At 39.4% G+C, this 72089-nt stretch overlaps 2 protein-coding genes across 3 annotated transcripts in view; one reads left to right on the plus strand and one right to left on the minus strand.

Annotated features, from left to right (window-relative positions):
* Positions 1-7516: 7516 nt before the first annotated feature.
* On the plus strand, positions 7517-48730 carry LOC135561788 (C-type lectin domain family 4 member M-like). The gene is made up of 6 exons (XM_065003638.1): positions 7517-7868; positions 36984-37079; positions 40397-40729; positions 40847-40992; positions 41357-41460; positions 45332-48730. Exons 1-6 carry the CDS (start codon positions 7766-7768, stop codon positions 45489-45491), a joined length of 942 nt encoding a protein of 313 aa, XP_064859710.1. The 5' UTR covers positions 7517-7765; the 3' UTR covers positions 45492-48730.
* Positions 48731-64714: 15984 nt separating this feature from the next.
* Positions 64715-72089, minus strand: part of LOC115125206 (CD209 antigen-like protein E) — an 18160-nt gene continuing 10785 nt past the window's right edge. Inside the window, exons 4-6 of one of the 2 annotated variants that reach the window (XM_065003640.1) lie at positions 71880-72022; positions 71649-71749; positions 64715-65298 (exon numbers count right to left, since the gene is read on the minus strand). In XM_065003640.1, the coding sequence (XP_064859712.1) occupies positions 65139-65298; positions 71649-71749; positions 71880-72022 (404 nt within the window). In that variant the 3' untranslated portion in view covers positions 64715-65138. Of the gene's footprint in view, positions 65299-70916; positions 71750-71879; positions 72023-72089 lie in introns of those variants that run through there. The other variant, XM_065003639.1, reaches the window with a different exon arrangement.

The following is a 72089-nucleotide window of genomic DNA, read 5'->3' on the forward strand; positions in this document are numbered from 1 at the left end:
GTACACAGGTCAATGATACCTCTACTGGTATCTGTCTGTACACAGGTCAATGATACCTCTACTGGTATCTGTCTGTACACAGTCTGTCAATGATACCTCTACTGGTATCTGTCTGTACACAGGTCAATGATACCTCTACTGGTATCTGTCTGTACACAGGTCAATGATACCTCTACTGGTATCTGTCTGTACACAGGTCAATGATACCTCTACTGGTATCTGTCTGTACACAGGTCAATGATACCTCTACTAGTATCTGTCTGTACACAGGTCAATGATACCTCTACTGGTATCTGTCTGTACACAGGTCAATGATACCTCTACTGGTATCTGTCTGTACACAGGTCAATGATACCACTACTGGTATCTGTCTGTACACAGGTCAATGATACCTCTACTGGTATCTGTCTGTACTACTGGTATCTGTCTGTACACAGGTCAATGATACCTCTACTGGTATCTGTCTGTACACAGGTCAATGATACCTCTACTGGTATCTGTCTGTACACAGGTCAATGATACCTCTACTGGTATCTGTCTGTACACAGGTAAATGATACCTCTACTGGTATCTGTTTGGTCTCTGTCTTGCTCCAGACCAGTGGTGTTGTAACAGGCCTCTAAATGTTTTCTCTCTTCATTAGAACGGGCTGAAAGAAAGAAAAGAGAAGTTCCTGTGATGTGTTCCAAATGACACTATACTCCTTATATGGTGAGCTGATTTTGACCAAAGCCTTAAGTGCCCGTTTTAAAAGTAGTGTACTTTAAAGAGGATAGGATGATATTTGGGACACTGTGGTTGTGGTATTTTCATACATTTTTTGTGTCAACAATTTTGAAACACTGCTGGTCCCACAAGCTATGTAACGTCTGTAAGTACGAATTGTGATCCTTGCTTTGTGTGAACAGAACTATAGTGTGATAATAAATTACATATCTATCCTATAGGCCAGGGTTAAAGTAATGCACTATACATGGAATAGGGTCCCAAATGACGCCCTATATTCCCAAATGGCATGCTATCCCCTATATTAGTGCACTATGTTTGACCAGTGCACTAATGGAGTGTCATTTGGGACACAGACTCACTCACAGAAAGCCAGTCTCAGGGAGTGGTTGAGAGTTACTTGTTGAACACACAGCACTCCTAAACACACAGCAGCCAGCCTGTAGAGACTTAGTCTTCCCTCTGCAGAGGAACAGGCACACACACACACACACACACACACACACACACAGTTACAGAAACACACACACCATCATCCTACATCACTAATGATTATGATTAGAATTCTGAAAGCCAAACATTTCCATTGCGTCATTGGTTTTCTTTCGATTGAGGGTAGGCAGCAACACTTTACTCAAACTTGTGGTCACCTCACAACAGATGAACAGGAAGCTACTGTATGAAGAAATTACCAAAATTACACAATATAGCCGAAGCATGATTTAAAGGGTCATCACATTTCATTTTTTACTTTTAAATGAATAATATTTCCCCATTGATTCTTGTATGTAGCTTATTCTGTAAATGCCTCATGAGATTAGTTTAACTTTCTAACCCCATCAGGACCCAAAATATAAGCTTGTTCTACCATGGAACTGTTAACAAACACTGTGTAGCCTCAGATTGTTGAAACTATAATTTTCAACTCGTGGAGGATCAGTCCTTGCATGCATAGTTCTGTCTATGCATTTAAGAGTGGTTTCATTTTTCCAGTCCCGGCAGGGTGTATGTACACTGTGTACACTGTGTTGTTATTTTCAATTAATCACATTTAAATAGTTCAAATTAGTTTCATTACCTGAAGTAAAACAATTGAATTGATACATTTTAGTGTACGTGACACCAGAAGGTTTTGAACACCCTGCTCCATACCAACTAAACCAACCAGAAGTGTTTTTCCTATTTTGTGGTTTGTTTGTTTTGTGTGTGTGTGTGTGTGTGTGTGTGTGTGTGTGTGTGTGTGTGTGTGTGTGTGTGTGTGTGTGTGTGTGTGTGTGTGTGTGTGTGTGTGCGTTCGTACCTGCCTGCATCTGAGTGTGTGAAAGATATTCCTTAGTTCTTACCTGAGAGATGAGTCTCAGTCTTCACGCTCCTCGTTGCTCTATTCCGGTTTTCTTCTGTAACTTTGTTTAATTCAATCACCTGTTTGTTGATGTAGTCAGCCATCTTAACTAACCGTACCAAATATAAATGATTACCCCAAGCAATCAATTAACCTCTTTAAGCTACCCCCCCCCCCTCTTCTCAATTCAATTTCCGCCTGAAGACATACCCAAATCTAACTGTCTGTAGCTCAGGCCCAGAAGCAAGGATATGCATATTATCATTTGAAAGAAAACACTCTGAAGTTTGTGGAAATATGAAAGGAATGTAGGAGAATATAACACAATAGATCTGGTTTAAATAATATAAGTAAAATAATATACATTTTTTCTTTTTATTGTTGTTGCATCATCTTTAAAATGAACAAGACAAAACAAACTTTCAGATAGGATGATGGGGACAATTTCAGTGAAAAACATAAGAGGGCAACAGTACTTGTGCAAAGTTTCAGAATGATAACTTCCGGAATGAGTGTGCTACATGACATTTAGCATGAAGTCACCCAGGTGTCCCACACAAGTTGCCCAAATGTACCCAAGTGGCCGAATTGGTGAAGTTATATATTTTGAACCAAATAGCTATATACAAAATACCAAAATGGTATTCTAACACCCCCCCCCCAAAAAAGACTAAAAACAATATTTAAATTGACAAAATAACAAGGGTAACAATTTACACACTTTCAATATTTGGAAGACCCTCAGTCCTCTACACAATATTGTGCTGCTGATGCCATGTGCCATATCAATCTCTTTCTGCTGTAAAGCAGAGTGTCACCAAGCATGTGGTGCAGGTGATGGGGGACTTCATTTTGCAAAGAACACAACGACGCCTCTACTGCTGTACCCTTTTTGGCCCTGAGGCACATCCATGCCTGCAGAAATACATTTGGGCAGATGAACATCACTTGTGGCAGGAGCAGAAGGGACAGAGGTAGAGGGGCCAGAACGTGGTGCAGTGGTGCTGTAGCCAGCAAGCTCCTTGATGAGCAGCTCTCTGAAGGCTAGCTGTGAGATGGAGGGCTTTCTGCAGCTCTTAGCCATTTCCTTGTGTAGGGTGAATGCATTCACCACAGCAATGTCGATAGAAGAATGTCTTGTACCATTTCATGGTCTTGTGGAGAACATTGTAGTATCCTATCAGCACATCTGACAGGACCACACCTCCCATGCTCTTGTTGTAGTCCTTCACAGCAGCTGGAATGGGGACATTTTTTGTGGTCCGTGTCCCGGCACCGTCCTTCACACGCCTGATGATGTGATCTCCACTGAAGGACGTGTGGATAGTGTGCACATCGCCACCTCTCTGGTATCCATCCACTTCACAAAGAGCAGGCCTTCTTCACGGATCCATCGCATGGTAACCCGCTCAGCCTGACTAGGCATGTCGTTCACCTTTGTCTTTGGAAAGCCCACCCTGTTGGTACGAATGGTGTCACAAGCCCACACATCCAGCTTCCTAAGGTATCCACAAACTGTTTGTAGCCCTTCCCCAGCAGTTGAAAATCCAATAACTACATTACAGAGTCATAGCTAAGTCCCTTACCGGTAGAAAAACTGTTCTTCCCCTTATAGACAAAATAATTGTAAGTGTAGGCACACACAGATTCTGCCAAAACAAACAGCTTGTTACCCGACATAGTTGGTTTGTTTCTCATGTATTGTTTGAGGCCAATTCTGGCCTTTGAGGCTACCATCCGCTCATCTATGGACAGGTTCTGGGCTGGCTGAAAATAGGTCTTGCAGGGCTCAACAATGTTGGGGTAGAGAGGATTGATTTTGCAGAGTCTATCAAACGTTGCTGTGCCTCACTTCTTGTCATTTACCTCATCAACTTCTGGGTCACTGATATGAAGCGCCTGTGAGAGAACCAGAAACCTTTTTCAAGACATGACAGTGAGGGGGAAAGGCAGTTGGTAGAGAGATTACATTTTCCAGTAGTCCCTCAGGGTTTTCAGCTTCACCAGCCCCATGTAGATAACCAGTGAAAGGTAGCAGAAAAGGTCTGACATGGAAATGGGCATCAATGCTACTTTTTTGCCTGCTTGCTTCTTCGCCCCATACTTATTCGTGTTAGACATAAGTGAATCAACAACAGATGGGGTGAAAAACAGCTGAAAAGGCTGAAGAGGGCTGCAGTCCATTGCAGTCATGTTCAGCTGAGGTCCTGGCTTCCTTTCCGTCCTAAATGTTAGTTGAGGGGGCTCCACATCATCTTCTAGGACAGTGTGCCAACGCTCGTCTGGCCCTTTGTTTGCAGGTTGCACACTTCCCCTCCTCCTCCACCTCTTTGTCAGTGCCTTCACACCTATAGATGGCCCGGGAGGTGTGGAGCCGGAGACAGCAGGGATCCGGCTGGATGAACCAGCTTCAGTGGAGGATGGACACCTTGGCACTGGGGGCTCCCATTCGGAGTCAGTGTCACTTTCACTGTGAAAGAGTTAGAATAGTTTCACGTATGAGCTCTTTATCAACAGGTATAATAAACAGATATATATAGAGTACAGGGAACATAAGGTTGTAGTGCTGTTCCATTTCAATCTGGCCATTGTTGTGGGCCTGCCCTCACCTCAACAGCCTCAAAAAGGCTATTTCATGTGGGGAGGGGTGGAGCGGCAGACACGCATCTCGGCCATGCTCCCTCTAATCCACAATATGTTGATTGAGTGAAGGAAGCATGGTCGCTGTGTTGAGATGTGTGGGTTTGCTGTTACATTCTACTCCATTTTATATATATATATATATTTATATATATATACAGTATATATACAGTATATCACAAAAGTAGGTACACCCCTCACATTTTTGTAAATATTTGAGAGTATCTTTTCATGTGACAACACTGAAGAAATGACACTTTGCTACAATGTAAATAGTGAGTGTACAGCTTGTATAACAGTGTAAATTTGCTGTCCCCTCAAAATAACTCTGCCATTTGACCGGATGTTGTCGACTACTCTATAATAACACTGACCACCCAAAGATAAGAGACTACTGCTATATAATAACACTGACCACCCAAAGATAAGAGATTACTTCTCTATAATAACACTAACCACCCCAACGTAAGAGACTACTGCCTATAATAACACTGACCACCGCAAGGTAAGAGACTACTGCTCTAATAACACTGACCACCCCAAGGTAAGAGACTACTGCTATATAATAACACTGACCACCCCAAGGTAAGAGACTACTGCTATATAATAACACTGACCACCCCAAGGTAAGAGAATACTGCTATATAATAACACTGACCACCCCAAGGTAAGAGAATACTGCTCTATAATAACACTGACCACCCCAAGGTAAGAGACTACTGCTCTATAATAACACTGACCACCCCAAGGTAAGAGACTACTGATCTATAATAACACTGACCACCCCAAGGTAAGAGACTACTGCTCTATAATAACACTGACCACTCCAAGGTAAGAGACTACTGATCTATAATAACACTGACCACCCCAAGGTAAGAGACTACTGCTCTAATAACACTGACCACCGCAAGGTAAGAGACTACTGCTATATAATAACACTGACCACCCCAAGGTAAGAGACTACTGCTCTATAATAACACTGACCACCCCAAAGTAAGAGACTACTGCTCTAATAACACTGACCACCGCAAGGTAAGAGACTACTGCTATATAATAACACTGACCACCCCAAGGTAAGAGACTACTGATCTATAATAACACTGACCACCCCAAGGTAAGAGACTCCTGCTCTATAATAACACTGACCACCCCAAGGTAAGATACTACTGCTCTATAATAACACTGACCACCCCAAGGTAAGAGACTACTGATCTATAATAACACTGACCACCCCAAGGTAAGAGACTACTGCTCTATAATAACTTTGACCACCCCGAGGTAAGATACTCCTGCTCTATAATAACTTTGACCACCCCGAGGTAAGTGACGACTGATCTATAATAACACTGACCACCCGAAGGTTAGAGACTACTGTTGTCACGGTCGTCGTAAGGAGGAGACCAAGGCACAGCGTGGTAAGCGTAATTCTTCTTTAATTAATTATAGAAATAACACTGAACAAACTATCAAAAGAACAAACCGTGACGCTAATATGCGTCGTGCAGACAGGCAACTAAACATAGACCAAGAACCCACAAAAGGACTAGGCAAAATGGCTACCTGAATATGATCCCCAATCAGAGACAACGATAAACAGCTGCCTCTGATTGGGATCCATTTCAGGCCACCAAAGACATACAATTGTCTAGACTAACGAAAACTTCTAGATCTACAAAAAACCCTAGACAATACAAAAACTAACATACCCAACCTCGTCACACCCTGATCTAACCAAAATAATAATGAAAACAAAGATAACTAAGGTCAGGGTGTGACAACTACTCTAATAACACTCCACTCCAAGGTAAGAGACTCCTGCTCTATAATAACACTGACCACCCCAAGGTAAGAGACTACTGCTCTATAATAACACTGACCTCCCCAAGGTAAGAGACTCCTGCTCTAATAACACTGACCACCCCAAGGTAAGAGACTACTGCTCTAATAACACTGACTACCCCTAGGTAAGAGACTACTGCTCTAATAACACTGATCACGCCAAGGTAAGAGACTACTACTCTAATAACACTGACCACAGTTGGTGAAGTAGGACTGATTCTCTGTGTTGTTCATACTCTAGGTTTTGAGAGAGTGGTCAGTCTAACTCTGTGTTGTTCATATTCTAGGTTCTGAGAGAGTGGTCAGTCTAACTCTGTGTTGTTCATACTCTGGGTTCTGAGAGAGTGGCCAGTATATTTCTGTTGTTTCTACTGCAGGTATTGGAGGAGTGGAGAGCCTAATGTTGGTGGCCTGGAGAACTGTGTGGTGATACCTTACTGGTCATCAGGCCAAGGAGAATGGTGGGACTATCAGTGTTCATATCCACACTACTGGATCTGTGAAAAAGGCTCTTCATCACACACACACACACACACACACACACACTGAATCATGCACACACACACACACACACTGAATCATGCACACACACACACACACACAGAATCATGTACGCACACAAAACAAATTAGGTATATAATACTCAATACCTATTGTCAATCTTAAAATGTACAGTTAATTATGTATCATTTCTTGTAGACTGTACACAAATCTCTCTCTCTCTAGCTCTTTTTATTAGCAACATGTCATGTGACATGATCAATCATTATAAATAACTTTTATAATAAGAAGAACAAAGGCACAGATGAGTAAATAAAGGAACAATCTCTGAGTTTTACCAGCTTCCTGATTTAATGTGAGTCACAAAGTGCGAGCCATGATGTCACTTCCTTACGAACAATGTCACATATAGTTATTGCGGAATATAACATCTTGCTTGAAAGAGATTGCATACTTAAAACGTTCTTTCTACTGCAGTCGACCACAGACAGACAGAGACACCAATGGAGAGGCACATCAGACAACAACTTGTCATTGAAGTTAGAATCATACAGCAGATATTAGTCTGTTAGAAAGGTAAACATACAGTAGAAGTAAGTTAATTAATACTATAAGTAAAAGTAAAAAATCTTATATATTACAATAAAAGGTCAGTCTGAATTAGTTGATTAATTGATTGATTGGGGAAATCATTGATATTCGGTATGGTTAGTTAAGATGGCCGACTACGTCAACAAACAGGTGATTGAATTAAAAGAAGTTAATCAAGAAAACCAGAATAGAGCAACGAGGAGCGTGAAGACTGAGACCCATCTCTCAGGTACAAAGAATTATCTTTCTCTCTCACACGCACACACACACAGATGCAGACAGGTATGAGCGCACAAACCGAAAGCACATACGTATTCTGGCAAGTGCAAACACACTAATAGCACATCATAGAAAAATGCTTGTTCGTTTTTTATTGTTCTGTCTTCTGTGTGACCACAACCTGCTGGGGTCACATACAATAAATGCATAATTTCAAAATTATTTTTTACTTCAGTTGTTGGAACTATGTAGAACTATTTAATAATATCAATTGAAAATAATATTTTTAAACAACAACACAGTGGATACCCCACCACTCTTATTGGTAAACAGCTGAGGGGCTGGTAACCTGAAACAGGCTCTGCGCACCTGGTGACCTGCCTGTTTTATCCGCTCAGAGAAACGTTTTAAAAAATGTACGTTGCAGAAATTTAACCACTCTCAAATTCATAGACAGAGCTACAGTATATATGACTGGTACTGTATGTAATTCATAGACAGAGCTACAGTATGTACGACTGGTACTGTATGTAATTCATAGACAGAACTACAGTATGTATGACTGGTACTGTATGTAATTCATAGACAGAGCTACAGTATGTATGACTGGTACTGTATGTAATTCATAGACAGAGCTACAGTATGTATGACTGGTACTGTATGCAATTCATAGACAGAACTACAGTATGTATGACTGGTACTGTATGTAATTCATAGACAGAGCTACAGTATATATGACTGGTACTGTATGTAATTCATAGACAGAGCTACAGTATGTATGACTGGTACTGTATGTAATTCATAGACAGAGCTACAGTATATATGACTGGTACTGTATGTAATTCATAGACAGAGCTACAGTATATATGACTGGTACTGTATGTAATTCATAGACAGAGCTACAATATGTATGACTGGTACTGTATGTAATTCATAGACAGAGCTACAGTATATATGACTGGTACTGTATGTAATTCATAGACAGAGCTACAGTATATATGACTGGTACTGTATGTAATTCATAGACAGAGCTACAGTATGTATGACTGGTACTGTATGTAATTCATAGACAGAGCTACAGTATGTATGACTGGTACTGTATGTAATTCATAGACAGAGCTACAGTATGTATGACTGGTACTGTATGTAATTCATAGACAGAACTACAGTATGTATGACTGGTACTGTATGTAATTCATAGACAGAGCTACAGTATATATGACTGGTACTGTATGTAATTCATAGACAGAGCTACAGTATGTATGACTGGTACTGTATGTAATTCATAGACAGAACTACAGTATGTATGACTGGTACTGTATGTAATTCATAGACAGAGCTACAGTATGTATGACTGGTACTGTATGTAATTCATAGACAGAGCTACAGTATGTATGACTGGTACTGTATGTAATTCATAGACAGAGCTACAGTATGTATGACTGGTACTGTATGTAATTCATAGACAGAACTATGTATGTATGACTGGTACTGTATGTAATTCATAGACAGAACTACAGTATGTATGACTGGTACTGTATGTAATTCATAGACAGAGCTACAGTATATATGACTGGTACTGTATGTAATTCATAGACAGAGCTACAGTATGTATGACTGGAACTGTATGTAATTCATAGACAGAACTACAGTATGTATGACTGGTACTGTATGTAATTCATAGACAGAGCTACAGTATGTATGACTGGTACTGTATGTAATTCATAGACAGAGCTACAGTATGTATGACTGGTACTGTATGTAATTCATAGACAGAGCTACAGTATGTATGACTGGTACTGTATGTAATTCATAGACAGAGCTACAGTATGTATGACTGGTACTGTATGTAATTCATAGACAGAACTATGTATGTATGACTGGTACTGTATGTAATTCATAGACAGAACTACAGTATGTATGACTGGTACTGTATGAAATTCATAGACAGAGCTATGTATGCATGACTGGTACTGTATGTAATTCATAGACAGAGCTACAGTATGTATGACTGGTACTATATGTAATTCATAGACAGAGCTACAGTATGTATGACTGGTACTGTATGTAATTCATAGACAGAGCTACAGTATGTATGACTGGTACTGTATGTAATTCATAGACAGAACTACAGTATGTATGACTGGTACTGTATGTAATTCATAGACAGAGCTACAGTATGTATGACTGGTACTGTATGTAATTCATAGACAGAGCTACAGTATGTATGACTGGTACTGTATGTAATTCATAGACAGAGCTACAGTATGTATGACTGGTACTGTATGTAATTCATAGACAGAGCTACAGTATGTATGACTGGTACTGTATGTAATTCATAGACAGAACTACAGTATGTATGACTGGTACTGTATGTAATTCATAGACAGAGCTACAGTATGTATGACTGGTACTGTATGTAATTCATAGACAGAGCTACAGTATGTATGACTGGTACTGTATGTAATTCATAGACAGAGCTACAGTATGTATGACTGGTACTGTATGTAATTCATAGACAGAGCTACAGTATGTATGACTGGTACTGTATGTAATTCATAGACAGAACTATGTATGTATGACTGGTACTGTATGTAATTCATAGACAGAACTACAGTATGTATGACTGGTACTGTATGAAATTCATAGACAGAGCTATGTATGCATGACTGGTACTGTATGTAATTCATAGACAGAGCTACAGTATGTATGACTGGTACTATATGTAATTCATAGACAGAGCTACAGTATGTATGACTGGTACTGTATGTAATTCATAGACAGAGCTACAGTATGTATGACTGGTACTGTATGTAATTCATAGACAGAACTACAGTATGTATGACTGGTACTGTATGTAATTCATAGACAGAGCTACAGTATGTATGACTGGTACTGTATGTAATTCATAGACAGAGCTACAGTATGTATGACTGGTACTGTATGTAATTCATAGACAGAACTACAGTATGTATGACTGGTACTGTATGTAATTCATAGACAGAGCTACAGTATGTATGACTGGTACTGTATGTAATTCATAGACAGAGCTACAGTATGTATGACTGGTACTGTATGTAATTCATAGACAGAGCTACAGTATGTATGACTGGTACTGTATGTAATTCATAGACAGAACTATGTATGTATGACTGGTACTGTATGTAATTCATAGACAGAACTACAGTATGTATGACTGGTACTGTATGTAATTCATAGACAGAGCTACAGTATATATGACTGGTACTGTATGTAATTCATAGACAGAGCTACAGTATGTATGACTGGTACTGTATGTAATTCATAGACAGAGCTACAGTATGTATGACTGGTACTGTATGTAATTCATAGACAGAGCTACAGTATGTATGACTGGTACTGTATGTAATTCATAGACAGAGCTACAGTATGTATGACTGGTACTGTATGTAATTCATAGACAGAGCTACAGTATGTATGACTGGTACTGTATGTAATTCATAGACAGAACTATGTATGTATGACTGGTACTGTATGTAATTCATAGACAGAACTACAGTATGTATGACTGGTACTGTATGAAATTCATAGACAGAGCTATGTATGCATGACTGGTACTGTATGTAATTCATAGACAGAGCTACAGAATGTATGACTGGTACTATATGTAATTCATAGACAGAGCTACAGTATGTATGACTGGTACTGTATGTAATTCATAGACAGAGCTACAGTATGTATGACTGGTACTGTATGTAATTCATAGACAGAACTACAGTATGTATGACTGGTACTGTATGTAATTCATAGACAGAGCTACAGTATGTATGACTGGTACTGTATGTAATTCATAGACAGAGCTACAGTATGTATGACTGGTACTGTATGTAATTCATAGACAGAGCTACAGTATGTATGACTGGTACTGTATGTAATTCATAGACAGAGCTACAGTATGTATGACTGGTACTGTATGTAATTCATAGACAGAGCTACAGTATGTATGACTGGTACTGTATGTAATTCATAGACAGAGCTACAGTATGTATGACTGGTACTGTATGTAATTCATAGACAGAACTACAGTATGTATGACTGGTACTGTATGTAATTCATAGACAGAGCTATGTATGCATGACTGGTACTGTATGTAATTCATAGACAGAGCTACAGTATGTATGACTGGTACTGTATGTAATTCATAGACAGAGCTACAGTATGTATGACTGGTACTGTATGTAATTCATAGACAGAGCTACAGTATGTATGACTGGTACTGTATGTAATTCATAGACAGAACTACAGTATGTATGACTGGTACTGTATGTAATTCATAGACAGAGCTACAGTATGTATGACTGGTACTGTATGTAATTCATAGACAGAGCTACAGTATGTATGACTGGTACTGTATGTAATTCATAGACAGAACTACAGTATGTATGACTGGTACTGTATGTAATTCATAGACAGAACTCAGTATGTATGACTGGTACTGTATGTAATTCATAGACAGAGCTACAGTATGTATGACTGGTACTGTATGTAATTCATAGACAGAGCTACAGTATGTATGACTGGTACTGTATGTAATTCATAGACAGAGCTACAGTATGTATGACTGGTACTGTATGTAATTCATAGACAGAACTATGTATGTATGACTGGTACTGTATGTAATTCATAGACAGAACTACAGTATGTATGACTGGTACTGTATGTAATTCATAGACAGAGCTACAGTATATATGACTGGTACTGTATGTAATTCATAGACAGAGCTACAGTATGTATGACTGGTACTGTATGTAATTCATAGACAGAGCTACAGTATGTATGACTGGTACTGTATGTAATTCATAGACAGAGCTACAGTATGTATGACTGGTACTGTATGTAATTCATAGACAGAGCTACAGTATGTATGACTGGTACTGTATGTAATTCATAGACAGAGCTACAGTATGTATGACTGGTACTGTATGTAATTCATAGACAGAACTAGTATGTATGACTGGTACTGTATGTAATTCATAGACAGAACTACAGTATGTATGACTGGTACTGTATGTAATTCATAGACAGAGCTATGTATGTATGACTGGTACTGTATGTAATTCATAGACAGAGCTACAGTATGTATGACTGGTACTGTATGTAATTCATAGACAGAGCTACAGTATGTATGACTGGTACTGTATGTAATTCATAGACAGAGCTACAGTATGTATGACTGGTACTGTATGTAATTCATAGACAGAACTACAGTATGTATGACTGGTACTGTATGTAATTCATAGACAGAGCTACAGTATGTATGACTGGTACTGTATGTAATTCATAGACAGAGCTACAGTATGTATGACTGGTACTGTATGTAATTCATAGACAGAACTACAGTATGTATGACTGGTACTGTATGTAATTCATAGACAGAGCTACAGTATGTATGACTGGTACTGTATGTAATTCATAGACAGAGCTACAGTATGTATGACTGGTACTGTATGTAATTCATAGACAGAGCTACAGTATGTATGACTGGTACTGTATGTAATTCATAGACAGAACTACATGTATGTATGACTGGTACTGTATGTAATTCATAGACAGAACTACAGTATGTATGACTGGTACTGTATGTAATTCATAGACAGAGCTACAGTATATGACTGGTACTGTATGTAATTCATAGACAGAGCTACAGTATGTATGACTGGTACTGTATGTAATTCATAGACAGAACTACAGTATGTATGACTGGTACTGTATGTAATTCATAGACAGAGCTACAGTATGTATGACTGGTACTGTATGTAATTCATAGACAGAGCTACAGTATGTATGACTGGTACTGTATGTAATTCATAGACAGAGCTACAGTATGTATGACTGGTACTGTATGTAATTCATAGACAGAGCTACAGTATGTATGACTGGTACTGTATGTAATTCATAGACAGAACTATGTATGTATGACTGGTACTGTATGTAATTCATAGACAGAACTACAGTATGTATGACTGGTACTGTATGTAATTCATAGACAGAGCTACAGTATGTATGACTGGTACTGTATGTAATTCATAGACAGAGCTACAGTATGTATGACTGGTACTGTATGTAATTCATAGACAGAGCTACAGTATGTATGACTGGTACTGTATGTAATTCATAGACAGAACTATGTATGTATGACTGGTACTGTATGTAATTCATAGACAGAACTACAGTATGTATGACTGGTACTGTATGTAATTCATAGACAGAGCTACAGTATGTATGACTGGTACTGTATGTAATTCATAGACAGAGCTACAGTATGTATGACTGGTACTGTATGTAATTCATAGACAGAGCTACAGTATGTATGACTGGTACTGTATGTAATTCATAGACAGAACTACAGTATGTATGACTGGTACTGTATGTAATTCATAGACAGAGCTACAGTATGTATGACTGGTACTGTATGTAATTCATAGACAGAGCTACAGTATGTATGACTGGTACTGTATGTAATTCATAGACAGAACTACAGTATGTATGACTGGTACTGTATGTAATTCATAGACAGAGCTACAGTATGTATGACTGGTACTGTATGTAATTCATAGACAGAGCTACAGTATGTATGACTGGTACTGTATGTAATTCATAGACAGAGCTACAGTATGTATGACTGGTACTGTATGTAATTCATAGACAGAACTATGTATGTATGACTGGTACTGTATGTAATTCATAGACAGAACTACAGTATGTATGACTGGTACTGTATGTAATTCATAGACAGAGCTACAGTATATATGACTGGTACTGTATGTAATTCATAGACAGAGCTACAGTATGTATGACTAGTACTGTATGTAATTCATAGACAGAACTACAGTATGTCTGACTGGTACTGTATGTAATTCATAGACAGAACTACAGTATGTATGACTGGTACTGTATGTAATTCATAGACAGAGCTATGTATGCATGACTGGTACTGTATGTAATTCATAGACAGAGCTACAGTATGTATGACTGGTACTGTATGTAATTCATAGACAGAGCTACAGTATGTATGACTGGTACTGTATGTAATTCATAGACAGAGCTACAGTATGTATGACTGGTACTGTATGTAATTCATAGACAGAACTACAGTATGTATGACTGGTACTGTATGTAATTCATAGACAGAGCTACAGTATGTATGACTGGTACTGTATGTAATTCATAGACAGAACTACAGTATGTATGACTGGTACTGTATGTAATTCATAGACAGAGCTACAGTATGTATGACTGGTACTGTATGTAATTCATAGACAGAGCTACAGTATGTATGACTGGTACTGTATGTAATTCATAGACAGAACTACAGTATGTATGACTGGTACTGTATGTAATTCATAGACAGAGCTACAGTATGTATGACTGGTACTGTATGTAATTCATAGACAGAGCTACAGTATGTATGACTGGTACTGTATGTAATTCATAGACAGAGCTACAGTATGTATGACTGGTACTGTATGTAATTCATAGACATAACTATGTATGTATGACTGGTACTGTATGTAATTCATAGACAGAACTACAGTATGTATGACTGGTACTGTATGTAATTCATAGACAGAGCTACAGTATATATGACTGTTACTGTATGTAATTCATAGACAGAGCTACAGTATGTATGACTGGTACTGTATGTAATTCATAGACAGAACTACAGTATGTATGACTGGTACTGTATGAAATTCATAGACAGAGCTATGTATGCATGACTGGTACTGTATGTAATTCATAGACAGAGCTACAGAATGTATGACTGGTACTATATGTAATTCATAGACAGAGCTACAGTATGTATGACTGGTACTGTATGTAATTCATAGACAGAGCTACAGTATGTATGACTGGTACTGTATGTAATTCATAGACAGAACTACAGTATGTATGACTGGTACTGTATGTAATTCATAGACAGAGCTACAGTATGTATGACTGGTACTGTATGTAATTCATAGACAGAGCTACAGTATGTATGACTGGTACTGTATGTAATTCATAGACAGAACTACAGTATGTATGACTGGTACTGTATGTAATTCATAGACAGAGCTACAGTATGTATGACTGGTACTGTATGTAATTCATAGACAGAACTATGTATGTATGACTGGTACTGTATGTAATTCATAGACAGAACTACAGTATATATGACTGGTACTGTATGTAATTCATAGACAGAGCTACAGTATATATGACTGGTACTGTATGTAATTCATAGACAGAGCTACAGTATGTATGACTGGAACTGTATGTAATTCATAGACAGAGCTACAGTATGTATGACTGGTACTGTATGTAATTCATAGACAGAGCTACAGTATGTATGACTGGTACTGTATGTAATTCATAGACAGAGCTACAGTATGTATGACTGGTACTGTATGTAATTCATAGACAGAACTATGTATGTATGACTGGTACTGTATGTAATTCATAGACAGAACTACAGTATGTATGACTGGTACTGTATGAAATTCATAGACAGAACTACAGTATGTATGACTGGTACTGTATGTAATTCATAGACAGAGCTACAGTATGTATGACTGGTACTGTATGTAATTCATAGACAGAGCTACAGTATGTATGACTGGTACTGTATGTAATTCATAGACAGAACTACAGTATGTATGACTGGTACTGTATGTAATTCATAGACAGAGCTACAGTATGTATGACTGGTACTGTATGTAATTCATAGACAGAGCTACAGTATGTATGACTGGTACTGTATGTAATTCATAGACAGAACTACAGTATGTATGACTGGTACTGTATGTAATTCATAGACAGAGCTACAGTATGTATGACTGGTACTGTATGTAATTCATAGACAGAGCTACAGTATGTATGACTGGTACTGTATGTAATTCATAGACAGAGCTACAGTATGTATGACTGGTACTGTATGTAATTCATAGACAGAACTACAGTATGTATGACTGGTACTGTATGTAATTCATAGACAGAACTACAGTATGTATGACTGGTACTGTATGTAATTCATAGACAGAGCTACAGTATGTATGACTGGTACTGTATGTAATTCATAGACAGAGCTACAGTATGTATGACTGGTACTGTATGTAATTCATAGACAGAGCTACAGTATGTATGACTGGTACTGTATGTAATTCATAGACAGAGCTACAGTATGTATGACTGGTACTGTATGTAATTCATAGACAGAACTATGTATGTATGACTGGTACTGTATGTAATTCATAGACAGAACTACAGTATGTATGACTGGTACTGTATGTAATTCATAGACAGAGCTACAGTATGTATGACTGGTACTGTATGTAATTCATAGACAGAGCTACAGTATGTATGACTGGTACTGTATGTAATTCATAGACAGAACTATGTATGTATGACTGGTACTGTATGTAATTCATAGACAGAACTACAGTATGTATGACTGGTACTGTATGAAATTCATAGACAGAGCTATGTATGCATGACTGGTACTGTATGTAATTCATAGACAGAACTACAGTATGTATGACTGGTACTGTATGTAATTCATAGACAGAGCTACAGTATGTATGACTGGTACTGTATGTAATTCATAGACAGAGCTACAGTATGTATGACTGGTACTGTATGTAATTCATAGACAGAACTACAGTATGTATGACTGGTACTGTATGTAATTCATAGACAGAGCTACAGTATGTATGACTGGTACTGTATGTAATTCATAGACAGAACTACAGTATGTATGACTGGTACTGTATGTAATTCATAGACAGAGCTACAGTATGTATGACTGGTACTGTATGTAATTCATAGACAGAGCTACAGTATGTATGACTGGTACTGTATGTAATTCATAGACAGAACTACAGTATGTATGACTGGTACTGTATAGTAATTCATAGACAGAGTAATTCATAGACAGTATGTATGACTGGTACTGTATGTAATTCATAGACAGAGCTACAGTATGTATGACTGGTACTGTATGTAATTCATAGACAGAGCTACAGTATGTATGACTGGTACTGTATGTAATTCATAGACAGAACTACAGTATATGACTGGTACTGTATGTAATTCAGACAGAACTACAGTATGTATGACTGGTACTGTATGTAATTCATAGACAGAGCTACAGTATATATGACTGTTACTGTATGTAATTCATAGACAGAGCTACAGTATGTATGACTGGTACTGTATGTAATTCATAGACAGAACTACAGTATGTATGACTGGTACTGTATGAAATTCATAGACAGAGCTATGTATATGACTGGTACTGTATGTAATTCATAGACAGAACTACAGTATGTATGACTGGTACTGTATGTAATTCATAGACAGAGCTACAGTATGTATGACTGGTACTGTATGTAATTCATAGACAGAGCTACAGTATGTATGACTGGTACTGTATGTAATTCATAGACAGAACTACAGTATGTATGACTGGTACTGTATGTAATTCATAGACAGAGCTACAGTATGTATGACTGGTACTGTATGTAATTCATAGACAGAGCTACAGTATGTATGACTGGTACTGTATGTAATTCATAGACAGAACTACAGTATGTATGACTGGTACTGTATGTAATTCATAGACAGAGCTACAGTATGTATGACTGGTACTGTATGTAATTCATAGACAGAACTATGTATGTATGACTGGTACTGTATGTAATTCATAGACAGAACTACAGTATGTATGACTGGTACTGTATGTAATTCATAGACAGAGCTACAGTATGTATGACTGGTACTGTATGTAATTCATAGACAGAGCTACAGTATGTATGACTGGTACTGTATGTAATTCATAGACAGAGCTACAGTATGTATGACTGGTACTGTATGTAATTCATAGACAGAGCTACAGTATGTATGACTGGTACTGTATGTAATTCATAGACAGAGCTACAGTATGTATGACTGGTACTGTATGTAATTCATAGACAGAACTATGTATGTATGACTGGTACTGTATGTAATTCATAGACAGAACTACAGTATGTATGACTGGTACTGTATGTAATTCATAGACAGAACTACAGTATGTATGACTGGTACTGTATGTAATTCATAGACAGAGCTACAGTATGTATGACTGGTACTGTATGTAATTCATAGACAGAGCTACAGTATGTATGACTGGTACTGTATGTAATTCATAGACAGAACTACAGTATGTATGACTGGTACTGTATGTAATTCATAGACAGAGCTACAGTATGTATGACTGGTACTGTATGTAATTCATAGACAGAACTACAGTATGTATGACTGGTACTGTATGTAATTCATAGACAGAACTACAGTATGTATGACTGGTACTGTATGTAATTCATAGACAGAGCTACAGTATGTATGACTGGTACTGTATGTAATTCATAGACAGAGCTACAGTATGTATGACTGGTACTGTATGTAATTCATAGACAGAGCTACAGTATGTATGACTGGTACTGTATGTAATTCATAGACAGAACTATGTATGTATGACTGGTACTGTATGTAATTCATAGACAGAACTACAGTATGTATGACTGGTACTGTATGTAATTCATAGACAGAGCTACAGTATGTATGACTGGTACTGTATGTAATTCATAGACAGAGCTACAGTATGTATGACTGGTACTGTATGTAATTCATAGACAGAGCTACAGTATGTATGACTGGTACTGTATGTAATTCATAGACAGAACTACAGTATGTATGACTGGTACTGTATGTAATTCATAGACAGAACTACAGTATGTATGACTGGTACTGTATGTAATTCATAGACAGAGCTACAGTATGTATGACTGGTACTGTATGTAATTCATAGACAGAGCTACAGTATGTATGACTGGTACTGTATGTAATTCATAGACAGAACTACAGTATGTATGACTGGTACTGTATGTAATTCATAGACAGAGCTACAGTATGTATGACTGGTACTGTATGTAATTCATAGACAGAACTATGTATGTATGACTGGTACTGTATGTAATTCATAGACAGAACTACAGTATGTATGACTGGTACTGTATGTAATTCATAGACATAACTATGTATGTATGACTGGTACTGTATGTAATTCATAGACAGAACTATGCATGGCTGGTACTGTATGTAATTCATAGACAGAGCTACAGTATATATGACTGGTACTGTATGTAATTCATAGACAGAACTACAGTATGTATGACTGGTACTGTATGTAATTCATAGACAGAACTATGTATGTATGACTGGTACTGTATGTAATTCATAGACAGAACTACAGTATGTATGACTGGTACTGTATGTAATTCATAGACAGAACTATGTATGTATGACTGGTACTGTATGTAATTCATAGACAGAGCTACAGTATGTATGACTGGTACTGTATGTAATTCATAGACAGAGCTACAGTATGTATGACTGGTACTGTATGTAATTCATAGACAGAACTACAGTATGTATGACTGGTACTGTATGTAATTCATAGACAGAACTATGTATGCATGACTGGTACTGTATGTAATTCATAGAAAGAACTACAGTATGTATGACTGGTACTGTATGTAATTCATAGACAGAACTATGTATGTATGACTGGTACTGTATGTAATTCATAGACATAACTATGTATGTATGACTGGTACTGTATGTAATTCATAGACAGAACTACAGTATGTATGACTGGTACTGTATGTAATTCATAGACAGAGCTATGTATGCATGACTGGTACTGTATGTAATTCATAGACAGAACTATGTATGTATGACTGGTACTGTATGTAATTCATAGACAGAACTACAGTATGTATGACTGGTACTGTATGTAATTCATAGACATAACTATGTATGTATGACTGGTACTGTATGTAATTCATAGACAGAACTACAGTATGTATGACTGGTACTGTATGTAATTCATAGACAGAGCTATGTATGCATGACTGGTACTGTATGTAATTCATAGACAGAACTACAGTATGTATGACTGGTACTGTATGTAATTCATAGACAGAGCTACAGTATGTATGACTGGTACTGTATGTAATTCATAGACAGAACTATGTATGTATGACTGGTACTGTATGTAATTCATAGACAGAACTACAGTATGTATGACTGGTACTGTATGTAATTCATAGACAGAACTACAGTATGTATGACTGGTACTGTATGTAATTCATAGACAGAGCTACAGTATGTATGACTGGTACTGTATGTAATTCATAGACAGAGCTACAGTATGTATGACTGGTACTGTATGTAATTCATAGACAGAGCTACAGTATGTATGACTGGTACTGTATGTAATTCATAGACAGAACTACAGTATGTATGACTGGTACTGTATGTAATTCATAGACAGAACTACAGTATGTATGACTGGTACTGTATGTAATTCATAGACAGAGCTACAGTATGTATGACTGGTACTGTATGTAATTCAAAGACAGAACTATGCATGGCTGGTACTGTATGTAATTCATAGACAGAGCTACAGTATATATGATTGGTACTGTATGTAATTCATAGACAGAACTACAGTATGTATGACTGGTACTGTATGTAATTCATAGACAGAACTATGTATGTATGACTGGTACTGTATGTAATTCATAGACAGAACTACAGTATGTATGACTGGTACTGTATGTAATTCATAGACATAACTATGTATGTATGACTGGTACTGTATGTAATTCATAGACAGAACTACAGTATGTATGACTGGTACTGTATGTAATTTATAGACAGAGCTATGTATGCATGACTGGTACTGTATGTAATTCATAGACAGAACTACAGTATGTATGACTGGTACTTTATGTAATTCATAGACAGAGCTATGTATGCATGACTGGTACTGTATGTAATTCATAGATAGAACTACAGTATGTATGACTGGTACTGTATGTAATTCATAGACAGAGCTACAGTATGTATGACTGGTACTGTATGTAATTCATAGACAGAACTATGTATGTATGACTGGTACTGTATGTAATTCATAGACAGAACTACAGTATGTATGACTGGTACTGTATGTAATTCATAGACAGAACTACAGTATGTATGACTGGTACTGTATGTAATTCATAGACAGAGCTACAGTATGTATGACTGGTACTGTATGTAATTCATAGACAGAGCTACAGTATGTATGACTGGTACTGTATGTAATTCATAGACAGAGCTACAGTATGTATGACTGGTACTGTATGTAATTCATAGACAGAGCTACAGTATGTATGACTGGTACTGTATGTAATTCATAGACAGAACTACAGTATGTATGACTGGTACTGTATGTAATTCATAGACAGACTATGTATGTATGACTGGTACTGTATGTAATTCATAGACATAACTATGTATGTATGACTGGTACTGTATGTAATTCATAGACAGAACTACAGTATGTATGACTGGTACTGTATGTAATTCATAGACAGAGCTATGTATGCATGACTGGTACTGTATGTAATTCATAGACAGAACTACAGTATGTATGACTGGTACTGTATGTAATTCATGGACAGAGCTATGTATGCATGACTGGTACTGTATGTAATTCATAGACAGAACTACAGTATGTATGACTGGTACTGTATGTAATTCATAGACAGAGCTACAGTATGTATGACTGGTACTGTATGTAATTCATAGACAGAACTGTATGTATGACTGGTACTGTTTGTAATTCATAGACAGAACTACAGTATGTATGACTGGTACTGTATGTAATTCATAGACAGAACTATGTATGTATGACTGGTACTGTATGTAATTCATAGACAGAACTACAGTATGTATGACTTGTACTGTATGTAATTCATAGACAGAGCTATGTATGCATGACTGGTACTGTATGTAATTCATAGACAGAACTACAGTATGTATGACTGGTACTGTATGTAATTCATAGACAGAGCTACAGTATGTATGACTGGTACTGTATGTAATTCATAGACAGAGCTACAGTATGTATGACTGGTACTGTATGTAATTCATAGACAGAACTACAGTATGTATGACTGGTACTGTATGTAATTCATAGACAGAACTATGTATGTATGACTGGTACTGTATGTAATTCATAGACAGAGCTACAGTATGTATGACTGGTACTGTATGTAATTCATAGACAGAACTACAGTATGTATGACTGGTACTGTATGTAATTCATAGACAGAACTACAGTATGTATGACTGGTACTGTATGTAATTCATAGACAGAGCTACAGTATGTATGACTGGTACTGTATGTAATTCATAGACAGAACTACAGTATGTATGACTGGTACTGTATGTAATTCATAGACAGAGCTATGTATGCATGACTGGTACTGTATGTAATTCATAGACAGAACTACAGTATGTATGACTGGTACTGTATGTAATTCATAGACAGAACTACAGTATGTATGACTGGTACTGTATGTAATTCATAGACAGAGCTACAGTATGTATGACTGGTACTGTATGTAATTCATAGACAGAACTATGTATGTATGACTGGTACTGTATGTAATTCATAGACAGAACTACAGTATGTATGACTGGTACTGTATGTAATTCATAGACAGAACTATGTATGTATGACTGGTACTGTATGTAATTCATAGACAGAACTACAGTATGTATGACTGGTACTGTATGTAATTCATAGACAGAGCTATGTATGCATGACTGGTACTGTATGTAATTCATAGACAGAACTACAGTATGTATGACTGGTACTTTATGTAATTCATAGACAGAGCTATGTATGCATGACTGGTACTGTATGTAATTCATAGATAGAACTACAGTATGTATGACTGGTACTGTATGTAATTCATAGACAGAGCTACAGTATGTATGACTGGTACTGTATGTAATTCAAAGACAGAACTATGCATGGCTGGTACTGTATGTAATACATAGACAGAGCTACAGTATATATGATTGGTACTGTATGTAATTCATAGACAGAACTACAGTATGTATGACTGGTACTGTATGTAATTCATAGACAGAACTACAGTATGTATGACTGGTACTGTATGTAATTCATAGACAGAACTACAGTATGTATGACTGGTACTGTATGTAATTCATAGACATAACTATGTATGTATGACTGGTACTGTATGTAATTCATAGACACTGTATGTATGACTGGTACTGTATGTAATTCATAGACAGAACTACAGTATGTATGACTGGTACTGTATGTAATTCATAGACAGAGCTACAGTATGTATGACTGGTACTGTATGTAATTCATAGACAGAGCTACAGTATGTATGACTGGTACTGTATGTAATTCATAGACAGAGCTACAGTATGTATGACTGGTACTGTATGTAATTCATAGACAGAACTACATAGACAGAACTACAGTATGTATGTATGACTGGTACTGTATGTAATTCATAGACAGAGCTACAGTATGTATGACTGGTACTGTATGTAATTCAAAGACAGAACTATGACTGGTACTGTATGTAATTCATAGACAGAGCTACAGTATATATGACTGGTACTGTATGTAATTCATAGACAGAACTACAGTATGTATGACTGGTACTGTATGTAATTCATAGACAGAACTATGTATGTATGACTGGTACTGTATGTAATTCATAGACAGAACTACAGTATGTATGACTGGTACTGTATGTAATTCATAGACAGAGCTACAGTATGTATGACTGGTACTGTATGTAATTCATAGACAGAGCTACAGTATGTATGACTGGTACTGTATGTAATTCATAGACAGAGCTACAGTATGTATGACTGGTACTGTATGTAATTCATAGACAGAACTACAGTATGTATGACTGGTACTGTATGTAATTCATAGACAGAACTATGTATGCATGACTGGTACTGTATGTAATTCATAGAAAGAACTACAGTATGTATGACTGGTACTGTATGTAATTCATAGACAGAACTATGTATGACTGGTATGTAATTCATAGACTAACTATGTATGTGACTGTACTGTATGTAATTCATAGACAGAACTACAGTATGTATGACTGGTACTGTATGTAATTCATAGACAGAGCTATGTATGCATGACTGGTACTGTATGTAATTCATAGACAGAACTATGTATGTATGACTGGTACTGTATGTAATTCATAGACAGAACTACAGTATGTATGACTGGTACTGTATGTAATTCATAGACATAACTATGTATGTATGACTGGTACTGTATGTAATTCATAGACAGAACTACAGTATGTATGACTGGTACTGTATGTAATTCATAGACAGAGCTATGTATGCATGACTGGTACTGTATGTAATTCATAGACAGAACTACAGTATGTATGACTGGTACTGTATGTAATTCATAGACAGAGCTACAGTATGTATGACTGGTACTGTATGTAATTCATAGACAGAACTATGTATGTATGACTGGTACTGTATGTAATTCATAGACAGAACTACAGTATGTATGACTGGTACTGTATGTAATTCATAGACAGAACTATGTATGTATGACTGGTACTGTATGTAATTCATAGACAGAACTACAGTATGTATGACTGGTACTGTATGTAATTCATAGACAGAGCTACAGTATGTATGACTGGTACTGTATGTAATTCATAGACAGAGCTACAGTATGTATGACTGGTACTGTATGTAATTCATAGACAGAACTAGTATGTATGACTGGTACTGTATGTAATTCATAGACAGAACTACAGTATGTATGACTGGTACTGTATGTAATTCATAGACAGAGCTACAGTATGTATGACTGGTACTGTATGTAATTCATAGACAGACTGTATGTATGACTGGTACTGTATGTAATTCATAGACAGAACTACAGTATGTATGACTGGTACTGTATGTAATTCATAGACAGAACTATGTATGTATGACTGGTACTGTATAGACAGAGACTAACTATGTATGTATGACTGGTACTGTATGTAATTCATAGACAGAACTACAGTATGTATGACTGGTACTGTATGTAATTCATAGACAGAACTATGTATGTATGACTGGTACTGTATGTAATTCATAGACAGAACTACAGTATGTATGACTGGTACTGTATGTAATTCATAGACAGAGCTATGTATGTATGACTGGTACTGTATGTAATTCATAGAACTACAGATGACTGGTACTGTATGTAATTCATAGACAGAGCTATGTATGTATGACTGGTACTGTATGTAATTCATAGACAGAACTACAGTATGTATGACTGGTACTGTATGTAATTCATAGACAGAACTACAGTATGTATGACTGGTACTGTATGTAATTCATAGACAGAACTACAGTATGTATGACTGGTACTGTATGTAATTCATAGACAGAGCTACAGTATGTATGACTGGTACTGTATGTAATTCATAGACAGAACTACAGTATGTATGACTGGTACTGTATGTAATTCATAGACAGAGCTACAGTATGTATGACTGGTACTGTATGTAATTCATAGACAGAACTACAGTATGATGACTGGTACTGTATGTAATTCATAGACAGAACTACAGTATGTATGACTGGTACTGTATGTAATTCATAGACAGAACTATGTATGTATGACTGGTACTGTATGTAATTCATAGACAGAACTATGTATGTATGACTGGTACTGTATGTAATTCATAGACAGAACTACAGTATGTATGACTGGTACTGTATGTAATTCATAGACAGAACTATGTATGTATGACTGGTACTGTATGTAATTCATAGACAGAACTACAGTATGTATGACTGGTACTGTATGTAATTCATAGACAGAGCTACAGTATGCATGACTGGTACTGTATGTAATTCATAGATAGAACTACAGTATGTATGACTGGTACTGTATGTAATTCATAGACAGAGCTACAGTATGTATGACTGGTACTGTATGTAATTCATAGACAGAACTATGTATGTATGACTGGTACTGTATGTAATTCATAGACAGAACTACAGTATGTATGACTGGTACTGTATGTAATTCATAGACAGAACTACAGTATGTATGACTGGTACTGTATGTAATTCATAGACAGAGCTACAGTATGTATGACTGGTACTGTATGTAATTCATAGACAGAGCTACAGTATGTATGACTGGTACTGTATGTAATTCATAGACAGAGCTACAGTATGTATGACTGGTACTGTATGTAATTCATAGACAGAACTACAGTATGTATGACTGGTACTGTATGTAATTCATAGACAGAACTACAGTATGTATGACTGGTACTGTATGTAATTCATAGACAGAGCTACAGTATGTATGACTGGTACTGTATGTAATTCAAAGACAGAACTATGCATGGCTGGTACTGTATGTAATTCAGAGACAGAGCTACAGTATATATGATTGGTACTGTATGTAATTCATAGACAGAACTACAGTATGTATGACTGGTACTGTATGTAATTCATAGACAGAACTATGTATGTATGACTGGTACTGTATGTAATTCATAGACAGAACTACAGTATGTATGACTGGTACTGACTGGTATGTATGACTGTACTGTATGTAATTCATAGACAGAACTACAGTATGTATGACTGGTACTGTATGTAATTTATAGACAGAACTATGTATGCATGACTGGTACTGTATGTAATTCATAGACAGAACTACAGTATGTATGACTGGTACTTTATGTAATTCATAGACAGAGCTATGTATGCATGACTGGTACTGTATGTAATTCATAGATAGAACTACAGTATGTATGACTGGTACTGTATGTAATTCATAGACAGAGCTACAGTATGTATGACTGGTACTGTATGTAATTCATAGACAGAACTATGTATGTATGACTGGTACTGTATGTAATTCATAGACAGAACTACAGTATGTATGACTGGTACTGTATGTAATTCATAGACAGAACTACAGTATGTATGACTGGTACTGTATGTAATTCATAGACAGAGCTACAGTATGTATGACTGGTACTGTATGTAATTCATAGACAGAGCTACAGTATGTATGACTGGTACTGTATGTAATTCATAGACAGAGCTACAGTATGTATGACTGGTACTGTATGTAATTCATAGACAGAGCTACAGTATGTATGACTGGTACTGTATGTAATTCATAGACAGAACTACAGTATGTATGACTGGTACTGTATGTAATTCATAGACAGAACTATGTATGTATGACTGGTACTGTATGTAATTCATAGACATAACTATGTATGTATGACTGGTACTGTATGTAATTCATAGACAGAACTACAGTATGTATGACTGGTACTGTATGTAATTCATAGACAGAGCTATGTATGCATGACTGGTACTGTATGTAATTCATAGACAGAACTACAGTATGTATGACTGGTACTTTATGTAATTCATAGACAGAGCTATGTATGCATGACTGGTACTGTATGTAATTCATAGATAGAACTACAGTATGTATGACTGGTACTGTATGTAATTCATAGACAGAGCTACAGTATGTATGACTGGTACTGTATGTAATTCATAGACAGAACTATGTATGTATGACCGGTACTGTATGTGATTCATAGACAGAACTACAGTATGTATGACTGGTACTGTATGTAATTCATAGACATAACTATGTATGTATGACTGGTACTGTATGTAATTCATAGACAGAACTACAGTATGTATGACTGGTACTGTATGTAATTCATAGACAGAGCTATGTATGCATGACTGGTACTGTATGTAATTCATAGACAGAACTACAGTATGTATGACTGGTACTTTATGTAATTCATAGACAGAGCTATGTATGCATGACTGGTACTGTATGTAATTCATAGATAGAACTACAGTATGTATGACTGGTACTGTATGTAATTCATAGACAGAACTATGTATGTATGACTGGTACTGTATGTAATTCATAGACAGAACTACAGTATGTATGACTGGTACTGTATGTAATTCATAGACAGAACTACAGTATGTATGACTGGTACTGTATGTAATTCATAGACAGAGCTACAGTATGTATGACTGGTACTGTATGTAATTCATAGACAGAGCTACAGTATGTATGACTGGTACTGTATGTAATTCATAGACAGAGCTACAGTATGTATGACTGGTACTGTATGTAATTCATAGACAGAACTACAGTATGTATGACTGGTACTGTATGTAATTCATAGACAGAACTATGTATGTATGACTGGTACTGTATGTAATTCATAGACAGAACTACAGTATGTATGACTGGTACTGTATGTAATTCATAGACAGAACTATGTATGTATGACTGGTACTGTATGTAATTCATAGACAGAACTACAGTATGTATGACTGGTACTGTATGTAATTCATAGACAGAGCTATGTATGCATGACTGGTACTGTATGTAATTCATAGACAGAACTACAGTATGTATGACTGGTACTTTATGTAATTCATAGACAGAGCTATGTATGCATGACTGGTACTGTATGTAATTCATAGACAGAACTACAGTATGTATGACTGGTACTGTATGTAATTCATAGACAGAACTATGTATGTATGACTGGTACTGTATGTAATTCATAGACAGAACTACAGTATGTATGACTGGTACTGTATGTAATTCATAGACAGAACTACAGTATGTATGACTGGTACTGTATGTAATTCATAGACAGAGCTACAGTATGTATGACTGGTACTGTATGTAATTCATAGACAGAGCTACAGTATGTATGACTGGTACTGTATGTAATTCATAGACAGAGCTACAGTATGTATGACTGGTACTGTATGTAATTCATAGACAGAGCTACAGTATGTATGACTGGTACTGTATGTAATTCATAGACAGAACTACAGTATGTATGACTGGTACTGTATGTAATTCATAGACAGAACTATGTATGCATGACTGGTACTGTATGTAATTCATAGAAAGAACTACAGTATGTATGACTGGTATGACAGAACTATGTATGTATGACTGGTACTGTATGTAATTCATAGACATAACTATGTATGTATGACTGGTACTGTATGTAATTCATAGACAGAACTACAGTATGTATGACTGGTACTGTATGTAATTCATAGACAGAGCTATGTATGCATGACTGGTACTGTATGTAATTCATAGACAGAACTACAGTATGTATGACTGGTACTTTATGTAATTCATAGACAGAGCTATGTATGCATGACTGGTACTGTATGTAATTCATAGATAGAACTACAGTATGTATGACTGGTACTGTATGTAATTCATAGACAGAGCTACAGTATGTATGACTGGTACTGTATGTAATTCATAGACAGAACTATGTATGTATGACTGGTACTGTTTGTAATTCATAGACAAAACTACAGTATGTATGACTGGTACTGTATGTAATTCATAGACAGAACTATGTATGTATGACTGGTACTGTATGTAATTCATAGACAGAACTACAGTATGTATGACTGGTACTGTATGTAATTCATAGACAGAGCTATGTATGCATGACTGGTACTGTATGTAATTCATAGACAGAGCTACAGTATGTATGACTGGTACTGTATGTAATTCATAGACAGAGCTACAGTATGTATGACTGGTACTGTATGTAATTCATAGACAGAACTACAGTATGTATGACTGGTACTGTATGTAATTCATAGACAGAGCTACAGTATGTATGACTGGTACTGTATGTAATTCATAGACAGAGCTACAGTATGTATGACTGGTACTGTATGTAATTCATAGACAGAGCTACAGTATGTATGACTGGTACTGTATGTAATTCATAGACAGAACTACAGTATGTATGACTGGTACTGTATGTAATTCATAGACAGAGCTACAGTATGTATGACTGGTACTGTATGTAATTCATAGACAGAAATATGTATGTATGACTGGTACTGTATGTAATTCATAGACAGAACTACAGTATGTATGACTGGTACTGTATGTAATTCATAGACAGAACTACAGTATGTATGACTGGTACTGTATGTAATTCATAGACAGAGCTACAGTATGTATGACTGGTACTGTATGTAATTCATAGACAGAGCTACAGTATGTATGACTGGTACTGTATGTAATTCATAGACAGAACTACAGTATGTATGACTGGTACTGTATGTAATTCATAGAAAGAACTACAATATGTATGACTGGTACTGTATGTAATTCATAGACAGAACTATGTATGTATGACTGGTACTGTATGTAATTCATAGACATAACTATGTATGTATGACTGGTACTGTATGTAATTCATAGACAGAACTACAGTATGTATGACTGGTACTGTATGTAATTCATAGACAGAGCTATGTATGCATGACTGGTACTGTATGTAATTCATAGATAGAACTACAGTATGTATGACTGGTACTGTATGTAATTCATAGACAGAGCTACAGTATGTATGACTGGTACTGTATGTAATTCATAGACAGAACTATGTATGTATGACTGGTACTGTATGTAATTCATAGACAGAACTACAGTATGTATGACTGGTACTGTATGTAATTCATAGACAGAACTATGTATGTATGACTGGTACTGTATGTAATTCATAGACAGAACTACAGTATGTATGACTGGTACTGTATGTAATTCATAGACAGAGCTATGTATGCATGACTGGTACTGTATGTAATTCATAGACAGAACTACAGTATGTATGACTGGTACTGTATGTAATTCATAGACAGAGCTACAGTATGTATGACTGGTACTGTATGTAATTCATAGACAGAGCTACAGTATGTATGACTGGTACTGTATGTAATTCATAGACAGAGCTACAGTATGTATGACTGGTACTGTATGTAATTCATAGACAGAACTACAGTATGTATGACTGGTACTGTATGTAATTCATAGACAGAACTACAGTATGTATGACTGGTACTGTATGTAATTCATAGACAGAGCTACAGTATGTATGACTGGTACTGTATGTAATTCATAGACAGAGCTACAGTATGTATGACTGGTACTGTATGTAATTCATAGACAGAGCTACAGTATGTATGACTGGTACTGTATGTAATTCATAGACAGAACTACAGTATGTATGACTGGTACTGTATGTAATTCATAGACAGAGCTACAGTATGTATGACTGGTACTGTATGTAATTCATAGACAGAACTACAGTATGTATGACTGGTACTTTATGTAATTCATAGACAGAGCTATGTATGCATGACTGGTACTGTATGTAATTCATAGATAGAACTACAGTATGTATGACTGGTACTGTATGTAATTCATAGACAGAGCTACAGTATGTATGACTGGTACTGTATGTAATTCATAGACAGAACTATGTATGTATGACTGGTACTGTATGTAATTCATAGACAGAACTACAGTATGTACGACTGGTACTGTATGTAATTCATAGACAGAACTATGTATGTATGACTGGTACTGTATGTAATTCATAGACAGAACTACAGTATGTATGACTGGTACTGTATGTAATTCATAGACAGAGCTATGTATGCATGACTGGTACTGTATGTAATTCATAGACTGAACTACAGTATGTATGACTGGTACTGTATGTAATTCATAGACAGAACTATGTATGCATGACTGGTACTGTATGTAATTCATAGAAAGAACTACAGTATGTATGACTGGTACTGTATGTAATTCATAGACAGAACTATGTATGTATGACTGGTACTGTATGTAATTGATAGACAGAACTACAGTATGTATGACTGGTACTGTATGTAATTCATAGACAGAGCTATGTATGCATGACTGGTACTGTATGTAATTCATAGACAGAACTACAGTATGTATGACTGGTACTTTATGTAATTCATAGACAGAGCTATGTATGCATGACTGGTACTGTATGTAATTCATAGATATAACTACAGTATGTATGACTGGTACTGTATGTAATTCATAGACAGAGCTACAGTATGTATGACTGGTACTGTATGTAATTCAAAGACAGAACTATGCATGGCTGGTACTGTATGTAATTCATAGACAGAGCTACAGTATATATGACTGGTACTGTATGTAATTCATAGACAGAACTACAGTATGTATGACTGGTACTGTATGTAATTCATAGACAGAACTACAGTATGTATGACTGGTACTGTATGTAATTCATAGACATAACTATGTATGTATGACTGGTACTGTATGTAATTCATAGACAGAACTACAGTATGTATGACTGGTACTGTATGTAATTCATAGACAGAGCTATGTATGCATGACTGGTACTGTATGTAATTCATAGACAGAACTACAGTATGTATGACTGGTACTGTATGTAATTCATAGACAGAGCTACAGTATGTATGACTGGTACTGTATGTAATTCATAGACAGAGCTACAGTATGTATGACTGCTACTGTATGTAATTCATAGACAGAGCTACAGTATGTATGACTGGTACTGTATGTAATTCATAGACAGAGCTACAGTATGTATGACTGGTACTGTATGTAATTCATAGACAGAACTACAGTATGTATGACTGGTACTGTATGTAATTCATAGACAGAGCTACAGTATGTATGACTGGTACTGTATGTAATTCATAGACAGAACTATGTATGCATGACTGGTACTGTATGTAATTCATAGAAAGAACTACAGTATGTATGACTGGTACTGTATGTAATTCATAGACAGAACTATGTATGTATGACTGGTACTGTATGTAATTGATAGACAGAACTACAGTATGTATGACTGGTACTGTATGTAATTCATAGACAGAGCTATGTATGCATGACTGGTACTGTATGTAATTCATAGACAGAACTACAGTATGTATGACTGGTACTTTATGTAATTCATAGACAGAGCTATGTATGCATGACTGGTACTGTATGTAATTCATAGATATAACTACAGTATGTATGACTGGTACTGTATGTAATTCATAGACAGAGCTACATTATGTATGACTGGTACTGTATGTAATTCAAAGACAGAACTATGCATGGCTGGTACTGTATGTAATTCATAGACAGAGCTACAGTATATATGACTGGTACTGTATGTAATTCATAGACAGAACTACAGTATGTATGACTGGTACTGTATGTAATTAATAGACATAACTATGTATGTATGACTGGTACTGTATGTAATTCATAGACAGAACTACAGTATGTATGACTGGTACTGTATGTAATTCATAGACAGAGCTATGTATGCATGACTGGTACTGTATGTAATTCATAGACAGAACTACAGTATGTATGACTGGTACTGTATGTAATTCATAGACAGAGCTATGTATGCATGACTGGTACTGTATGTAATTCATAGACAGAACTACAGTATGTATGACTGGTACTGTATGTAATTCATAGACAGAGCTACAGTATGTATGACTGGTACTGTATGTAATTCATAGACAGAGCTACAGTATGTATGACTGGTACTGTATGTAATTCATAGACAGAACTACAGTATGTATGACTGGTACTGTATGTAATTCATAGACAGAACTACAGTATGTATGACTGGTACTGTATGTAATTCATAGACAGAGCTACAGTATGTATGACTGGTACTGTATGTAATTCATAGACAGAACTACAGTATGTATGACTGGTACTGTATGTAATTCATAGACAGAACTACAGTATGTATGACTGGTACTGTATGTAATTCATAGACAGAACTACAGTATGTATGACTGGTACTGTATGTAATTCATAGACAGAGCTGCAGTATGTATGACTGGTACTGTATGTAATTCATAGACAGAGCTACAGTATGTATGACTGGTACTGTATGTAATTCATAGACAGAGCTACAGTATGTATGACTGGTACTGTATGTAATTCATAGACAGAACTACAGTATGTATGACTGGTACTGTATGTAATTCATAGACAGAACTACAGTATGTATGACTGGTACTGTATGTAATTCATAGACAGAGCTACAGTATGTATGACTGGTACTGTATGTAATTCATAGACAGAACTATGTATGCATGACTGGTACAGTATGTAATTCATAGAAAGAACTACAGTATGTATGACTGGTACTGTATGTAATTCATAGACATAACTATGTATGTATGACTGGTACTGTATGTAATTCATAGACAGAACTACAGTATGTATGACTGGTACTGTATGTAATTCATAGACAGAGCTATGTATGCATGACTGGTACTGTATGTAATTCATAGACAGAACTACAGTATGTATGACTGGTACTTTATGTAATTCATAGACAGAGCTATGTATGCATGACTGGTACTGTATGTAATTCATAGATAGAACTACAGTATGTATGACTGGTACTGTATGTAATTCATAGACAGAGCTACAGTATGTATGACTGGTACTGTATGTAATTCATAGACAGAACTATGTATGTATGACTGGTACTGTATGTAATTCATAGACAAAACTACAGTATGTTTGACTGGTACTGTATGTAATTCATAGACAGAACTATGTATGTATGACTGGTACTGTATGTAATTCATAGACAGAACTACAGTATGTATGACTGGTACTGTATGTAATTCATAGACAGAGCTATGTATGCATGACTGGTACTGTATGTAATTCATAGACAGAACTACAGTCTGTATGACTGGTACTGTATGTAATTCATAGACAGAGTTACAGTATGTATGACTGGTACTGTATGTAATTCATAGACAGAGCTACAGTATGTATGACTGGTACTGTATGTAATTCATAGACAGAGCTACAGTATGTATGACTGGTACTGTATGTAATTCATAGACAGAACTACAGTATGTATGACTGGTACTGTATGTAATTAATAGACAGAACTACAGTATGTATGACTGGTACTGTATGTAATGCATAGACAGAGCTACAGTATGTATGACTGGTACTGTATGTAATTCATAGACAGAACTATGTATGCATGACTGGTACTGTATGTAATTCATAGAAAGAACTACAGTATGTATGACTGGTACTGTATGTAATTCATAGACAGAACTATGTATGTATGACTGGTACTGTATGTAATTCATAGACAGAACTACAGTATGTATGACTGGTACTGTATGTAATTCATAGACAGAGCTATGTGTGCATGACTGGTACTGTATGTAATTCATAGACAGAACTACAGTATGTATGACTGGTACTTTATGTAATTCATAGACAGAGCTATGTATGCATGACTGGTACTGTATGTAATTCATAGATAGAACTACAGTATGTATGCCTGGTACTGTATGTAATTCATAGACAGATCTACAGTATGTATGACTGGTACTGTATGTAATTCAAAGACAGAACTATGCATGGCTGGTACTGTATGTAATTCATAGACAGAACTACAGTATGTGTGACTGGTACTGTATGTAATTCATAGACAGAACTATATATGACTGGTACAGTATGTAATTCATAGACAGAACTACAGTATGTAAGACTGGTACTGTATGTAATTCATAGACATAGTTATGTATGTCTGGTACTGTATGTAATTCATAGTTACAGTATGTATGACTGGTACTGTATGTAATTCATAGACAGAACTACAGTATGTAAGACTGGTACTGTATGTAATTCATAGTTACAGTTTGTAAGACTGGTACTGTATGTAATTCATAGACAGAACTACAGTATGTATGTCTGGTACTGTATGTAATTCATAGACAGAGTTATGTATGACTGGTACTGTATGTAATTCATAGACAGAACTACAGTATGTATGTCTGGTACTATATGTAATTCATAGACAGAACTACAGTATGTATGCCTGGTACTGTATGTAATTCATAGACAGAGTTATGTATGACTGGTACTGTATGTAATTCATAGCTACAGTATGTATGACTGGTACTGTATGTAATTCATAGACATGGCTATGTATTCAAGGACTGTCCATCCATGAGATCAAAATGATAGTTTTACCCATTTGAGTCTACACAGTGTTTGCAGTTCTGTGGTAGAACAAGCTTATATTTTGGGTCCTGATGAGGTTAGAAAGTTAAACTAAGCTCATGAGGCATTTACAGTAGAAGTTACATTCATGAAGAATGAATAGGTAAATATTATGTGTGTGTGTGTGTGTGTGCGCGTTTGTGCGTGTGTGTGTGTGTGTCTGCCTGTGTTTCTTTGCAGATGGAAGACTAAGACTCTACAGGCTGGCTGCTGTGTGTTTAGGAGTGCTGTGTGTTCTACAAGTCACTCTCAACATCTCCCTGCGGCTGGCTTTCTGTGAGTGAGGCTTTGTCCCAACTGATACCCCACTATCACAGTACTTTTGATATTGCACTATATAGGGAACAGGGTGCCATTTGGGACTGCGTACTGAACCTTTTTTCGGTCAAAGTCAAGCACTGCCAATAATGTGACAACAAAAACAAAAGAACTGCATCAGCTCTTCTTGAGTACACAAACCATGTCTACAGTGCATTCTGGAAGTATTCAGACATCCTCACATGTTGTTATGTTACAGACTTATTATAAAATTGATGAGGTGAAGAAAATATTGAATCAATCAACACACAATGACAATACCGCATAATGACAAAGTGAAAACAGGTTAATAGAATATTTTCCAAATGTATAAAAAAACAAAAACATAAATACCTTATTTACATAAGTATTCAGACCCTTCGCTGTGAGACTCGAAATTGAGCTCAGGTGCATCCTGTTTCCATTGATCTTCCTTGAGATGCTTGTACAACTTGATTGGAATCCACCTGTGGTAAATTCAATTGTTTGGACATGATTTGGAAGGAGTTGGGAAACACCAAGGCTCTTGCTATAACTGGCCGTCAGGGACGTGACAGGTGCTTCAACAAAAGTACTCTGACAGAACTCCAGAGTTCCTCTCTGGAGATGGGAGAACCTTCCAGATGGACAACCATCTATGCAGCACTCACCAATCTGGCCTTTATGGTGGAGTGGCCAGACGGAAGCCACTCCTCAGTAAAAGGCACATGACAGACAACGCAGGAATGGCTTCAGGACAAGACTCTGAATGTCCTTCAGTGGCCCAGTCAAAGCCTGGACTTGAACCCAATCGAACACCTCTGGAGAGACTTGAAAATAGCTGTGCAGCAATGCTCCACATCCAACCTGACAGAGGTTGAGAGGATATACAGAGAAACATGGGAGAAACTCCCCAAATACAGGTGTGCCAAGCTTGTAACCAATAATCATACCCAATAAGTCTCGAGGCTGTAATCGCTGCCAAAGGTGCTTCAACAAAGTACTGAGTAAAGGGTCTGAATAATAATAGTAAATTTGATATTTCTGTTTTATTATTTTTAATCTTTGAACTACCCATCCCGGATCCGGGAGAATTGTCAGCAACTACACTAATTAGCATAGCGCATTGGTCAAATAATCTTACTAGAAAATATTCATATTCATGAAAATCACAAGTGAAATATATTGGAACACAGCTTAGCCTTTTGTTAATCACCCTGTCATCTCAGATTTTCAAAATATGCTTTACAGCCAACGCTAGACAAGCATTTGTGTAAGTGTATCATAGACTAGCATAGCATTATGCCTTGCTAGCAGCAGGCAACCTTGTCACGAAAATCAGAAAAGCGATCAAATTAAATCGTTTACCTTTGATTAACTTCGGACGTTTTCACTCACGAGACTCCCAGGTAGATAGCCAAAGTAAATTTTTTCCCTAAATATTAATTTTGGAGGCGAAATAGTTCCGTTTGTTCTTCACGTTTGGCTGAGAAATCACCTGGAAATTGCGGTCACGACAACGCCGAAAAATATTCCAAATTAGCTCCATAATATTGACAGAAACATGGCAAACGTTGTTTATCGATAGCCTAGCATAGCGTTAAAATCCAAATTATATCCATAATATCGACAGAAACATGGAAACGTTTCTTGCAATCAATCCTCAAGGTGTTTTTCAAATATATTTTCGATAATATATCAACCGGGACAGTTGGCTTTTCAGTAGGACTGGGAGGAAAAATGGCTACCTCTCTCTTTCACGCAAGAATCACTCTGAGAGCCATCAGCTGGCCACTTACGCAATGTGTTCGTTTACGCTCATTCTTCAACATAAAGGCGTGAAACTACGTCTAAAGGCTGTAGACACCTTAGGGAAGACATAGAAAAAGGAATCTGGTTGATATCCCTTTCAATGGGCAATAGGGATGCATAGAAAGACAGGGGTTTCAAAATAAGGGTCACTTCCTGATTTTTCTCAGGACTTCGCCTGCAATATCAGTTCTGTTATACTCACAGACAATATTTTTACAGTTTTGGAAACTCTAGATTGTTTTCTATCCTAAGCTATCAATTATATGCATATTCTAGCATCTGGTCCTGAGAAATAGGCAGTTAACTTTGGGAACGTTATTTTTCCAAAAATAAAAATAGTGCCCCCTAGCTTAAAGCTGCACACATTTCTACAAAACTGTTTATGCTTTGTCATTATGGGGTTTAGATTGATGAGGGGAGAAAACAATTTAATACATTGTAGAATAAGGTTGTAAGAAAGTCAAAGGGTCTGAATACTTTCTGAATGCACAGTATAAGCCTGGGATGTCAACCATTTAAAGTTGGCCTTATTTGGAGTGACCATAGAATTCTATGTAAGTGACCTAACTGAGTAAAATATTTGCCTGCCATTAGGCCATGTCCTTTGCTAACCTAACATAACTAATGAAAGCCAAGTTTGATGTGTTTATCTTCTGACCATTTGGGCGGAAGTGTCTGGGAACGAGATTAGGTGTCATCTAAACTTAACTTTAGAGCGTGTTTCATACTTCAGCACAGCTTGTCCCCCTTTATATGTTTATATCTTATTCAACATAGTGGGTCATGTCACACTTGACATGGGTGATATTGTCACACAGTTAGGCCATGTTTATGAACCCTTTCTAAAGCATGACATATACTTAAAGATGCTAAATAACACATTTATGTAGTGTTTATGAAAGCATTACGAAGGCAGTATAAAAGCCTTCATAAGCTGAAGGTAATTTAAAGCGGGACCATGAAGGTCAGGCTATGTTATGAAGTTATTATTTGTGAGTATTAAAGATTAAATCCCGATCAGTGAAAGAATGATTGATCTAGCTAACTAGCAGATTTACATCAATCATCAACGTCAATGATCAGCTGATAGTCTGTCCTATTTTCCTGATGCCGATTATGTATTTTGTAACCAGTGGTGGAGTGATATTTGTTTATGACATCATCATGTCTCAATCAAGTTTGTACCGACAGATGGCCCCTTTTCAATCTCTTCATAGAATATACATGACATGCATCCTCAGATTACGTCTGACTATATCCACATTGTCTCAAAAACGTGTTATATTTAACACCTTCCTACACCACGTTAGGCATTCCTCATTTCAAAATAATCTCTAAACATCCATGTCAATCTTGAATGATAATTCATCACGTTTTACTGGTGAAATGTCCACACTGCATGCCAATCATCTCAGTCATTATCATGGGAATATGCATTTAGATATTATTGAATTACTGTTTTGTGAGGGAATTAACCAGGAGCTATATGTATCAATCCTTTCCAGATAACAGAGGCAATGAGACTGTGGAGAGAGACCAGCTACAGACCAGTTACAACACACTGACTGAAGAGAGAGACCAGCTACAGACCAGTTACAAAACCCTGACTGAAGAGAGAGACCAGCTAAAACCCATTTACAACATTCTGACTAAAGAGAGAGACCAGCTACAGACCAGTTACAACACCCTGACTAAAGAGAGAGACCAGCTACAGATCAGTTACAACACCCTGACTAAAGAGAGAGACCAGCTACAGATCAGTTACAACACCCTGACTAAAGAGAGAGACCAGCTACAGATGGATAGAGATGATCTCACGTCAAAGTTCTCTAATCTGAGTGAGTTTACCTGATAAATGATCATAACATCACATACAGTATCTAATATGCAGTGTTCGTATTCTACAATAATAGGTGCCGAATAACAAGATGGAAATATATGTTTTTGTGTTGTAGAACAAACCTGTCCTGAAGGCTGGCAGATTAAGTTGGAATCCAGTTGGTACTTCCTGTCTACTGAGACTAAAAGCTGGAAGGAGAGCAGACAGGACTGTCTGAAGAGAGGAGCAGACCTGGTGATCATAAACAGTGATTTGGAACAGGTGAGTGAGTGAGTGAGTGTGAGTGAGTGAGTAAGTGAGTGAGTGAGTGAGTGAGTGAGTGAGTGAGTGAGTGAGTGAGTGAGTGAGTGAGTGAGTGTGAGTGAGTGAGTGAGTGAGTGAGTGAGTGAGAGTGCGAGTGAGTGAGTGAGTGAGTGAGTGAGTGAGTGAGTGAGTGAGTGAGTGAGTGAGTGAGTGAGTGAGTGAGTGAGTGAGTGAGTGAGTGAGTGAGTGAGTGAGTGAGTGAGTGAGTGAGTGAGTGAGTGAGTGAGAGAATAAAACATGCCTTGGTCAGTAATGTATCTTTCAGTATTTAACACATGTAGTCTATAGTAGTTGACAATATCAGTATCTTTCTCACCAACAGGAGTTTCTCTTAAGCTTCAATAAGAGAGCCTGGATTGGTCTGACTGACTCTGTTACTGAGGGGGCCTGGAAATGGGTGGACGGCACCCCACTGACCATCCCAAGGTAAGAGACTACTGCTCTATAATAACAATAACCACATTGTAATGAGTAGGAATGATGATCCGTGTTGTTCATAATTCAAAGAACACAAGATGAGACTTGACCATCCAGGTGTGATAGAGACCTTTAGCAAATTACATGTTGCTTCAAATCATGTTCATCGATGTCATTCCACGAGCACTAAAGACATATCTTAAAATATAATTAAAAAATACAGATAAAGTGTTGGTTCTTGTTCCAAATAAGGCAATGCTCCTTTGGAAATCTGAAAAAACATGTCTGTATTTACATTGACACCTTTTATTTTTTATTTTTTTACACTGACACTCTTGCACTGAGTCTATGTCTTTTTAATTAGTATGTTTTATGTTATTTGCACTGGTTCTATGGACACTCACTAGACTCTACCCACACACTCACTAGACTCTACCCACACACTCACTAGACTCTACCCACACACTCACTAGACTCTACCCACACACTCACTAGACTCTACCCACACACTCACTAGACTCTACCCACACACTCACTAGACTCTACCCACACACTCACTAGACTCTACCCACACACTCACTAGACTCTACCCTCACACTCACTAGACTCTACCCACACACTCACTAGACTCTACCCACACACTCACTAGACTCTACCCACACACTCACTAGACTCTACCCACACACTCACTAGACTCTACCCACACACTCACTAGACTCTACCCACACACTCACTAGACTCTACCCTCACACTCACTAGACTCTACCCTCACACTCACTAGACTCTACCCACACACTCACTAGACTCTACCCACACACTCACTAGACTCTACCCACACACTCACTAGACTCTACCCACACACTCACTAGACTACCCACACACTCACTAGACTCACCCACACACTCACTAGACTCTACCCACACACTCACTAGACTCTACCCACACACTCACTAGACTCTACCCACACACTCACTAGACTCACACACACTCACTAGACTCTACCCACACACTCACTAGACTCTACCCACACACTCACTAGACTCTACCCACACACTCACTAGTCTCTACCCACACACTCACTAGACTCTACCCTCACACTCACTAGACTCTACCCACACACTCACTAGTCTCTACCCACACACTCACTAGACTCTACCCACACACTCACTAGTCTCACTCACTAGTCTCTACCCACACACTCACTAGACTCTACCCACACACTCACTAGACTCTACCCACACACTCACTAGACTCTACCCACACACTCACTAGACTCTACCCACACACTCACTAGACTCACTAGACTCTACCCACACACTCACTAGACTCTACCCACACACTCACTAGACTCTACCCACACACTCACTAGACTCTACCCACACACTCACTAGACTCTACCCACACACTCACTAGACTCTACCCACACACTCACTAGACTCTACCCACACACTCACTAGACTCTACCCACACACTCACTAGACTCTACCCACACACTCACTAGACTCTACCCACACACTCACTAGTCTCTACCACACACACTCACTAGACTCTACCCTCACACTCACTAGACTCTACCCACACACTCACTAGTCTCTACCCACACACTCACTAGACTCTACCCACACACTCACTAGTCTCTACCCACACACTCACTAGTCTCTACCCACACACTCACTAGACTCTACCCACACACTCACTAGACTCTACCCACACACTCACTAGACTCTACCCCACACTCACACTAGACTCTACCCACACTCACTAGACTCTACCCACACACTCACACTACCCACACACTCACTAGACTCTACCCACACACTCACTAGACTCTACCCACACACTCACTAGACTCTACCCACACACTCACTAGACTCTACCCACACACTCACTAGACTCTACCCACACACTCACTAGACTCTACCCACACACTCACCCACACACTCACTAGACTCTACCCACACACTCACTAGACTCTACCCACACACTCACTAGACTCTACCCACACACTCACTAGACTCTACCCTCACACTCACTAGACTCTACCCACACACTCACTAGACTCTACCCACACACTCACTAGACTCTACCCACACACTCACTAGACTCTACCCACACACTCACTAGACTCTACCCACACACTCACTAGACTCTCTCACTAGACTCTACCCACACTCACTAGACTCTACCCACACACTCACTAGACTCTACCCACACACTCACTAGACTCTACCCACACACTCACTAGACTCACCCACACACTCACTAGACTCTACCCACACACTCACTAGACTCTACCCACACACTCACTAGACTCTACCCCACACTCACACACTAGACTCTACCCACACACTCACTAGACTCTACCCCACACTCACTCTACCCACACACTCACTAGACTCTACCCACACACTCACTAGACCACACTCACACTCACACTCACTAGACTCTACCCACACACTCACTAGACTCTACCCACACACTCACTAGACTCTACCCACCACTCACACTCTACCCACACACTCACTAGTCTCTACCCACACACTCACTAGACTCTACCCACACACTCACTAGACTCTACCCACACACTCACTAGACTCTACCCCACACTCACTAGACTCTACCCACACACTCACTAGTCTCTACCCACACACTCACTAGACTCTACCCACACACCCACACACTCACTAGACTCTACCCACACACTCACTAGACTCTACCCACACACTCACTAGACTCTACCCACACACTCACTAGACTCTACCCACACACTCACTAGACTCTACCCACACACTCACTAGACTCTCACCTCACACACTCACTAGACTCTACCCACACACTCACCTCTACCCACACACTCACTAGTCTCTACCCACACACTCACTAGACTCTACCCACACACTCACTAGACTCACTAGTCTCTACCCCACACACACTCACTACCCACACACTCACTAGACTCTACCCACACTCACTACCCACACACTCACTAGACTCTACCCACACACTCACCCACACACTCACTAGACTCTACCCACACACTCACACTCACTAGACTCTACCCACACACTCACTAGACTCTACCCACACACTCACTAGACTCTACCCACACACTCACTAGACTCTACCCACACACTCACTAGACTCTACCCACACACTCACTAGACTCTACCCACACACTCACTAGACTCTACCCACACACTCACTAGACTCTACCCACACACTCACTAGACTCTACCCACACACTCACTAGACTCTACCCACACACTCACTAGACTCTACCCACACACTCACTAGACTCTACCCACACACTCACACACACTCACTCACTAGACTCTACCCACACACTCACTAGACTCTACCCACACACTCACTAGACTCTACCCACACACTCACACTCCCACACACTCACTAGACTCTACCCACACACTCACTAGACTCTACCCATACACTCACTAGACTCTACCCACACACTCACTAGACTCCACCCACACACTCACTAGTCTCTACCCACACACTCACTAGACTCTACCCATACACTCACTAGACTCTATCCACACACCCTAAACCCCCTAGAAATAGTATTTAACACGTCCACACACGCACACACACTTTCACATTCTTTCACATTCTTCACACTCACCCTGCAACTCTGTTTATTATCTATCCTAATTGCTTGGTCACTTTTTATTTTGTGTTTAATATTTTCATTTTTTTATTTAGCAAAGTTTTCTTAATTTATTTCTTACTATTTAACTCTGCATTGTTGGGAAAGGACCCATAACTAAGCATTTCATGGTAAAGTCTACACCTGTTGTATTCAGCGCATGTGACAAATCACAATGTTTATTATTTTCTTTTCTCTGTCTTGTTTACCCTGTAGTTACTGGTACTCACAGCAGCCTGATAATGGTGGTGACAACCCAGCAAATGGTGAGGAGGACTGTGTTGAGCTGAACACAGAAACCTGGCTTCCTGTAAAGGCATGGAATGACCAGTCATGTTTAGACAATCGTTACTGGATTTGTGAGAAAGTGGTTTAACATCACCATGACAACAGAGGAGGCTGGTGGGAGGACGTGCACACATACAGCACCTTACAGTGCACACAACTTCATTCTCTCTCTCTAAGACACACACACACCAACACACTGCTGGTACTGTACTGAGGGGCAAACAACCTGATAATGGTTGTGAACCAGAATATATTGTAACTAGGACTGTGCTGATGTTAATATTGGGAATTTTGTATATAAATATTCTGACATAGCATTTACCTCTCAACATAACTGGATTTGTGAAGAGTTATACAGTAGCTCATTATATAGTAGTGCTACAGTGCTAATGCATCTCTCTCTCTGGTTAAACAGTGTGTAGACATACTGTCATATGTAAAATGCTTGTATTCATTGTTTAAATAGAAACATATTATGTGATTTGCCATAATGTGATTTTTTCATAGTCAATTATTAGCATAAACGACTTTAGTAGGAAGATGAACTAAGGCTCAGATTAAGTAAGAAAGGAACCTAGCAGGTTTACCAGCTTCCTGATTGAATGTGATTGGATTGTTAAAACAATGTGAATTGCAGTTGGACAGACAGAAGGCAGAACAGTACTGAGAGGATACATGCTGCACGCAGGCAAACGCACACACAGACACACACACAGACACAAACACAGACAGACATACAGACACACGCACAAAAACAGACACAGACACAAACACAGACAGACACACAGACACACACACAGACAAACACACAGACACACACAAAGACACATGTGTGAAGTTCCCCTTTTCTGATAAAGATGCAGACAGATGTCCCACACACACCTCTGAATAACTCTTCACACTGATGTCACACACAGACAGCATAGATAAAAGAAAAGTGTCCCTATCGATGGCATAGAGAGAGATAGAGTCATAATGTGAACTCCATTTGAAGGTTGGGGAAGCCGCAAACAGAACAGTCAAAGTGATAGGATGAAAGGCTGCACTTTTCACTACTTGTTGTCATGCAGCTATCATGTTATATCACTGTGTTTAGAATATCCTGTCATGTTTAACTTCCTGAGTGAATGTGATTGGATACTTTAAAAACTGTAGTGGACAACAGACAGAGATCAGAGAGGTAACTGGTAGAGATGCACATCTGAGCAACTACTCAACTACTAGTCACTGAAGTTAGAATCATACAGTAGATATTACCATTAGGAGTCAGTTAGAAAGGTAATCATACAGTAGATATTACCATTAGGAGTCAGTTAGAAAAGTAATGATACAGCAGATATTACCATTAGGAGTCAGTTAGAAAGGTAATCATACAGTAGATATTACCATTAGGAGTCATTTAGAAAGGTAATCATACAGTAGATATTACCATTAGGAGACAGTTAGAAAGTAATCATACAGTAGATATTACCATTAGGAGTCAGTTAGAAAGGTAATCATACAGTAGATATTACCATTAGGAGTCAGTTAGAAAGGTAATCATACAGTAGATATTACCATTAGGAGTCAGTTAGAAAGGTAATCACACAGTAGATATTACCATTAGGAGTCAGTTAGAAAGGTAATCATACAGTAGATATTACCATTAGGAGTCAGTTAGAAAGGTAATCATACAGTAGATATTACCATTAGGAGTCAGTTAGAAAGGTAATCATACAGTAGATATTACCATTAGGAGTCATTCAGAAAGGTAATCATACAGTAGATATTACCATTAGGAGTCAGTCAGAAAGGTAATGATACAGTTTGTTTCTAAACTATGACATGGCATTGCTTCTATAAAATCAACATTGTGAGGATGCTGTGTTCTGTGTTGTGTTCTGTGTATTGGCCATAGAGACTATAACACATTAACATTTAAACTTAGGTTAACAGAAAGAAGAAAACATTAAGGTAATATGTAAATGTTTTAGCTTTGCTTTCGGGCTCTTATCCCCTAATCTGAAAAAACATGTGCAAACTCTACACTTGGTGCCAATGCTTAGCTAGTCTTACTAACAATATTTCTGGTCTGATATCAATCATCGTTTTCACACTGACCACATTAATTAAGCTTTCAGCTAATATAAGACACTTATATGTACCTAAATGTTTAAAATCTATATTAACTCTTAGAATTGATTTGAATAACACGCCCTCCAGTTTAACTGGATGTTGTCCCGCATGCGGGAGGCCGATCCCTGACATGAATAGACTGTTTAGAGGGAATTGGACAAAGCTGAAACCGATACAGTTTTGTGACTGATCCAAAAGGCTGCAAATAATCTATAGGCAAAAATGAATTACAACAAAATGATCATACCATGTAGCATGTAAATGCATGTACTCCCAGTTAATTACACAATCTTAGGGAAAATGTTCATGTACAACAAACAGTTGTAGATGATAATATAATAAACACATTTAAACAAGATGTGGATTTGACCTATATGTAGATATTTCTGTAATTTCTCACAAATCCAGCGCATCATGTGGTTGCACAGTGCATCGTTCAAGTTGGCCAAAACGCCGACCACTCTTTCAGTACCAAGAGACAACTAACACACCGCGTCCACAATATTGGTTTTCAGATATTCAGATTCTGGATTGCGTTCCAATAATCTCTTCTTTCTGCTGAAGTGTACGCTCATCTACTATTTCCCATAAATCTAAAAGCCTTGGGTCGGTGTAGGCATGTGGGCTAGAGGGAAATCCCATATACTGGTGATTTCCTATCAAATGCATAAAGGGAAGTGAACAAGCGCACACTTCTGGAGAAAATGTTGAATATTGGAAACCACCGCTCGCCTCATTCTCAACACGCATTGGGAGAGAATATCCAAGGTCCCTCCCCTCAGAAGTTTTCAAGGACAGGCAGCGGCGACCCCGTCATTCAGGGCAGGTGGGGCAGAGCTTTAATTTTAGCATGAATTCTTGTCACATATCAGATAATTCTTCTCTCCCTTGCTTTCTCTCTCTCTCTGTCTCTCTGTCTCTCTCTCTCTCTCTCTCTCTCTGTCTCTCTCTCTCCCCTCTCTCTCCTCTATTCTGACCTCTCCCTCATGTCACATATCAGTTAATTCATGTTATACAGTGCCTTACAAAAGTATTCATCCCCTTTGGTGTTTTTCCTGTTCTTGTTACATTACAACCTGTAATTTAAATGGTTTTTATTTGGATGTCATGGTGATGGACATACACAAAATAGTCCAAATTGGTGAAGTGAAATGAAAAAAATTACTTGTTTCAAAGAAATAAAAAACTGAAAAGTGGTGCATGCATTATGTACTGCAGTCTACCTGTGTGCAATCTTTGTGCCACATGATCTCAGTTTATATACACATCTGTTCTGAAAGGCCCCAGAGATGCATCATGAAGACCAAGGACCTCTCCAAACAGGTCAGGAACAAAGTTGTGGAGGAGTACAGATCAACCAAAAATTTTACCTGAAACATCCCACGGAGCACCATTAAATCCATTATTAAAAAATGGAAAGAATATGACACCACAACAAACCTGCCAAGAGAGGGCCACCCACCAAAACTCATGGACCAGGTAAGGAGAGCATTAAGTGGGTTTGTGCCCATAGGCGACGTTGTTGCCAGTGACGTCTGTTGAGAACCTGCCTTATGTCATGACGTGGCCCTCTTTGGGTATAGTGAGTACCATCCCCCTCTCTCTCCCTTTCTCTCCCTCCCTCCTACACCCACGTTCAGTTATCCAGTCGGGGAACGGGGTACCCCTCGCCAACAGCCTGTGAAATTGCAAGGTGCCAAATTCAAACAACATAATAATTCAAATTTCTCAAACATACAAGTATTGGGCACCATTTTAAAGACAGAATTCTCCTTAATCCAACCACAGTGTCTGATTTCAAAAAGGCTTTACAGCGAAAGCACACCAAATGATTATGTTAGGTCACCACCAAGTAACAGAAAAACACAGCCATTTTTCCAGCCAAAGAGAGGTCACAAAAATCAGAAATAGATTAAAAAACGAATCACTAACCTGTGATGATCTTCATCAGATGACACTCATAGGACTTCATGTTACACAATATATGTATGTTTTGTTCGATAAAGTGCATATTTATATGCAAAAATCTAATTTTACATTTGCATGTTATGTTCAGTAGTTCCAAAACATGCAGTGATTTTGCAGAGTCACATCAATTTACGGAAATACTCATAATAAACATTGATAAAAGATTAAACTATTATGCATGGAAATATAGATACACTTCTCCTTAATGCAACCGCTGTGTCAGATTTGTAAAAAAACTTTACGGAAAAAGCATACCATGCAATAATCTGAGTACAGCGCTCAGGGGACCAAAACAGCCAAACAAATATCCGCCATTTTGTGTGGTCAACAGAAGTCAGAAATAGCATTATAAATATTCACACACCTTTTATGATCTTCATATGAGTGCAATCCCAGGAATCACAGTTCCATAATAAATGTTTGATTTGTTCGATTAAGTTAATCATTTATGTCCAAATATCTCCTTTTGTTAGAGCGTTTGGTAAACATCTCCAAACGCTCGTGCAGGTCCAGCCGAACGTCGGACGAAAAGTCCAAAAGGTTATATTAAAGTTATATTCAAAGGTAAAATAAAAAATGACAGGTCGTAGAAACATGTCAAACGAAGTATAGAATCAATCTTTAGGATGTTTTTAGCATAAATCTTGAATGATGTTCCAACCGGAGAATTCCTTTGTCTGTAGAAAAGCAATGGTACGTGCGCTATCTTTCACATGAACGCGCGTCACGAGCTCAAGGCACTCTGCCAGAAACCTGGCTCAATCCCCTCTCATTCAGCTCCCCTTCATAGTAGAAGCCTCAAACAAAGTTCTAGAGACTGTTGACATCTAGTGGAAGCCGTAGGAAGTGCAAGATGACCCCATAGACACTGTGTGTAGGATAGGAAAAGAGTTGAAAAACTACAAACCTCAGATTTCCCACTTCCTGGTTGGATTTTTCTCAGGTTCTCGCCTGCCATGTGAGTTCTTTTATACTCACAGATATCATTCAAACAGTTTTAGAAACTTCCGAGTGTTTTCTATCCAATACTACTAATAATATGTATATATTAGCATGTTGGACTGAGTAGCAGGCAGTTTACTCTCCAAAAGTGAAAATGCTGCCCCCTAGCCCAAACAGGATTTAACTCAGGTCGTAAATTCCTAGAGGAGACTCTCTCCTTATGGCCATGCATAGAATAAAGGAACTTCTACATCACTTGAGAACTGAACAATATCCATACTTTGGTCGGTGGAGTAGCCCGCTACGACCCGGTCCGTTTTGTTTCATGTTGTGACCTTATGAAAGACAATGCAGCCACATTACCATAACTCTGTTTATACAGGAGTCTCCGTGATGAGGTTTCCGTCTAATTTATTTATAAAATCAATGATGAAGATTAAATTAATTGTGAAATTATGTAAGGTGATGTTGAACCGTTAATGCGAGAGAATTGTATTCCCTTCAAAGTTTAACTAAGTCCCATGAGCCAGACATGATTTGGCTCATGGGACAGCCCTTTTCTACTGTTACGAATAAATCCTCCACCTGAAGAAACCCACTTCAGACCACGCGTTTCTTGGTCACGGAGAGGACAAAGGTTTGAGTAGAGACCACAAAAACCTCAGTATAAGCTAAGGTTGTAATGGGTGTTAAACTCCGATACTATCGATACCAACAGTATAAGAGCAAATCTTCGATACTAATTACTAGTCTGCAACTAGAAATTGTCGACCTGAGATGCGAGGACCGACAACCGCCGAAACACCTATTCTATAAAAACATTTCTGAATTGTACTCTGACGTATCCATTCTAACCACAAGAAACTTCATGGAAGCAGAGAGACGATCAGATGAACTTTCCAGCAGAAAGACGGACGATTCCAACAGTATAAGAGCAAATCTTCGATACTAATTACTAGTCTGCAGCTAGAAATTGTCGACCTGAGATGCGAGGACCGACAACCGCCGAAACACCTATTCTATAAGAACATTTCTCTATTAGTCCACACCCAGAACATCTATTCTATATGACATGAATGAATGTCACTCTGAACTATCCATTCTAACCACGACAGAGAGAGAGGGGGGACAGACTCTCCAACAGAAATTCTCTAGGTAAGTAAAGAAATAAAACAACAGTAAAAATACATTTTAAAATAGAGCAGCAAGGCTATATACAGACACCTGCTAGTCAGGCTTATTGAGGGAATATGTACATGTAGGTATCGTTACAGTGACTATGCATATATGATGAACAGAGAGTAGCAGAAGGATAAATAGAGGGGTTGGCAGGTGGTGGGACACAATGCAGACAGCCCGGTTAGCCATTGTGCGGGAGCACTGGTTGGTCGGGCCAAATTAGGTAGTATGTATATGAATGTATAGTTAAAGTGAGTGACTATGCATATAAGATTAACAGAGAGTAGCAGCAACGTAAATTAACTAGGAAGTCGGGGTACCAAGGAAAATATTCAGATTATAAAGTTATAATTTTCCTATTATAACTTTCAGATATTTGAATATCTGATCAATTAGTCTTCGAATTAGTGAATTATTATTTACCTCATCTTAGTCTCATTCCAAACGTCGTAAATTGTTGGTTATCTGCACGAACCCGGTCTTCACTATCAGTCATCCATACATGTCTTAAATAATTTATTTACTAAATAAGCAAATCACAGAAATGCATAAACAAACAGTAGATAGTGACAAGGAAATGATAAACCGGTATCGCGGCTTGTTGGACAGAAAGGGAAGTGGGGGTCAACTGAGATGAGACACTACAAAGTTGATAATTATAACAATTGAAATGCTAATCGTTTGCACATGAACGCTCACTCATACGGGAACAATTGCAATCAATATACATACTGTATTTACGCTCAGTCTGTCGTCGGGATCTCTGTTGAAAAGTTTGTTTCTATTGGAGAGTTTGTCCACCCTCTCTTTCTGTCTTGGTTAGAATGGATTGTTCAGAGTGACATTCATTCATGTCATTATAGAATAGATGTTCTGGGTGTGGACTGAGAGAGACTGGGAATGGAAAAAGAGATTGCTACACACTATACTGCTATAATTATATTAATAGAAATGCTAATCCTTTGCACATAAACGCTCACTCATTCGGGAATAATTGCAATCAATATATATATTTACGCCCATGTGTCGTGATCTTATCGGTTGGAATCTGGTCTGTCTGCTGTAGAGTTCATCTGAGTCTCTCTCTCTCTCTCTTTGTTTTCCAGAAGATCAAAATCTACCGTGGTTAGAATGAATACTTCACAGTACCATTCAGAAATGAATCTCATAGATAGATGTTTCGGCAGTTGTCAGTCTTTGCATCCCAGCTTGACATAATTTCTAGCTGCAGACTAGTAATTAGTATCAAAGATTTGCTCTTAGTCTGTAGGGATCGATAGTCTCAGAGTTGAACCATTTCCAGCCGTGTAGCCAATGCTCCAAGTGATCTGTGTCACGACTTCCGCCGAAGTCGGCTCCTCTCCTTGTTCGGGCGGCATTTGGCGATCGACGTCACCGGCTTTCTAGCCATCGCCGCTCCATTTTTCATATTTCCATTTGTTTCGTCTTGTTCAATACACACCTGGTTTTCATTCCCTAATCACACTGTATGTATTTAGTACTCTGTTTCCCTCCATGTCTTTGTGTGAAATTGTATTTATGTTATGTGGGTATTGTTACGCGCCATACTTATTGTCTATGTTCCGTGTTTAGGCACATTTATGTACTTTTGTGGACCGGAATAAAAAGTGCGCCTGTTCACTACATCTGCTCTCATGGACCTGACTTCGCCTCCAGTACACACCCTTAATAAACTATTATTACTGTTATTAGAGCAGTACAGTGTCCAGTGTCAGAGTTATTATAGAGCAGTAGTCTCTTACCTAGGGGTGGTCAGTGTTATTATAGAGCAGTAGACTCTTACCTTGGCGTGGTCAGTGTTTTTAAAGCAGTAGTCTCTTACCTTGGGGTGGTCAGTGTTATTATAGAGCAGTAGACTCTTACCTTGGGGTGGTCAGTGTTATTATAGAGCAGTAGACTCTTACCTTGGGGTGGTCAGTGTTATTATAGAGCAGTAGTATCTTACCTTGGGGTGGTCAGTGTTATTATGGAGTAGTTGTCTCTTACCTTGGGGTGGTCAGTGTTTTTAAAGCAGGAATCTCTTACCTTGTGGTGGTCAGTGTTATTATAGAGCAGTAGTCTCTTACCTTGTGGTGGTCAGAGTTATTACAGAGCAGTAGTCTCTTACCTAAGGGTGGTCAGTGTTATTATAGAGTAGTTGTCTCTTACCTAGGGGTGGTTAGTGTTATTACAGAGCTGTAGTCTCTTACCTTGGGGTGGTCAGTGTTTTTAAAGCAGGAGTCTCTTACCTTGTGGTGGTCAGTGTTATTATAGAGCAGTTGTCTCTTACCTTGGGTGGTCAGTGTTATTAGAGCAGTAGTCTCTTACCTTGGGGTGGTCAGTGGGGTGCCGTCCACCCATTTCCAGGTCCCCTCAGTAACAGAGTATGTCAGACTAATCCAGGCTTCCTTTGTAAAGCCAACAAGAAACTCCTGTTGGTGAGAAAGATACTGATATTGTCAACTACTATAGACTACATGTGTTAAATACTGGAAGATACATTACTGACCAAGGCATGTTTGATTCACTCACTCACTCACTCACTCACTCACTCACTCACTCACTCACTCACTCACTCACTCACTCACTCACTCACTCACTCACTCACTCACTCACTCACTCACTCACTCACTCACTCAGAGGAGCAGACCTGTCTACTGAGATGAAAACCTGGCAGGAGAGTAGACTGGACTGTCTGAACAGAGGAGCAGACCTGATGATCATAAACAGCAGACAGGAACAGGTGAGTGAGTGAGTGAGTAGTACTCAGGATCCCAACAGCTTCCATCCCTCTGGAAAATTTTTCCATATTTTCTGACAAATGTTTTGCTCTGTTGAAGAAATATATACAGTGCCTTGCGAAAGTATTCGGCCCCCTTGAACTTTGCGACCTTTTGCCACATTTCAGGCTTCAAACATAAAGATATAAAACTGTATTTTTTTGTGAAGAATCAACAACAAGTGGGACACAATCATGAAGTGGAACGACATTTATTGGATATTTCAAACTTTTTTAACAAATCAAAAACTGAAAAATTGGGCGTGCAAAATTATTCAGCCCCCTTAAGTTAATACTTTGTAGCGCCACCTTTTGCTGCGATTACAGCTGTAAGTCGCTTGGGGTATGTCTCTATCAGTTTTGCACATTGAGAGACTGACATTTTTTCCCATTCCTCCTTGCAAAACAGCTCGAGCTCAGTGAGGTTGGATGGAGAGCATTTGTGAACAGCAGTTTTCAGTTCTTTCCACAGATTCTCGTTTGGATTCAGGTCTGGACTTTGACTTGGCCATTCTAACACCTGGATATGTTTATTTTTGAACCATTCCATTGTAGATTTTGCTTTATGTTTTGGATCATTGTCTTGTTGGAAGACAAATCTCCGTCCCAGTCTCAGGTCTTTTGCAGACTCCATCAGGTTTTCTTCCAGAATGGTCCTGTATTTGGCTCCATCCATCTTCCCATCAATTTTAACCATCTTCCCTGTCCCTGCTGAAGAAAAGCAGGCCCAACCATGATGCTGCCACCACCATGTTTGACAGTGGGGATAGTGTGTTCAGGGTGATGAGCTGTGTTGCTTTTACGCCAAACATAACGTTTTGCATTGTTGCCAAAAAGTTCAATTTTGGTTTCATCTGACCAGAGCACCTTCTTCCACATGTTTGGTGTGTCTCCCAGGTGGCTTGTGGCAAACTTTAAACAACACTTTTTATGGATATCTTTAAGAAATGGCTTTCTTCTTGCCACTCTTCCACAATGGCCAGATTTGTGCAATATACGACTGATTGTTGTCCTATGGACAGAGTCTCCCACCTCAGCTGTAGATCTCTGCAGTTCATCCAGAGTGATCATGGGCCTCTTGGCTGCATCTCTGATCAGTCTTCTCCTTGTATGAGCTGAAAGTTTAGAGGGACGGCCAGGTCTTGGTAGATTTGCAGTGGTCTGATACTCCTTCCATTTCAATATTATCGCTTGCACAGTGCTCCTTGGGATGTTTAAAGCTTGGGAAATCTTCTGGTATCCAAATCCAGCTTTAAACTTCTTCACAGCAGTATCTCGGACCTGCCTGGTGTGTTCCTTGTTCTTCATGATGCTCTCTGCGCTTTTAACGGACCTCTGAGACTATCACAGTGCAGGTGCATTTATACGGAGACTTGTTTACACACAGGTGGATTGTATTTATCATCATTAGTCATTTAGGTCAACATTGGATCATTCAGAGATCCTCACTGAACTTCTGGAGAGAGTTTGCTGCACTGAAAGTAAAGGGGCTGAATAATTTTGCACGCCCAATTTTTCAGTTTTTGATTTGTTAAAAAAGTTTGAAATATCCAATAAATGTCATTCCAGTTCATGATTGTGTCCCACTTGTTGTTGATTCTTCACAAAAAAATACAGTTTTATATCTTTATGTTTGAAGCCTGAAATGTGGCAAAAGGTCGCAAAGTTCAAGGGGGCCGAATACTTTCGCAAGGCACTGTATAACACTTGCGTATTGTATTGATCTTTTTTGTTTACATTGTCATTTAACTGTTGGTGAATCCTTGATTGGTGTGTACTGCACACAGTGTCCAAGTGCACTGCAAGTTCCACCCTGGACATAACATGGTAAATATGAATCTGTCTCCCTCCATTTAGTATGATATGTTACATTTCACTTGATATGTATTCATTTGTGGATGTCCCTCATCTATTTCGTATGATGTGTTTTTAATTTCACTTTGTTGTGGCTAACGTTAGCTTAGAATATGTGGACAATTACAAAGACCCAGGTGTCTGGTTAGACTGTAAACTCTCCTTCCAGACTCACATCAAACATCTCCAATCCAAAGTTAAATCTAAAATTGGCTTCCTATTTCACAACAAAGCCTCCTTCACTCATGCTGCCAAACATACCCTTGTAAAACTGTCCATCCCACCGATCCTCAACTTCGGCAATGTCATTTACAAAATAGCCTCCAATACCCTACTCAATAAATTGGATGCAGTCTATCACAGTGCCATCCGTTTTGTCACCAAAGCCCCATATACTACCCACCACTGCGACCTGTACGCTCTCGTTGGCTGGCCCTCGCTTCATACTCGTCGCCAAACCCACTGGCTCCAGGTCATCTACAAGACCCTGCTAGGTAAAGTCCTCCATTATCTCAGCTCGCTGGTCACCATAGCAGCACCCACCTGTAGCATGTGCTCCAGCAGGTATATTTCTCTGGTCACCCCCAAAACCAATTCTTCCTTTGGTCGCCTCTCCTTCCAGTTCTCTGCTGCCAATGATTGGAACGAACTACAAAAATCTCTGAAACTGGAAACACTTATCTCCCTCACTAGCTTTAAGCAACAGCTGTCAGAGCAGCTCACAGACTACTGCACCTGTACATAGCCCATCTATAATTTAGCCCAAACAACTACCTATCCCCCTACTGTATTAATTTATTTTGCTCCTTTGCACCCCATTATTTCTATCTCTACCTTGCACATTCTTCCACTGCATATCTACCATTCCAGTGTTTTACTTGCTATATTGTATTTACCTCTCCACCATGGCCTTTTTTTTGCCTTTACCTCCCTTATCTCACCTCATTTGCTCACATTGTATATATACTTATTTTTCTACTGTATTATTGACTGTATGTTTGTTTTACTCCACGTGTAACTCTGTGTTGTTGTATGTGTCGAACTGCTTTGCTTTATCTTGGCCTGGTCACAATAGTAAATGAGAACTTGTTCTCAACTTGCCTACCTGGTTAAATAAAGGTGAAATAAAAAATGTAAATAAAAAATGTGGCTAGGTTGATAATGTTCCCTATGCTAGGTGTTACAGTTTGAGTTAAGGTTATTGTTAAAATGATATTTGTCACATCCACATGGTTAGCAGATGCGAAAGTAGTGAAATGCTTGTGCTTCTAGTTCCGGCAATGCAGTAATAACCAACAAGTAATCTAACCTAACAATTCCACAACTACTACCTTATACACACAAGTGTAAAGGGATAACGAATATGTACATAAAGATGAATGAATGAGTGATGGTACAGAACGGTATAGACAAGATGCAGGAGATGGTATAGAGTGCAGTATATACATATATATATGAGATGAGTAATGTAGGGTATATAAACATTATATAAGTGGCATTGTTTAAAGTGGCTAGTGATACATTTTTAAATCAATTTCCATCCATTTTCATTATTAGAGTGGCTGGAGTTGAGTCAGTATGTTGGCTCAATGTTAGTGGTGGCTGTTTAACAGTCTGATGGCCTTGAGATAGAAGCTGTTTTTCAGTCTCTCGGTCCCTGCTTTGATGCACCTGTACTAACTTTGCCTTGGTTGTTGTCCTTGATGATCTTTATGGCCTTCCTGTGACATCGGGTGGTGTAGGTGTCCTGGAGGGCAGGTAGTTTTGCCCCCGGTGATGCGTTATGCAGACCTCACTACCCTCTGGAGAGCCTTGTGGGCGGAAGGTTGTGGGCGGAGCAGTTGCCGTACCAGGCGGTGATACAGCCCAACAGGATGCTCTCGATTGTGCATCTGTAGAAGTTTGTGAGTGCTTTTGGTGACAAGCCGAATTTCTTCAGCCTACTGAGGTTAAAGAGGTGCTGCTGCGCCTTCTTCACAATGCTGTCTTTGTGGGTGGACCAATTCAGGTTGTCCGTGATGTGTACGCCGAGGAACTTAAAACTTACTACCTTCTCCACTACTGTCCCATCGATGTGGATAGGGGGGTGCTCCCTCTGCTGTTTCCTGAAGCCCACAATCATCTCCTTTGTTTTGTTGACGTTGAGGTTATTTTCCTGACACCACACTCAGAGGGCCCTCAACTCTCCCCTGTAGGCCGTCTCGTCGTTGTTGGTAATCAACCCTACCACTGTAGTGTCGTCTGCAAACTTGATGATTGGCTTGGAGTCGTGCATGGTCACGTAGTTGTGGGTGAATAATGACGAGTTTGGAGGGTACTATGGTGTTAAATGCTGAGCTGTAGTCGATGAACAGCATTCACACAAAGGTATTCCTCTATTCGATCATGTTTCCGGTCACCTTGCCCTGGTTAAACGCAGTGGTTCGTGCTTTCAGTTTCGCGCGAATGCTGCCATCAATCCACGGTTTCTAGTTTGGGAATTCGATCATTCGCGTGAAACTGAAAGCCAGAACCACTGCTTTTAATCAGGGCAAGGTGTCTGGTAATATGTCCGAATATAAACAATGCAGCTATTCCCTCCGCAAGGCTATTAAACAAGCTAAGCGTCAGTACAGAGACAAAGTGGAATCTCAATTCAATGGCTCAGACACAAGAGGCATGTGGCAGGGTCTACAGTCAATCACGGACTACAAGAAGAAACCCAGCCCAGTCACGGACCAGGATGTCTTGCTCCCAGGCAGACTAAATTACTTTTTTGCCCGCTTTGAGGACAATACAGTGCCACTGACACGGCCTGCAACGAAAACATGCGGTCTCTCCTTCACTGCAGCCGAGGTGAGTAAGACATTTAAACGTGTTAACCCTCGCAAGGCTGCAGGCCCAGACGGCATCCCCAGCCGCGCCCTCAGAGCATGCGCAGACCAGCTGGCCGGTGTGTTTACGGACATATTCAATCAATCCCTATACCAGTCTGCTGTTCCCACATGCTTCAAGAGGGCCACCATTGTTCCTGTTCCCAAGAAAGCTAAGGTAACTGAGCTAAACGACTACCGCCCCGTAGCACTCACTTCCGTCATCATGAAGTGCTTTGAGAGACTAGTCAAGGACCATATCACCTCCACCCTACCTGACACCCTAGACCCACTCCAATTTGCTTACCGCCCAAATAGGTCCACAGACGATGCAATCTCAACCACACTGCACACTGCCCTAACCCACCTGGACAAGAGGAATACCTATGTGAGAATGCTGTTCATCGACTACAGCTCGGCATTCAATACCATAGTACCCTCCAAGCTCGTCATCAAGCTCGAGACCCTGGGTCTCGACCCCGCCCTGTGCAACTGGGTACTGGACTTCCTGACGGGCCGCCCACAGGTGGTGAGGGTAGGCAACAACATCTCCTCCCCGCTGATCCTCAACACGAGGGCCCCACAAGGGTGCGTTCTGAGCCCTCTCCTGTACTCCCTGTTCACCCACGACTGCGTGGCCATGCACGCTCCAACTCAATCATCAAGTTTGCGGACGACACAACAGTGGTAGGCTTGATTACCAACAACGACGAGACGGCCTACAGGGAGGAGGTGAGGGCCCTCGGAGTGTGGTGTCAGGAAAATAACCTCACACTCAACGTCAACAAAACTAAGGAGATGATTGTGGACTTCAGGAAACAGCAGAGGGAACACCCCCTATCCACATCGATGGATCAGTAGTGGAGAGGGTAGCAAGTTTTAAGTTCCTCGGCATACACATCACAGACAAACTGAATTGGTCCACTCACACTGACAGCGTCGTGAAGAAGGCGCAGCAGCGCCTCTTCAACCTCAGGAGGCTGAAGAAATTCGGCTTGTCACCAAAAGCACTCACAAACTTCTACAGATGCACAATCGAGAGCATCCTGGCGGGCTGTATCACCGCCTGGTACGGCAACTGCTCCGCCCTCAACCGTAAGGCTCTCCAGAGGGTAGTGAGGTCTGCACAACGCATCACCGGGGGCAAACTACCTGCCCTCCAGGACACCTACACCACCCGATGTTACAGGAAGGCCATAAAGATCATCAAGGACATCAACCACCCGAACCACTGCCTGTTCACCCCGCTATCATCCAGAAGGCGAGGTCAGTACAGGTGCATCAAAGCTGGGACCGAGAGACTGAAAAACAGCTTCTATCTCAAGGCCATCAGACTGTTAAACAGCAATCACTAACATTGAGTGGCTGCTGCCAACACACTGTCATTGACACTGACCCAACTCCAGCCACTTTAATAATGGGAATTGATGGGAAATTATGTAAATATATCACTAGCCACTTTAAACAATGCTACCTTATATAATGTTACTTACCCTACATTATTCATCTCATATGCATATGTATATACTGTACTCTAGATCATCGACTGCATTCTTATGTCACTAGCCACTTTAACTATGCCACTTTGTTTACTTTGTCTACATACTCATCTCATATGTATATACTGTACTCGATACCATCTACTGTATGCTGCTCTGTACCATCACTCATTCATATATCCTTATGTACATATTCCTTATCCCCTTACACTGTGTATAAGACAGTAGTTTTGGAATTGTTAGTTAGATTACTTGTTGGTTATCACTGCATTGTCGGAACTAGAAGCACAAGCATTTCGCTACACTCGCATTAACATCTGCTAACCATGTGTATGTGACAAATGAAATTTGATTTGGTTTGATTTGATTTGATTTGAATGTTTTATTCGCTGCTGTTGGTATAGCATCGCCAATGCACTTTCTAATGAACTCGCTCACCGAATCAGCGTATTTGTCAATGATGTTGTTGGACGCAAGTAAAAAATACTAAAGTCTTCCATGATGTGATTCGAACACGCAACTTTTGGGTTGCTAGACGTTCGCATCCATCCTCCCTCCTTTTGTTTTTGGCAAATGATACAATTAGCCAAGACGTGCATTCATCACTGAAGGGGGATACATGTTTGATGACATGTTGTATTTGTAAGTGACAGACAGGGACCTGAACTGTTGAATCAATCAGATTTGCTTCATTCCACACTTCTGTTAAAACATACAATCCACGTATCGATAGGTGTGTATTAATTTGTGGATGTCCATCATCCATTTCATATGCTATGTTACAAATGTTCAATATGTATGATATGTTATGAATTTGAATTAGCTAGGTGGCTTGGTGGTAGGTGTCTAACATTAGCTACGCTAGAAGTTAGCATTAGAGGTTAAGGTTAGCGTTAAGGTTAGGAGTTAGGTTAAGTGGTTACGGTCAGGGTAAGGGAAAGGTTTAGCTAATATGCTAAGTAGTTGCAACGTAATAAAGAAATAAGTAAGTAGTTGCAAAGTTGCTAATTGGCTAAAATGCAAACGTTGTCCATGAAAAGATTTAAAAGCGCAAACTTTGGGTTGCTAGACGTTCGCATCATATGGCCACTCATCCTCCCTCCTCCCTCCTTTTTTTTTGGTCTTAAGTAAACTTCTGTGCAATTTAACCACATCAAACGTAACATATACTAATCACAAAGTGTCACAGATTTAAATTTACTATGTTACGTCTAGTCTTTGAGGTCAGGCTGCAAATTCACCCTTCAGGAGAATGAAGGGTAGAGAAGAGGGATGCAGCCCTAGTGACTGACTTGACTACTTACCACACTCAGAGAGCCTCTTCTCCAGCGCCACCTTCTCATTGGTCAGGACACTGACCCTGTCTCTCAACTTGTGTCTTTAGTCAGGGCATTGTAACGCTCTTGTAACTGTTTTTTGTCCTTTGAATTATCTGACTGGCCTCTCTTTCTAGCTGGTTCAAGTTCTTCTTTCTCCTTCTGCAAGTGGTCTCTATCTGTACATGTCATGTTTGAGAGAGAAGTTATTATGCACAGCTGGTTAAAATGGTATGTACGTGTTCAGTGCTGGATATTGGAAATATATATCTGATTGGATGTGCATGGCTTTATTGGCAGACCCTCATTGGTTGTTGGCCAAGGTATTCAAGGGTGCTACCTGTGAGTGGGTGCAGATGGACTCAGCTTGGAACAGGTTATGTTGTACCTGCTGTCATGTTTGAAATGAACAGTCTTCATGATGTAAATGCTTTATACTGTCGAGATTCTCTTTGCAATAACTAGAAAGAACCCGCTTCCTTTAACGAGGGATGCAACAGTACACAGTTCAATGATACCACTACTGGTATCTGGCTGGTCTCTGTCTTGCTCCAGTTCAGTGGTGTTGTAACAGGTCTCGAACTGGTTTCTCTCTTCGTTAGAGCGGTGCTTAAAAACAAAGATGTTCCTGCATGGGAAGCATCCCAAATGACACCCTATTCCTTCTATAGTGCAGTACAATGGACCAAAGCCCTATGTACCCTGGTCAAAAGCAGTGCCCTTTAAAGTGGATAAGGTGCTATTTGGGACACAGTCCTGGTTGTGGTGTGTACATTGTCGCCATGTTCAGTGACTTATACAAGACCAAGTGCACCAGTTACAGTTGTATCTCAATTCTCTGTGGAGGATGTCGACATTCTTTCTTGACAAACTACTGGTCCCACAAGCCATATAACGTCTGTAAGTCTGAATTGTCATCCTTGCTTTGTGAGTACAGAACGATTGTGTGATAATGAAATGCATATCTGTCCTATGGGCTCTGGTCAAATGTAATGCATTACAGTGCATTCGGAAAGTATTCAGACCCCTTTTCCACATTTTGTTACGTTACAGCCTTATTCTATAATTGATTCAATTAATGTTTTCCTCATCAATCTACACACAATACCCCCATAATGACAAAGCGAAAACAAGTTTTTAGGAATGTTTGTAAATGTATTAAAAATTAGAACACAGACACCTTATTTATAAAAGTATTCAGACCCTTTGCTATGAGACTCAAAATTGAGCTCTGGTCCATCCTGTTTCCATTGTTCATTGTTGAGATGTTTCTACAACTTCATTGGAGTCTTTTGGGAATTGCAATTGATTGGGCATGATTTGGGAAGGCACACACCTGGCTACATACGGTTCAACAGTTGACAGTGCATGTCAGAGCAAAAACCAAGCCATGAGGTGGAAGGAATAATTAGAGCTCTGAGACAGCATTGTGTCGAGGTACAGGTTACCAAAACATTTCTGCAGCATTGAAGATCCCCAAGAACACAGTGGCCTCCATCACTCTTAAATGGAATAAGTTTGAACCACCAAGAGTCTTCCTAGAGCTGGCCGCCTGGCCAAACTGAGCAATCGGGGGAAAATGGCCTTTCTCAGAGAGTTGACCAAGGATCCAATGGTGACTCTGGAACATAGTTCCTCTGTGGAGATCGGAGAGAAGCTTCCAGAAGGACAATCATCTCTGCAGCACTCCACCAATAAGTCCTTTATGGTAGAGCGGCCAGACAGAAGCCACTCATCAGTAAAAGGCACTTGACAGCCCGCTTGGAGCTTACCAAAAGGCAACTGAAGGACTCAGACCATGAGAAACAAGATTATCTGGTCTGATAAAACCACTATTTAACTTTTTGGCCTGAATGCCAAGGATCATGTCTGGAGGAAACCTGGCACCAAGATGAGTAACGAATAGCAAAATCACCTGCCTATTTCAATCTAGTATAGTACAAAAGTGGATCTACACTTATCGTTCGGTGTGAGAAATAAATATTTCTAGATTCTGGGACAGTTGTGGGACGATAGATCCCAAGTTCATACAACCACTGTACATCAAAAAAACGTTTAAAAGCAAAGCGGCTGATGCAACAGATCAGAACATTTAGTTTAAAATGTTAATGAACTATTAGGCTATTTCTTCACATTATAACAACAGCAATGCACACAGCAGTAAGCTAAAAGCGCTATTGTTCCAATATGCTAATTATGTATGACCTTTACATAGACCAATGTTTTTCTTAACAGAATGGCTAGTGTTTTTCAAATCAATTTAACTGGTTATTGTGGATCATGGACAGGGTGCCTTAGCAGATGGCCTTGGTGCCCTGGCAGATTGGGAACCTCTTGAAGGACAAATAGCCTTGCGCCTAAAATCATGAAATTCAAGGTGTGCACATGTGCGTGTATGTGTGTGATAGATAGTTTTCTTAGTTCTTACCTTGCTCTTTTCTCATGTTCTTCAATAACCTGTTTGTTAAAGTAGTCATACATCTGAACTAACTATGTGATTACCTTTCTAACTGTGTGTGTGTGTGTCTGTGTGTTTGTGTGTGTGTGTCTGTGTGTTTGTGTCTGTGTGTGTCTGTGTGTGTGTCTGTGTGTGTCTGCCTGCGTGCAGCGTGTATCCTCTCAGTACTGTTCTGCCGACCGTCTGTGTCCAACTGCAAGTCACATTGCTTTAACAATCCAATCACATTCAATCAGGAAGCTGGTAAATTGCTAGGTTCCTTTCTTACTGAGCCTTTCTTTTCTGAGCCTCATCTTTTACTAAAGAGATTTGTACTAATAATTGATTATGAAAAAAGCACAAGCCTATGGCAAATCACATAACATGTTTCTATTTAAAACAATGAATACAAGCATTTTACAGATGACAATATGTCTACACACTGTTTAACTAGAGAGAGATGCATTAGTACTGTAGCACTACTATATAATGAGCTACTGTATAACTCTTCACAAATCCAGTTATGAAGAGAGGTAAATGAAATGTCAGAATATGTATATACAGGCTCAGAATACCCAATATTACCATCAGCACAGTCCTTGTTACAGTATATCCTGGTTCACAACCATTATCAGGTTGTTTGCCACTCAGTACAGTACCAGCAGTGTGTTGGTGTGTGTGCGTGTGTGTGTTTTAGAGAGAGAGAGAGAGAATGAAGTTGTGAGCACTGTAAGGTGCTGTATGTCCTCCCACCGCGCGTCCTCCCACCAGCCTCCTCTGTTGTCATGGTGTTGTTAAACCACTTTCTCACAAATCCAGTGACGATTGTCTAAACATGACTGGTCATTCCATGCCTTTGCAGGACGCCAGGTTTCTATGTTCAGCTCAACACAGTCCTCCTCCCCATTTTTTGGGTCGTCACGACCATTATCAGGTTGCTGTGAGTGCCAGTAACTACAGGGTAAACAAGAGAAAATAATAATAACACATGCTTAGTTACGGGTCCTTTTACAACAATGCGGAGTTAAAGTAATTAGGTAATTAAGAAATGAATAAAAAATGTGCAAACAATAAAAAAAAAAATAGTAACACAACAAATAAAAAGTAACGAGTCTATATACGAGTACCAATGCCGAGTCAATGTGCAGGGGTACGAGGTATGTAGTTGAGGTAATTGAGTTAATACGGAAAATATTCACACAAATTGACTTTTTCAAATAGTGTTATGTTACAAAGTGGGATCAATATTGTCTTAAATAGTATTTTTTGGCAATAATTGACATAAAATACTAACATTTCTTCGAACATTTGCGTAAGTATTCAATCAGTAAATGTTAGAATCACCCTTTGTCTTTTTGGGTATTTTTTTTTAAAGAGCTTTCCACACCTGGATTGTGCAACATGTGTCCATTATTCTTAGAAAAAAATGATTCAAGCTCTATCAAATTTCATTGCTGATCTTTGCTAGACAACCATTTTTAGGTCTTGCCATACATTTTCAAGCAGATTTAAATCAAAACTTTCAAAACTCGAAACATTCACTGCCTTCTTGGTGTCACGTCCTTACCTTAGTTCCTTTGTTATGTTTCTTGTTTAGGTTGGTCAGGGCGTGAGTTGGGGTGGGCATTCTATGTGTTGTTCTAGTTTTCTTTTTCTATGTGTTTGGCCTGGTATGGTTCTCAATCAGAGGCAGCTGTTAATCGTTGACTCAGATTGAGAACCATACTTAGGTAGCCTGTTTTTACCATTTGAGTTGTGGGTAGTTGTTTTCTGTTATGTGTTGTTGCACCTTACAGGGCTGTTTCGTTCACGCTCTTTGTTGTTTTGTTATTCACTGTTCAGTTGATTTATTAAATATTAACATGGACACATACCACCCTGCGCATTGGTCCGATCTTGACTACTCTTCCTCAGATGAAGAGAGAGAACCGTTACACTTGGTTAGGAACTCCAGTGTCGGTTTGGCCTTGTGTTTTAGGTTATTGTCTTGCTGAAATGTGATTTAATTTGCCAATGTATTAGGGATTTCCTCCTCTTCTTCCGAAGAGGAGAGGCGAAAAGGATCAGAGGACCAATATGCGGCGTTGTAAGTGTCCATGGTTCTTTTAATACGAAATAGTAGACATGAACAACTGAATACAAAAAAACGTGGAAAACCTAAACAGCCTTATCTGGTACAAACAAACACAGAGAGAGCAACAATCACCCACGAAACACTCAAAGAATATGGCTGCCTAGAACTGCCTAGAACTTCCGGCGCCGACTGAGATGGCCGCCTCGCTTCGCGTTCCTAGGAAACTATGCAGTTTTTTGTTTTTTTACGTGTTATTTCTTACATTAGTACCCCAGGTCATCTTAGGTTTCATTACATACAGTCGAGAAGAACTACTGAATATAAGATCAGCGCCAACTCACCATCAGTACGACCAAGAATATGTTTTCCGCGACGCGGATCCGGTGTTCTGCCTTACAAACAGGACAACGGAATGGATCGCATGCAGCGACCCAAGGAAACGACTCCGAAAAAGAGGGAAACGAGGCGGTGTTCTGGTCAGACTCCGAAAAAGGGCACATCGCGCACCACTCCCCAGCATTCTTCTTGCCAATGTCCAGTCTCTTGACAACAAGGTTGACGAAATCCGAGCAAGAGTAGCATTCCAGAGGGACATCAGAGACTGCAACGTTCTCTGCTTCACAGAAACATGGCTTACTGGGAAGACGCTATCCGACGCGGTGCAGCCAACGGGTTTCTCCACGCATCGCGCCGACAGAAACAAACATCTTTCTGGTAAGAAGAGTGGCGGGGGCGTATGCCTCATGACTAACGAGACATGGTGTGATGAAGGAAACATACAGGAACTCAAATCCTTCTGTTCACCTGATTTAGAATTCCTCACAATCAAATGTAGACCGCATTATCTTCCAAGAGAATTCTCCTCGATTATAATCACAGCCGTATATATCCCCCCCAAGCAGACACATCGATGGCTCTGAACGAACTTTATTTAACTCTTTGCAAACTGGAAACCATTTATCCGGAGGCTGCATTCATTGTAGCTGGGGATTTTAACAAAGCTAATCTGAAAACAAGACTCCTAAATTTTACCAGCATATCGATTGCGCAACCAGGGGTGGTAAAACCTTGGATCATTGTTACTCTAACTTCCGCGACGCATATAAGGCCCTGCCCCGCCCCCTTTCGGAAAAGCTGACCACGACTCCATTTTGCTGATCCCTGCCTACAGGCAGAAACTAAAACAAGAGGCTCCCACGCTGAGGTCTGTCCAACGCTGGTCAGACCAAGCTGACTCCACACTCCAAGACTGCTTCCATCACGTGGACTGGGACATGTTTCGTATTGCGTCAGATGGAAATATTGACGAATACGCTGATTCGGTGTGCGAGTTCATTAGAACGTGCGTCGAAGATGTCGTTCCCATAGCAACGATAAAAACATTCCCAAACCAGAAACCGTGGATTGATGGCAGCATTCGCGTGAAACTGAAAGCGCGAACCACTGCTTTTAATCAGGGCAAGGTGTCTGGTAATATGTCCGAATATAAACAATGCAGCTATTCCCTCCGCAAGGCTATTAAACAAGCTAAGCGTCAGTACAGAGACAAAGTGGAATCTCAATTCAATGGCTCAGACACAAGAGGCATGTGGCAGGGTCTACAGTCAATCACGGACTACAAGAAGAAACCCAGCCCAGTCACGGACCAGGATGTCTTGCTCCCAGGCAGACTAAATAACTTTTTGCCCGCTTTGAGGACAATACATTGCCACTGACACGGCCTGCAACGAAAACATGCGGTCTCTCCTTCACTGCAGCCGAGGTGAGTAAGACATTTAAACGTGTTAACCCTCGCAAGGCTGCAGGCCCAGACGGCATCCCCAGCCGCGCCCTCAGAGCATGCGCAGACCAGCTGGCCGGTGTGTTTACGGACATATTCAATCAATCCCTATACCAGTCTGCTGTTCCCACATGCTTCAAGAGGGCCACCATTGTTCCTGTTCCCAAGAAAGCTAAGGTAACTGAGCTAAACGACTACCGCCCGTAGCACTCACTTCCGTCATCATGAAGTGCTTTGAGAGACTAGTCAAGGACCATATCACCTCCACCCTACCTGACACCCTAGACCCACTCCAATTTGCTTACCGCCCAAATAGGTCCACAGACGATGCAATCTCAACCACACTGCACACTGCCCTAACCCACCTGGACAAGAGGAATACCTATGTGAGAATGCTGTTCATCGACTACAGCTCGGCATTCAACACCATAGTACCCTCCAAGCTCGTCATCAAGCTCGAGACCCTGGGTCTCGACCCCGCCCTGTGCAACTGGGTTCTGGACTTCCTGACGGGCCGCCCCCAGGTGGTGAGGGTAGGCAACAACATCTCCTCCCGCTGATCCTCAACACGGGGCCCCACAAGGGTGCGTTCTGAGCCCTCTCCTGTACTCCCTGTTCACCCACGACTGCGTGGCCATGCACGCCTCCAACTCAATCATCAAGTTTGCGGACGACACAACAGTGGTAGGCTTGATTACCAACAACCACGAGACGGCCTACAGGGAGGAGGTGAGGGCCCTCGGAGTGTGGTGTCAGGAAAATAACCTCACACTCAACGTCAACAAAACTAAGGAGATGATTGTGGACTTCAGGAAACAGCAGAGGGAACACCCCCTATCCACATCGATGGATCAGTAGTGGAGAGGGTAGCAAGTTTTAAGTTCCTCGGCATACACATCACAGACAAACTGAATTGGTCCACTCACACTGACAGCGTCGTGAAGAAGGCGCAGCAGCGCCTCTTCAACCTCAGGAGGCTGAAGAAATTCGGCTTGTCACCAAAAGCACTCACAAACTTCTACAGATGCACAATCGAGAGCATCCTGGCGGGCTGTATCACCGCCTGGTACGGCAACTGCTCCGCCCTCAACCGTAAGGCTCTCCAGAGGGTAGTGAGGTCTGCACAACGCATCACCGGGGGCAAACTACCTGCCCTCCAGGACACCTACACCACCCGATGTTACAGGAAGGCCATAAAGATCATCAAGGACATCAACCACCCGAACCACTGCCTGTTCACCCCGCTATCATCCAGAAGGCGAGGTCAGTACAGGTGCATCAAAGCTGGGACCGAGAGACTGAAAAACAGCTTCTATCTCAAGGCCATCAGACTGTTAAACAGCCACCACTAACATTGAGTGGCTGCTGCCAACACACTGTCATTGACCCAACTCCAGCCAATTTAATAATGGGAATTGATGGGAAATGATGTAAATATATCACTAGCCACTTTAAACAATGCTACCTTATATAATGTTACTTACCCTACATTATTCATCTCATATGCATATGTATATACTGTACTCTAGATCATCGACTGCATTCTTATGTCACTAGCCACTTTAACTATGCCACTTTGTTTACTTTGTCTACATACTCATCTCATATGTATATACTGTACTCGATACCATCTACTGTATGCTGCTCTGTACCATCACTCATTCATATATCCTTATGTACATATTCCTTATCCCCTTACACTGTGTATAAGACAGTAGTTTTGGAATTGTTAGTTAGATTACTTGTTAGTTATCACTGCATTGTCGGAACTAGAAGCACAAGCATTTCGCTACACTCGCATTAACATCTGCTAACCATGTGTATGTGACAAATAAAATTTGATTTGATTGATTTGATTTGATTTGCCTAAATATGGTTCCCAATCAGAGACAACGATAAACACCTGCCTCTGATTGAGAACCACTCCAGGCAGCCATAGACTATTCTAGACAACCCCACTAACCACAATCCCATGACCTACAAAAAACCACAAGACAAAACACACCACATAAATAACTCATGTCACACCCTGGCCTGACCAAAATAATAAAGAAAACACAAAATACTAAGACCAGGGCGTGACACAATGTCTGGTGGAAAACAGGTTTTCTTCTAGGATTTTGCCTGTGCTTAGCTCCATTCCATCCTTAAATCATTAAGAGTCCATTGACACACCTGTGCGTCAATCTAAGTAATGTAATAAAAACATCTCCAACACAATCAGTCAATTTAAGCTAGAGATATCCGGGTTTTTTTTGCATGGGAAGGTGGCCGAGCTACAGTGGTGTTTGCCAGAACATGAGACATCCTGAAATGCAGCTGTTTCAATAAATCTGTACAAACCAATCTCTGGAAAGGCGAGACTCTCACAAACACAATGTTTTTCTCTCTTTCACTCTACGACCCTCACAACTGTCATGGGACTCATCTGAAGTCGTTAAACCTGATCTCCCAACTTCTGTCTGTTGCGTCCAAACCGTTTGAGCATTTCTTTGCTCTAGTGCCTTGTTGCAAACAGAATTCCTCCGTTTTATCCTGTCACAGCCATTCAACTCTGTAACTGTTTTAAAGTCAACATTGGCCTCGTGTTATAATCCCTGAGCGGTTTCCTTCCTCTCCAGTAACTTAGTTAGGAAAGATGCTTGTATCTTTGTAGTGACAGGGTGTATTGGTACACCATTCAAAGTGTAATTATTAACTTCACCATGCTCAAAGGGATATTCAATGTCGCTATTTAAAACATTTTAAATTCAGGCTGTGACACAACAAAATGTGCAAAAAGTCAAGGGGTGTGAATACTTTCTGATGTAGGTAGGGATAAAAGTGAGTAGGCAATCAGGATAGATAATTAACAGAATAGCAGCAGTGCATGTGAAGAGTGTGTGTCTGGGTAGAGTCTATTGAGTGTGTGGGTAGAGTCTAGTGAGTGTGTGTGTAGAGTCTAGTGAGTGTGTGGGTAGAGACTAGTGAGTGTGTGGGTAGAGTCTAGTGAGTGTGTGGGTAGAGTCTATTGAGTGTGTGGGTAGAGTCTAGTGAGTGTGTGGGTAGAGTCTAGTGAGTGTGTGGGTAGAGTCTAGTGAGTGTGTGGGTAGAGTCTAGTGAGTGTGTGGGTAGAGTCTAGTGAGTGTGTGGGTAGAGTCTAGTGAGTGTGTGGGTAGAGTCTAGTGAGTGTCCATAGAACCAGTGCAAATAACATAAAACATACTAATTAAAAAGGGGGCAAAGTTAATAATCAGACGCTGGTAGAAAACATCATCATAAATTATAGACCCTCATCTAGCTTAGACCAACAAAGATAACTTTAGTTGTATTGCATTTTCATATTTAATAGTACTTAGTTTCTTAGATATATTTATTAGTGTTTGTGGAATGACATCTATGAGTGAAAACAAACTTTTCATGATAAACATTTGAAGCAATATGTCATTTGTTAAAAAGTCTCTATCACACCTTATGGTCAGTGGGGTGTCGTCCACCCATCTCCAGGTCCCCTCAGTAACAGAATCAGTCAGACCAATCCAGGCTCCCTTATTGAGGCCTAAGAGAAACTGCTGTTGGTGAGAAAGATACTGATATTGTCAACTACTTTAGACTACATGTGTTAAATACTGGAAGACACATTACTGACAAAGAGATGCTTGATTCTCTCTCTCTCCCATTCTCTCACACACAGACACACACCTGTTCCATATCACTGTTTACGATCACCAGGTCGGCTCCTCTCTCCAGACAGTCCTCTCTGCTCTCCTTCCAGGTTTTAGTCTCAGTAGACAGGAAGTACCAACTGGAGTTGAACTTCTGCCAGCCATCAGGACAGGTTTGTTCTACATGACAAAACATGAATTTCCATCTTGTTATTCTGCACCTATTATTGAAACTGCATATTAGATA

This window comes from Oncorhynchus nerka, linkage group LG18 (genome assembly GCF_034236695.1).
Source record: "Oncorhynchus nerka isolate Pitt River linkage group LG18, Oner_Uvic_2.0, whole genome shotgun sequence".
Taxonomy (NCBI): domain Eukaryota; kingdom Metazoa; phylum Chordata; class Actinopteri; order Salmoniformes; family Salmonidae; genus Oncorhynchus; species Oncorhynchus nerka.

What these genes read in the sequence shown, in the direction of transcription:
- LOC135561788 (XM_065003638.1), top strand. Translation starts at nt 7,766, where the DNA reads ATGGCCGACTACGTCAACAAACAGGTGATTGAATTAAAAGAAGTTAAT. An exon ending in CTCCCTGCGGCTGGCTTTCT is followed by an intron (nt 37,080 to 40,396) that starts GTGAGTGAGGCT and finishes AATCCTTTCCAG; the next exon opens with ATAACAGAGGCAATGAGACT. An exon ending in TAAACAGTGATTTGGAACAG is followed by an intron (nt 40,993 to 41,356) that starts GTGAGTGAGTGA and finishes TCTCACCAACAG; the next exon opens with GAGTTTCTCTTAAGCTTCAA.